This window comes from Anser cygnoides, chromosome 27 (genome assembly GCF_040182565.1).
Source record: "Anser cygnoides isolate HZ-2024a breed goose chromosome 27, Taihu_goose_T2T_genome, whole genome shotgun sequence".
In the NCBI taxonomy this organism is placed as follows: Eukaryota; Metazoa; Chordata; class Aves; order Anseriformes; family Anatidae; genus Anser; species Anser cygnoides.
The window spans coordinates 5,527,429-5,595,752 of record NC_089899.1 but is presented as its reverse complement, the minus strand read 5'-3'; the positions used below and the strand labels follow the sequence as shown (position 1 = coordinate 5,595,752).

The 68,324-nt window shown below is 54.1% G+C and overlaps 4 protein-coding genes and 1 long non-coding RNA gene across 9 annotated transcripts in view; 4 read left to right on the top strand and 1 right to left on the bottom strand.

The window, feature by feature from the left end:
• The window catches only part of LOC106045660 (uncharacterized), a 2,928-nt gene extending 1,714 nt beyond the window's left edge, over positions 1 to 1,214 (top strand). Inside the window, exons 5-7 of the mRNA XM_013196260.3 lie at positions 1 to 6; positions 210 to 437; positions 1,058 to 1,214. The exon at positions 1 to 6 is cut by the window's left edge and continues 111 nt beyond it. Of these exons, the coding sequence (XP_013051714.1) occupies positions 1 to 6; positions 210 to 437; positions 1,058 to 1,075 (252 nt within the window). The 3' untranslated portion in view covers positions 1,076 to 1,214. The remainder of the gene's footprint in view (positions 7 to 209; positions 438 to 1,057) is intronic.
• Positions 1,215 to 11,363: 10,149 nt separating this feature from the next.
• On the top strand, positions 11,364 to 30,695 carry LINGO3 (leucine rich repeat and Ig domain containing 3). 4 transcript variants are annotated; one of them, XM_013196351.3, is made up of 4 exons: positions 11,364 to 12,285; positions 17,101 to 17,191; positions 22,482 to 22,585; positions 28,439 to 30,695. In XM_013196351.3, exon 4 carries the CDS (start codon positions 28,473 to 28,475, stop codon positions 30,288 to 30,290), a length of 1,818 nt encoding a protein of 605 aa, XP_013051805.3. In that variant the 5' UTR covers positions 11,364 to 12,285; positions 17,101 to 17,191; positions 22,482 to 22,585; positions 28,439 to 28,472; the 3' UTR covers positions 30,291 to 30,695. The 4 variants fall into 4 exon arrangements, with proteins under 4 accessions (XP_013051805.3, XP_013051806.3, XP_066839971.1 ...); XM_013196352.3 differs by lacking the exon at positions 11,364 to 12,285 and adding an exon at positions 12,332 to 12,558; XM_066983870.1 differs by lacking the exons at positions 11,364 to 12,285; positions 17,101 to 17,191 and adding an exon at positions 12,900 to 13,044.
• A 5,349-nt stretch (positions 30,696 to 36,044) lies between these two features.
• On the top strand, positions 36,045 to 40,145 carry PEAK3 (PEAK family member 3). 2 transcript variants are annotated; one of them, XM_048077858.2, is made up of 4 exons: positions 36,045 to 36,392; positions 37,120 to 37,265; positions 37,382 to 38,001; positions 38,499 to 40,145. In XM_048077858.2, exons 1-4 carry the CDS (start codon positions 36,343 to 36,345, stop codon positions 39,498 to 39,500), a joined length of 1,818 nt encoding a protein of 605 aa, XP_047933815.2. In that variant the 5' UTR covers positions 36,045 to 36,342; the 3' UTR covers positions 39,501 to 40,145. The 2 variants fall into 2 exon arrangements, with proteins under 2 accessions (XP_047933815.2, XP_047933816.2); XM_048077859.2 differs by having other exon boundaries at positions 36,048 to 36,392; positions 37,047 to 37,265.
• Positions 40,146 to 43,890: 3,745 nt separating this feature from the next.
• Positions 43,891 to 47,912, bottom strand: OAZ1 (ornithine decarboxylase antizyme 1). The gene is given in 6 exon segments (XM_048077751.2): positions 43,891 to 44,320; positions 44,438 to 44,523; positions 45,015 to 45,187; positions 45,317 to 45,403; positions 45,405 to 45,462; positions 47,713 to 47,912. Coding segments are annotated over 6 exon segments (651 nt in total). The 5' UTR covers positions 47,829 to 47,912; the 3' UTR covers positions 43,891 to 44,189.
• Positions 47,913 to 48,042: 130 nt separating this feature from the next.
• On the top strand, positions 48,043 to 51,915 carry LOC125184497 (uncharacterized). The gene is made up of 3 exons (XR_007168605.2): positions 48,043 to 48,313; positions 49,766 to 49,976; positions 51,716 to 51,915. It is a non-coding gene; the product is annotated as an uncharacterized lncRNA (long non-coding RNA).
• The last annotated feature ends 16,409 nt before the right edge of the window (positions 51,916 to 68,324 follow it).

The window sequence follows — 68,324 nt, the reverse complement described above, 5'->3', positions numbered from 1 at the left end:
CTCCAGGTGAGTGAGTGGGCCTGCTGCATACAGCTGCCAACTTGGTCCTGGGTAGGGTTTCATATACTGAGCTGGAAGGACGTGCTTCGGTCCTTCTTCCCTTGGCTACAGAAGGAGAGGTTTCTGGGGTGAATTCACAAGATCATTCATGGGTTTTCTGTGCCGCCTGTCCATGGAGCTGCAGCCTGACCCTGTCCATGTCTCTGCAGGTGGAAGATGTGCAGCCCACTGGGGATGGGGATACCCCAGAGCTGCTGGCTGTGAGCATGGAGCAGGGACTGAGGGACTCCACTGTGTCCAGCAGTGGGGAAGATGCTCCTGACACTGACAGTAGTGATGGTATTGCCCAGAAGCCACCAGCTGGTGAGAGCAGTGGGGATGGCAGTGGCCAGGAGCAGGAGGTGGATCATGAGAGCAGCAGTTTGTTGCAGTGTGAGGTGAGGACTCTTCTTGCATGAGTAATAGTCCCACCTGCCCTCCTTTATTAGGTGAGGTGTCATAAACTGTCTGTACTCAGAGGGGTTTCAGCTTGGGAAGATGCCCTCAGGCTCTGAGTTTTTGGGACAGCTCTCCCTTCCTTCTCTGCCATGTGAACCAGGCAAGAATTGTAGGGCTGTGGCTGTCCTCCCCGGCAAGGACACATCAGCCCCAGACATGCTGCTGAGGTGATGCTGGTTGTGCACAGAGCCCTGGGCACCTCCCTCCCCTGGGTGTGAGGGCTGCCAAAAGCTAGCTGAGCACCTCGTGCTGGTACCTAGGGCAGCTCCCTCTGACCCAGAATCTTCATGACACCATGACCCAGAGATCTTGCCCTGAAAATTGGGGAGGGTTTGTGGGAGAGTCTTCATCACTAGTAACTTTGCATGGGGTCCTTCACTGCTCTAGACCCATCTGTCCCCAAGGCACTGACCAATACCCTCCCACCTCCTATGAAGCTGATGCCCAGCTTGCAGAGGAATGGAGGGTGAGGAGGTGTGGGGTATGTTTTGTGCTCAGTGGCTCAACCCCCGTGCTGACTGGCTGCTGTGCTCAAGAACAAATCTCTGATCTTTTCTAGGGTAAGCAGGAACCCTGACTTGTGGGCCCAGACCTCTGCTGTGGCTGTGAAGTGCCTGTTTTTCTCTGGCTGCTGTGTCCTAGTGTAAGCTGACCAGTTAATGACATATTGATATTTTTGAACTTTATAATAAAATTACTGTATTTTTTCATGTGAATTGGGATTCAGTTGGCTGTCAGTAGCTGGACCTGGCAGGCTCTCTGCCGGGTGGCATTGGCACACTGCTGCTGGGAGCACAGGGTTGCCAGTGGGACCTGTGCCCCAATCCCACCTGTGGAAAGGCCATGCCCCCCAGGGGGTTATGGCTTTGGGGATGCTGTGATGGGAAGGGGTACAGGTAGTGGAGCAGTGTTCCCATACAGCAGTGCCTGAGTGTGGTCATGCTGACTGGTATCCAGATGTCCCTGTGCTGGCTGTCCCCTGATGTGCAGGATGGGCACCCCCACATACACATCACCAGAAATACAAGAGGCAGCAGGCCTGTCTTTGGGATAAACCAAACAGCTTCACATGGAATCCACATTGCTTACTGAGCCCTTGAGGGTCTTCAGTCTGCTGGGATATTTCTGCCTGGGGCCCTCTCTGAATGAATCCTACAGAAGGCCTCTGTTCAGTGCAAGGGGTGAGTCAGGGTCTGGAATGGGAGGCTGGGATCAGGATTTTCATGAACACAACCTGGAGTGACTTTAGGTTGGCTGACGCATCTGTTATATGGAACAAGTGACAGTAGCTGAAACTGAAAAGAGCAGTAAATCTTCCAAATATCAGTAAAATAAAAAGGGCACAGCCCAGGGTGCTGAGCTTTTGCTCAGGGCCTGCCTGGAGGCTGTCTGATGGCACAACTGCCTCTAGCTGTTTTTGCATGTGCATCAGCTCAGACTAACAATGTTCCAGCTGATGAAAATAACTGGCAGCCTACAGTGGGGCTGTGCTGCTGAAGGAGCTGAGCCATCTAGCAGGTCCAGCCTGGATGAACCCTTCCAGCTGTGCTTGATCCCTGCCATGGACAAAGCTTTTGAGAAGTGTCAATCCTTACCAGGGAGGGAGGTCCTGAGATACCCCCAGGTTTTGTCTCTTTGTGTCCCAAAAAAAAGTGGGAGTTCAAAATCCCACAGTTAAAGTCAGGATGGTGACAGGGATGGAGATATCACTGCTCCCAGCCCTGCTGTGATCAGGGGTGCTCATGTCTTCCTAATCACAGATCGTTTCAGCTGTCAGAAGCAGCTCTGGGTTGTGCTGTGCTCTCTGCAGCTTTTCCCCTTGGGCTAAAGTTGTCATGCTCTGGCCAGCAGCAAATGCTTTAAAGGATGAAATGCTTCAGCTTGGAATTGGTCGGTACACCTGAGCTCGAGCTGCAGCCCGTGGAGCCCTCCCTGGGGCTCTGAAACTGGCCTTCCACGTGTGGCTCTGGCCAGAGACCTGCTGCAGCTCCACGTGGCCCTGCTTCAGTAGGGCATGGCTTGGGCTGGGCAGGGCGGATTTCCTCCCAGGTTGGATCAGTTATTTGTGCACCCCCAGTGTGCAGGACCGTCCCGAGTGTCAAAGCTCAGGTAGTCATGAGCTGCCCCTCATCCTTCCCTATGGCAGTGTCTCTTTAAGTTCAGGTATTCCTCTCACCTTGCATTATCTGCAGCCACAGCAGCAGGGGTTTCATTACTGCTGAATAATAGCAAGGTTTTACTTAAGGCTGATAAAGGAGCTGATATTGCAACTCACGGATATTATGTTGGGCTCTGCATTAAGTTAATTGCTCCTTGTTTGTTTTTTAATAGCCCTATTCTCTTCAGCCAGCATTTTCAAAGCAGAGAATGATAAAACATCATTTAGTGGCACACAGCTAGGTAAGGACATTTTCTGAAATCTGTGAGGGATTTTCCTGCTGGCTCCTGAGCTTCAGTAATGCTGGATGTGAAGATAAAGAGGGGGCTTTGTTCATTGTCTGAGTGCCAGACTGCAGAACCATTATGCCTCAAAATGTAGTGAGGAAGGGACTAGCACTAAACCTGGCTTTGAGCTCACCTGCAGATCAGTTTTGGGCCCACCTGTCTGCAATGAGGTGCATGCCCAAATCCTCCCTGAGTCTTGAGCCCTGATTTAGGGAGAAGACTTCCTCAGATGAATGTGAAGGCAGCAAATGGATCAGAGGAGGGAGAATGAGCTGCAGAGATGCTTTATCCTGAGTGTTCACCTTGGATCCAATCCAGGTATGTGCTGCGATTCTGTGGTCACCTGGGGGGGGGGGAGGGCAGGACAGGGGCCACCGCTGCTGGAGGGGAGGGAGAAGTAACCCCCTGTTGGTTCCCAGGGCTGTGGATGAACTTCCCTGAATGCCTGCTTGTGCCTGGGGCTGGCAGCAGGGCAAGGCTCATACCTCGCACAAAGGTGGGTTTGTGGCTAGAAGGATGCTGAGGGCAGCTCGGTGGTGTTGTGGTGTCTCACCCGTGGGGTGTTACAGGACCTGATGCTTCCTGGGGACTCAGCCCCTCCTTGTGCTACAGCTGGGTGGAGATGTGGGGACTAAGAGCGGGACATGGGGACGGGGGCATCTCCCTCCATTGAAAGGCATAGCTCTTTGCTAAGCACCTCCAAGCATCTTTCCCTTTCCTCTCCTTTGTCCCTGTTCTTGATCTGTAATCTGGGAGCATCCTTCTGAGCAGGCAATGGGGGGACCCCTCGGGCTGTGCCCCTCCTGTCCTGCTCAGCCTCCAGCTGCTCAGAGGAGATCCAACCCCCCTGCCCCCCAGGTAGGTGCTCTCTCAGTGCTGTCATCTGCACGAGGCTCCTGCCCACGCCTCCCAGACAATAAATCCCACTTTATTGTGTGATATTGAGCTCCAGACGGTGCTGAGGGGCTGCACCAAAGGCCTGGCTGGTTCTGCTCCACAGCGCAGGCAGCTGCTCTCCGAGCGCTGCGGCTGCCCTGATCGCAGTGGTTTTACAACCGGTGCTGCAGCTGCACCTCGGTGTGGTCAGAGACCCTTCCAGGGAGCTGCCAGCACCAGCTTTCCACATGGGCTGGCTTCACCTCCCTCTACCGCAGGAGTTTATCTGAATGCAAGAGCCTAGGTTGCTTTGAGCAACTAAAAGAGTGTTTCAGCCCTGAGCTGGACACACAGAGATGGGGACAGCCAAAGGTGTGAGTAGTCCAGCCTCTTGCTGCAGCCAAAACTGAGCTCCCTTCAAGGGTGCTCCGTGCTGCCCATCTGCCCCCGGGGCACAGGTTGGTATGGGAGTGCTCCAGGCTGTGAGCAGCGCCACTGGAAGCAGACCCCTTACCTGAGGGGAGCACTGTTTCCAGGCCAAATACTTTTGGCTCATGTGTGCTCTGAAGACTTCTAGGGGCCAGGAGCCAATATCTGTGCTGCCAGCCTGGTTGTCGTCTCTTGTACCAGGGTCACAGCTGGGTGGCACTGGGAAAGCAGCGCTCTGCTGGAGGCTGAGGCTGCTCTCCAGCAGGAGGCCGGTGTCCAGAAGAGCTGAGGTCTGCAGACTTATTACATGTCACACTGTGAGCAAAGCAACTGAACAGTCATGAGATGCCATGGGCTAGGCCACTCCTTCGCTAATGGTGATGTCCAGCTGAGGTGGGGAATAAGTGGTGCCTCCCACGTGTGCGCCTTCCCAGCCAAACCCCCAGTGAAAGCTCTGGAAGACAAAGATGGAAGGAGAGCATGCTGTGAGCTTTCACATGCACATACATTAGGGAGGTGACTCATAAGAGAGTAATTTTCAGGTCCTATTAACTTCATCCATGCACTCTCCAAAACGTGCTCTATTTATTCATATTCCATTTAAGATGCTGCAAATATTAGCTTAGAGAAGTGGGAGGTGGTGGGGAATGCTGAGAGCCAAGGTGTGCACCCACTCCAGCTCTGGTCTGGCTGTGCCCCTCGCTGTGGGTCACCCAAGGAGGTGAGCAGCCTTCTGGGACCTCTGTGGCTCTTCCAGCCTTCTTAGCAGCTCCCGGGTTTGTTTCCAAAAATTATTTTTTTAGGAAGAGTCTGGAGCAAAGGGAACTTTATGCCCAGAACAGCTCACAGCAGCTGAGGAACTGTCCTGGATCGCATCTTCTACTGTGCGCTCCAGCCAGCTCCCACCTCAGCTCCAGGGATGGTAACATGGAGGGGAGAGTTGAAAGACCACCTAGATCATCACCATCGGAGGGTTCTGCCCCTTGGGTCACGCCTGGCTCTGCTCAAGGTTTTAATGCAGCTTTGCTAAAACAAACCCAGCCCTCCTGCAGCTCCGGGGCCAGAGGTGGCTCCTCTTGCTGCTCCTTGGCTGTAGCTCACCTGTGGATCAGAGGCCGGGGGCTCTCATCCCGGGGCTGAATGCCATGAGGGAGCTGCAGGCACTGGAGGCAGCCTCCCTGCATTCTCTTGCACGCAAGCAGCCCAAAGGCAGATGTCCTCCCAACAGCCATGCATCATTCATGCAAGAGTGCTCCCCATCTGATAAATCATATTAGAGAGACAAGACACAATGGGGCTTTTAATTATAGAAACAATTACCCGGGATTAATGATGGCAGAAGTGTGATGAATTATTGTTACTCCTAAAGTTTAATGCAGCTTTGGTAGCTTTAGTCAGATGTAGAGAGTAATGAGACAACGCTTCCTTGGGACTTTGCTTTAACTAGTTTCATCCTTCTCTTCCTCTTGTTTGTGCAGATGAGACACGCTTGGGGGTTTTCAGCAAATGCAGGGGCTCAGCTGGGTGAAGTTTTCTGAGGTTTGTTATGGAAGGGGCAGGGCATGAGGAGGAACAAGGGGAGCTGCTGTGCTGGAGCAGAGCCTGCAGGTGGGATGAGCCCTGCGAGGTGGAGCAGGGACCCCTGCATCAGCATTGCAGCCAGTGGCCCTCAGTGCATCCTGGTGAGCCTGGGGGGGGCTGCCCTGCCTGACTCTATCCTGCTTACAAGGCATTAACAGTGAAACCAGCTTGGGAAAATGCAATAGCCAGCAACAGCTTCCCTGTGCCCAGAACCCTAATTCTGTCCTGTGAAGGACCTATGGTCCTTTGGGAACAACTGCCCCACTCCTGCCAATGCCTGAAGTGTGCAGGGCCAGTGGGCAGGCTGCCTTTGCAGCTGTGCCCAGTTGTGGGCATTCAGCTCATCTACTCGTTGGCATCCTCCTGGCACCTTTGGCCGGGAGGCGCGGGGCACCGGATGTCCCCAGCTCCCTGTGCCAGGCAGAGCCCTTGTTTCCAAACAGTTTTTCCTTCCGTGGAGGACGTGGGTGGATTTGTTGCCTGTGAGATGCTAATAACGCTGGCCCGGTGCCCAGTGCAGTCTCACCTCCGGTGCTGATGCTCTCCGAAACGTCTCTGCAGCCCCAGCGGGTGCAGGAGCACAGCCTCTGTCCCCTCCAGCCTGCTGGGTGCCGTGCCTGGCCTGGGCTGATGGCCACACGCACTCACCCGTGCACCTGTGTGCCCTCAGCAGCCCAGCTGTGCCCAACTGGAAAAAGGGCTTCACGCATGGAGCCTCGGAGCATCGGGCAGCCTCGAAGCTTTGGGGCAGCCGGACGGCTCTGGCTCCCGGTCCCCATGCAGGCAGAATGGGTGAGGTCGGGGCTGCGTGGACACCTGTGCCTCATAAACCCAATGCACGTGCATGGGCTGCGATGGACTCTCAACAGCTGAATTCCCTGGGGAAGAAACTGCCCTCTTCAAGCTGGTGCTGGCTGATGCTCCTGGAGACCAGCATGACGTCAAGGGATGATCCTCCTGGTAAATTTTAAGCCATTTCCTATTTAAAACCAATTTCCTAACCGTGACAGCCTCTCTGTCCTGCAGAATCCAAGCTCTTAGACAGTCATGGGAACAGCACTAAGCTGGAAAGTAATTACGTGTTCCTCAAAGAAAAGTTGAAGTTTCCCAAGTCTTCCTGGTTACTAAAGAAGTCATCATCTGTCTTTCATTCCAAATTAGACCTTGAAAACCCTCCTGGCTTATGAATCAGATCTACCGTCATTGCACACCAGCGTAATTTGCCTTGTCTTTCAACATAATGGCTCTCATCCCACTCAGAGGACGTGGAGTGAAGGCAGGGAGCTGAAAAAAAGCAGGACCCCAGGTTCCCAGTCGCGTGTGGTGGCAATGTGCCATCCTCAGTGCAGCTGGGGCAGCCTTTCCTTGGGGATTTTGGTGCTCAGAGTTAGTGTCTGCCCACAAAGTGGGAAATCTGGTGATGGCTGGGGATGCATTCCTGTGTGAGCTACATCAAAGTGCAGCTTTTCTCCTGAGATATCTTGTGAAGTGACAGATGGGTCAGAAATGCTGCAGAGTTGAGAGAGAGTGATTAGAAATAGATGAGGAGGGCTTCTCCTGGCTGGTAGCCCTGGCAGCTGCCTCGGTCCCGAGGCAGAGAGGTGAGCACCCAAGGAGCTCAGCAAGTGCACTGAACGGGCGCAGCGTTGGGTTCCTCTTGCCACTGGGTGGTGTGACCCAACAACCCCCCAGGGCCATTGGAGGCCATGACCACAGCTGGAGCTGATCAATTAAGGACAGAGGACCTGGTTTGCCTGCATGAAGCATGGGGGCAGCCGTAGGGCCACAGGGACAAGGGGCTGGGGATGCACCGGGGACAGTTTCTGTCTCACGGGTGCACGTGGCACATTTGCCATCCAGGCACTGCAGTGCCTGGAATCCTAATCGCCTGCAAAGCGGCTCTAATGATATTTGAAAACGAGCCTGGAGCTGCCGGGAGGGATTCGATGTCGTGCTCAGATAAACACAGGCAGGGTTCTTGCGGGGGCGGGAGTGCCTTCTGCACACTGCAGCTGCGGGAAGGGGAACGTGGGCTGCATTGCATCGGGACGCATCCCAACGGGGATGGGGTGGGAGGCAGCGGGGCGGCCGCCCCCGGCTCTCCAGTGGCAGGGAGCAATGGGATGCATGGGCACAGACCCTGCATGGGCTTGGTCAGGGCTGGAGCAGGGACATTGGACCCATCGAGCAGCCATCGGTGCCTCTGCTGAACCAGGGAGAGAGGGGGTGAAGCAGGCAGTGTCCTGCAGAAAGCTGCTGCACCAGCGCGGCTCATCACATCACCCTGCACCAGGAGGGCCAGGCTGCGCACGATGATGCCCAAGCGCACCCAGCCCAAGCCTCGGCTGGTTTTGTGTTGTCAGGTTCCCATGAGGACAGTGCCAGCCCCTTTGCCCCATCCCACGGGGTTTGCACCAGGCAGGGCAGTGACACTGGTGGGGGAATAGGAAGAGAAATTGTGTGTGGGAAGCACCGGTTTGCTCCCTGAGCACACTTGTTCTTGGTCCTGCCTGCACACTGCCTGAATCCACGGGCACATGTGGCACTGCCCAGCCCCAGGGCAGAGATTTGGAGCCATCTCACCCCTTGGCATTCCCGGAGGAGCTGCTGCTCCTCCTGAGCCCCAGTTCCCCTGGGGCAGGCGTAGGGCTTATGAGTGTTATTGCTGCTGTTACCAAGCCGTGGCTGGTGCTTCGGGAAGGGACGTTCGCTCTGGTGCAGAATAACTGCAGCGCCGAGCACCCAGTGGGGAGCTGCTGAGGGCACAGCTGCTGGAGCAAGGTGCAATTTGGGTTTGTTGGCAGGGCAAGACGGGTTTGGGGAAGAGGCTGCGGTGGCTGTCTGTGCTCAGAGCTGGATTTCAGAGGCTGATGTTCCTTGCATGGGGCAGCTCCTGGGGATTCTCCGCCCCAGGCAGCCCGAGCCCCACAGTGTCACTGCCCTGACCCCACCACTCCAGGCTGCTCCGAGCCCCATCGTCAGTCAGAGCTGAGGTTACAGCAGGAAGGAGGAACCAGGGCACATCTGCTGGCAGCAATTTCTCCTATTAATTTGTCCTGGTGCCTGAAGCACCTCCCTGCATTTGCACGGCAAACAGACACCCCTTGGCTGCAGGGATGAGCAACGAGCTAGGCAGCACCAGTCTCCCTGCAGCAGTGTAAATCAGTGGCCTCAAGCTTAGGTGCTGGCAGCAGTGGGGCCAAGGTCCTGTGCAGGCTCCTGCACTCACAAAGTGAGCGGCTACAGAAGCGATGTCCCTGCAATGGGGCCATGGCACCGGGTGGTAGCAGGGGCACGGCCCCGACATGCGTCATCCCTCCTGGGCTAGGGCGACGGGCGCGCTGGCTGTGAGGGACATTGAGCACACAGAGCTCCTGCCAGAGGCAGCTGGCACCAGTGCTCAGCGGTTCTGCAAGAACTGGGACAAGGCCCTAAATAAAGGGAATGGGGGGAATCCTCCTTTTTTCACCTTAGGCTGGCTGGCTGTCGGGAGGGACATCTGAGTGCTTGATGTCCAGGGGCCCTAACACGGCCGGCAGAGAGCCAGGCACCAGATCACTCCGTCCCTCTTCGCTGTCACACAAAGCCACAACAGCTGGAGGGGGAAAGGTCCCTTCTCCTTTCTGTGGGGATTAAGACCATTTGCCTGACCGTGCTGCTGCTGGGGACAGCTCAGAACAGCAGGTGTTTGGTGAAAGAAACTTTTATTTTAGTTACCAAATATTTATTAAAAGTAACGAGGATTAGTCATCAGCTCTTGCTGTGTTTGCGGAGCAGGTATGTCTGCCCGGTGCTTTGTAGGTAAATACAAGGTGAGATGTCTTCCCCCAGGGGTTCATGCTCTGAAGCAGATCAAAGCCACAGAAACAATGGGGTCAGGGCAGAGCTGCATGGAGCCGGGCTCTGTACAGGGAATGCCAGCAGCTCCATGCAGCAGAGGTCATGGACACTGCTTGCAGTCTGCGATGGGGCGGCGCTGGTGGTGGCATTGTCCCTGTCCTGTGCTCCCCAAATCCAGGAGCATGGGCACCATGCACTGGGGGGAGGCTCCATTTTGGGGTGCAACCCCCAGCCCTGCACCGATGGGTACATGTGCCTCTGTGCTTGGGGTGCCGGCTGGAGCGAGCCCGTGGCATCTCGCAGCTGGGTGCTGCAGGGTCTCATCCTGCTCATCCGTGCCCGGCCCACACGGAGGGGATGCTCCATGATGCTCCTCCCGTCCTCCCAGCCCGAGAAGGGGACAACCACGGGCTGGTGTCCCCAGGGCACCCAGGGCCTTGCTGCCTCCGGCCATGCGGTGTCACTCTCCACTCACGATTGCGTCCCTGCAAAGCAGGCGACCAGCAATCCGGGGGCTGGGGATTAACCCCCTTCTGTGCCCCCCAACAGCAACTGGGCTCCCAGGGAAGGGCACTGGGGCACGGATGGGGCAGGGTTCAGCCAGGCATTGCCCGCCCTGGTGGGACAAGTCCTGGGGCTGCTGCTGTCCCCGGTCCCCATGGCCAGGGCTTTGGCTGCCGCTGCCCTGTCCTGGTGCAGGGGCCATGCCCTGGGGATGCTCCCCCTGGGTGCTCCCTCGCATGGCTCCAGCCTTCCCTCCCCCAGCGCCAAAGGGGATCCCAATGAACTCTCCCCCCCTACACCCCGAGTTCTGCGGGGTCCAACAGAATCTGCTGTACCAGCTGTGGGGATCGCAGCTCCTTCTGTGAGTTCCTCGAGGTTTCATTAGGCACAATTAATGACCACCAAGAGCCCATAGACAGTACGTGGCTCCCACTGCATCCCTAAGGGGGGGGAAAAAAATCCCTGGCTGTCACCAGAGCTGGCAGTGCCGCTTGCTGCATCTGGGCTGGCAGGGGACCAGCTCACCCGATGGGGCTGGGGCTGCCAAGGGGCAGCAGCGGGCAGGGAGAGGCCCTGGCTCCATTGGGAAAGCTGCTCCGCTCCTCAGCAGGAGAGCAAAGTGCAGCAAAAGGCAGATTACTTCTGCTTATTGCTTTTTTTTTTTCTTTAGCACTTTTCAGCCAAAAGCTCTTCGGGATTTTGAGTGTGTGCTAGAGCAGCTGTGACTTTTTTCTGCCTCTCTCTCTTTTTATTATTTGTTTTTAATTTTAATCATTTTGCTGAGTCTGTGTGAAAATGACCCAGAAAGCACTATAACTTGTCAAGCTGCTCCCAGCGCTGGCTCAGAACAGAACCTCTGAAAAGAGACCCTCCCTGAGCCCTGCTCACCCCCTGCATTGCCCCAGGGACTCCCCCCTAGCCTGGCTGGTGCTGACATCTGTGGGCCCCTCTGCTCTCGGGGTCACACGTGCCAAGCGTCCCCCCCACCCGGCAGCAGTAGGGCAGCCGCCTCCATCAGCCAAAACCAGCTCAGTGCTTGTTCCCCACCACGCGGATGCTGCAATTCCTCCCATCCCTTGAATAAGAGTAAGGCAGGCCCAGAGAGCAAGTGCGGGGGGAAGGTGGTTTAATTGACTCTGTGTTTTTGAAACAGTGGCTTAATGAGTAGGTTCAAATTAGCCAGAATCACCTTTTCAGCCTGGGGAAGTGAAATGAAATGTGGGTTGCTCCAGAGCCGCCCACACCCTCCACACCAGCCTCTTACAAATGCATCTCCAACTAAAACAGGTGCATTTCTCATGCTTGGATTTTTCACCTTTTATTAGGCACATCAATTGTTATCATTTAAAACAGCAACGAGATGCCTTTGCACCTGTGTAAATCTGCTGGTTTTAACTGCAGATCCAGTGATGAGGCTGGGGATGAAACTCAAATGGGAAAGTCTGAGATGCCTGTGTCTGCAATGAAATTATAAATCCCCATCCCAGAGCAAATGAGCAGTAGGAGGCAGCTAGTAATCTCCATCAGCAGAAGCGCTGGGCTGCAGCACAGCAAGAAGGGTGGAAGTTGCAAGTGGCACTGATAAAACACCCAAGCTAGGAGAGCTGTTGGCATTTCTCCTGGCAGCACCCTGCACAAAAGGAGCAAATTCAGGCAAGAACATCTGACAAGGGAGCCCACAACACTAAATCAGCCTGGGTTTGAGAGCTGTGCCTTGCTCCTTAACCCTGGTGTCTGTCCCTCAGTTTCCCCACCCGTAAAATGGAGGATGTGCTGCCAAACCCTGCCTGAAAACCACTGTCAGATGCAGAAAAATGTAACTGAAGAGCTCAGGTGATGCTTGTCCACTGTCACGCAACACATCAAGGGCACAGGGCTCTGCATTTCAGCAGTCATGCTCCCTAAGCACCGGGGCCAGAAAGGAGCAGCCTGGACCAAGCATCGATGGATATAGAGCAACTGCGATTCTGCGCTGGAAGGAAACCAGCCCCGAGGAGGCAACTGGCCTCTGTCATCCCCAAAGCCTAATTAACCAAACCATCCCCACTTGTGGGAGGCTTTAGTGGGATTGGAGAGGAGCAACCGAGGAGCTCGGGGGAGGAATGGCTGATGGTGAGTGCTGTTCCCACACGGGATGCAGGTGCTGGTGGGGTGCAGAGCTGAGCATCTTCCTGGCTCTACCAGGGCTGTCCGTGAGCTCGGCACTGCTGCAAGGGACGGCAGAGCCCAACGCAGGGCTGTGAATGTGGGGGTCCTGTGCTCCTTCCTGGAGCCATCTACCCCCTGTTCACCCCAGTTTTCTTGTTGGATGGGGGGGAAATGGCCTCGTTGGTTCGCGATCACCCGTGTGGATGAAGCCTCCAGTGGGGAGAGGGAGACAACGAGGTGGGCACCCAGGCGGGGTGACGAAGGGCGGGAGGAGGGTGTAAAGTCGGGGTTGGGGGGCGGGCACTGGGGGGCTGCTGGGGAAGGGGGGGGAGCCCAGGCAGATGTGGGGCTGGGGAGGGACCCGCACCCCTCCTTGCCCTGCCAAAGGGGCGTGCACCCCGCTCTCGCCCCTGCGTTTTCGCAGCACAACCGGGGGCCGCGCATCCCCCCCTCCCCGCTGCCATCCCGTTATCCCCCCTTATCCCCCCCTACCCCGCGCTCCCGGGGCGGCCCGGCCCGGCGGGGGGCTCGGGGGGCGGCTCCGCGCCGCGGGCAGGGGTGGGGGGAGAGGAGCCGAGCGCCGCCCCCCGGGGACGCGCCGGGGCCGGGCCGGGGTCCGGCCGGAGCCTCCGCTGCCTCCAGCGCCGCGCCGCCCCCGGGGCTGCGGCTCTGCCCGCGCCGCCGCTCCCGCGCCATGGGCAGCCGGGGAAGCGGAGCCGAGCGGTGAGTGCGGGTACCGGGGGGCTCGGGGGGGGCGAGCCGAGCCGTGCCGGGGCAGGCAGAGCCCCGCGGGGAGCCGCACGTGGGTACCGGGGGCGGCCGCGCATCCCCCGGGGTCCTCCCGGCCGGTGCCCGCCTCTGCCCCCAACCCCACCCCGGGTCCCTTCGGGGCTGCGAGGCCCCCCCCGTAGGTGGCGGGGGGAGAGGGCTCGGCACGGAGCGGGTCGGCGGGTTGGGGGGGGGGGGGTCGCTTGGGTGCGGTGGTTTGAATGCCCTCGGATGCGCGGAGAGCTGCAGGTGCCGCCGGCAGCCTCCAGCCGGAACGTGCCTCCCTCCAGCCTCTGCCCTCGGCCCCTGCGCTCCTGAGGCTCCGGTCCCTGCAGCCTCCCCGCTGCCAGGGCTGGCGGGAGCCGCTCGCAGCCCCCCTCAGCCTTTCCCTGGCAGACCTCAGCAGACCTCCCGGCCTAAGGAAGGGTCGTCCCCACCTCCCGCTGCTCCTGTTTTCCCCCCACGTCCTCCTTGCCACCCCAGGGCCCTGCCTGTCTCCGCTCTCAGCATCCTCGATTTTAGGGCTAGGTGGATTCTCCTGTCAAAAATCCTAGGGTTGATTTAAACGCGAGTGTTACCGGGGTTGTGTTTCTCAGGGAAATGGAGCAGGCAGCAGTCACAGCATAAGCAGCTCCTATCGTGTTCCAGAATAGCAGCCTGCCTCTTCCTGCTCTAGACCCAGAGTACTCTTGTGCCAGTTTCCTAATCCACTCACAAAGTGGATTGAGCTAAAACCTGACAAAAGGTGCTCTAATTCCCACAGCGTTCGCGCAAGGGAGCGATTGCAGAAGAACAGCTGCTCCTTAAATTCATGCCCAGCCTGAACCGGAGATGGGTTTTGGGGAAGGAAAAGAGCAAACAGGAGGAGAGAGGATAACATGAGGAGAGAGGATAACAGAAGCAGGCAGAGCCACTGCAAAATATAGCCAGAGCGTATCGGCGTGTGGATCCACACCTGAATCTTTGGAGCAAAGAGGGGCTGGGGATGGGCTGGGGATGCTCGGGGGCCTGGCGAGGACCAGCCCAGGCCCTCCCAGGAGCTCCCATGTGCTGCTCGGCTTCGTGCCCAGTTCCCAGCTGGGGACGTGCTGCCTGCAGGTGTGAGGAGTAAACCGCCCCGGCGGGCGCTGCCTTCCCCAGCTCCAGGGGCCACGCCATGAGGAAGGCTGTATCCAGAGAGGGAAAGTTCCTCCAAATGTCTCTTGCGATCAAATCACCAGGAATTTTTTAAAAAGTCAACTGTAAAAGCAGAATGGCCCAGCAGCTCCCAGCAAGCCAAAGGGCCGCTCACTGCAATGTATCTGTGTGTGTCTGCCAGGGGCATGTGTCTGTGTGTGTCTGCCAGGGGCAGATCCTGCTGCTGGCCTTGAAAATGCAGAAGTGCAGGCGGTGAGCCCTGCGACAACCCATGCACAAAGTGCTGCACCACCCAGCTCTGCCCCCGCTGAGCCCATTTGACCACCGTGACCAGCGGGGGGTGATACCAGCAGGGGAGTTTTTGCCTTACAGCCCCATTGGCCATGGGGGGGCTCAGGGCTCTGCACCCCAAAGCTCTGCTTCAGCATCCCTTGCACTGCCAGATGGAGAAAGGGATGTTCAGGGGCATGGCAAGAGACGTGGAACATGTGCTTTAAACAGGAGAAAAATCAAAGATCCGATAGGGAGCTGCTAGTTTGACAGCCTGTGATTGATCTGGTTTAATTTGAGCTAATTTATTTATCATCGACGTTTCTTTGGTGCTTATTAAAGCAGGAGAGGAGGGAGCAGAGGCACAGCTGCTTGCTGGAGGGATGGCAGAGGTGGGAGAGGTGGCTCCCGATCCCCCAGGTTTCATGTGGGTTTCAGAGGTTGTAAAACTGTGGTTTGCATGGGATATCCTCGGCACAGCTGAGCTGAGGGGCGATGCTCTCCAGCACAAGAGGAGCAACTTGAGCGTAGGGAGCAGTCGTCTTCCCACCAGCTCAGGGAAATGGGAGGCGAAGCAGCTTCAAGCGAGAGTTATTTTTCGGCTTCAACATCAGCAGATTTTGCTTTTATTCTGGGAGTAGTGAGCTGGAGGAAGAGAGAAAAGCCCTGAGTTATCTTTCCCCCTCTGGGGCTGTTCCCTGCTGATGGCCCAGGGTAGAAGGTAGGTTCACGTGCCAGGGTGGGCGAGGGACCTGTGGCAGCAGGGTCCAGCCACGTCCCCGGCATGGCCATGGGCACGGGGGTCCCGCACCACTGCTGCTATCTCGTCCCTTCTTGCAGGGCGTGCGTCTGCTGATGCCCTGCTGGAGCTAGCGGGGCTGTGGGCTTCCTTCTGCTTTATGTATGGAGCTCAGCAATGTCTACTTCTGTTAGCAGTGTCAAGGTTTGCACCACTTGCTAATGCATCTATTGCTCCAGGGTCCTAGCCTCATCACCGCGCTCTCCCCTCCAAACAGCATTTCAGGCCTGAATTAAGCATTTAATTTGGAGCCTGATTGTACGGAAGGACTAGAGCGCCTGGGTGTCTTTGCACTTGGCATTTAGAGGCTTGAAAGCGCTGCCGTTGGAGGCGATGGAGCCTTTTCAACTTCTGGTTGTTGGCTGGCTGCATTTTGCCCCTGCGCCTCCACTCAGCGGGGCAGGACATGGGGCTGCAGCCTGGTACCGGAGGAGCTGGGCTCCTCCGGCAAACACGAGCTGTGTCGCTGCTGCATTTGCATCCCTGGGACGGGAGCAAACCGTTGCCATAGCCCTGGAAATAACGCCAGGAACGTGAAGCACATGGATGGATGTGTTTTGTGTGGGCAGCGGTAATTCCCGCGCCATCAGCTCACCGTGGCGTGGGCAGCCCAGGCGGGCACCATCACCAGCAGCATCTCCCCGAGCTCCAAATCCTGCCTCACTGAGTGAAGGGGCAGTGGGGCTGAGCAAGGCCATCTTTGAGCTTGTTCCACACTGTGTTTACTCCCACTGTATGGGTGGTATGCAAGAAAAATACATATAATGTGCTCTGTGCCTCAGTTTCCCTGTCCATACGTGGATGTACTCTGGAGGTCTTGCTTTGTGATTTCATATGCTCTCACAGCCCACGTCCTGCTGCATGTCTGTGTCTGTCTGCAGCTGCAAAGCGATGATTTAATTCTCTGAGAAGGGCGTAGGGGGCAAGCAGCGTCTTTGCCATCCCTGAGCAGGGGCTGCAGAGTGGAGGTGAAAGGCACTGCCAAAAGACCTGCACCAGCCCCGATGCACAGGTGCTGCTTGAGCCCGAGGGGCCGCTTTGTGAGTCCTGGAAAAACACCAAAACGAACAGGCGAGGGCAGAAATGTTCCGAGCAGAGATTTGAGTAGAGATGAAGTAAAGCAATAAAACCCACGAGAGCATTTGGAAAAGATGATGAGAGCTGCTGTCTCACCAGCTGTGGTAGGAACATCGACTGGGCTCTGGGCGTTATCGGGAGGCTATTTTCAAAGTATTTATGTAGGGTTTACCTGCAGTGAGGGCTGGCTCCTGGGGCTGCCAGCACAGCCCCAGGAAAGCTGCAGCACCTCGGGCACACCAGCTGCCAGCTGGTGAGAGACGCGGCGGCCCCGTGGCACCTTTGGAAGGACGGAGCCGGCACTTGGCTCGTACGTGCGGCCAGTTTGGGCACGGGCTGCAGTGCATGGGAGGATGCAGGGCTGGGGATGTGATACAGGGATGTGGTGAGGGGATGCAGGAACACAGCTTGGCTGTTGGTAGTGGGCACTGGGTAGCCATCAGCAATGGCATGGGCTGGTTCCTCCTGCTTCGGGTTCTTTTGCTTTAAGTCGTGTTGCTTTGGGCCCTCTGGGCTGGCCCTGGGAAACCCAGGCTTGCAGCACGCTGCAGGATTTTAGAGGTGGATTTTGGGCAGACCAGGGCACGGGGCCAGGGATGGCATGGGCATTGGAGCAGGTTTCTGCAACCTGTTGGGGAAATGGACCCTCCGTCAGAGCTCAGAGTCCTCCCTGGCTGCTCCCAGCCCTGGTCAGGGACTGATTTTTCCCTCTTGTTAACTGAAAACAGGAAAATGACAAAAAGGAGCATGCTCACACCAGTGCAGCGGAGCAGTCAGGATGCGAGTGATGGGAAGGGCTCAGCCAGCAAAACCCTGCAGGTAGGAACCCCTGGTTTGGTGCCAGGAGCGGGCTCTCCCCATGATGCTGGGTTTTCATCCCTCCTCTTTCCTGAACTGGCTCTACCCAGGGCTCTCGTGTCCTGCCAGCCTTCATCCCCTGGAGTTTTTCATGCCCCCATGAGCTTGGCTGTGATGTGCAGCCCCTGTGCCTGTCAGCCCTGTCCTTCTGTGCCATGCCCTCAGCATCCACAAATGCAGGTGCACTGGGGCTCATCTGCTGCATCCAAACTGTGGTGAGAGTCTTTGCACCTGGGGTTCTTTCCATCCTATGTTGTATTTATTTTTTCTTTTTCTTTTTTTTAAGCCACATCTATTCTCTTTTGCTTAGGTCTTAACAGTTCAGGCATGTAGTGCCGGAGCTCCTTGTTCGGCTCCCAGTGTGTCAGCCAAAATAGCAGCGGCCGCATACCGTTGGGGAGAGGGACAAGTGTTGCTGAGAATTAAAATGACAGATCCCAGTATCAAGGTCTCGGAGGGTTTGTGCTTTATTAAGCAACAGTGAGTTCATGGGAAAGGACTTTCACCCGGAGCACTGGTTGTGTCTACAAGAAAAGAAAAGGGGGGCTATATTTAGGTTCAGCCGTGTGACAGGGAGGCGCTGCGGGGAGGTGAGCTGGGCATCCTTGTACCCCGCAGCATCCTCGTACACCCTGCAGCCTCCTTGTCCCTTTGGCACAAGGGGATCACAGCCCTGAGTGGGAGCTGATGCTTGCACCCAGCCATGCACAGCTTAGAAACATCCTCTGAGAGAAGGAAATCCTGGTGCTCCCATGGCAGGATGCTGGGCACATTGGGCAGGTAGCGGTGGGCTGTGGGCAGCGCATCCCCGCTCCACAGCTCCATTTCCTTGCTGGATGTGGCTCTGCGTGGTCGTGGTGCTTTGATTCCTGCCCATGGTCCCTCACGCGTTTCCCTCCCAGGTTTGATTTTTCCCTAAGATGAGGTTTCACGATGATGGGGTTTATTTTAATAGATTGCTGGTTTTTATCTCTGCCTTAGGATCTCCCTCTGCGTGCCACCCCCTTCTATTAAAAATTCATAATTTCTCTCAGATACCATTGCTAGAGGGGGATAGGGAAGAATAAAGATGGTTCATGAGAAGGAGGGAAAAAAATTAATAGGAAGGGAATGTAAGAACACTTGAAACAAATATTGTCCCCATCCCTCTGCGCGGGGCCCGTGTGAGCCTGAGCACTGAGCCTATCACCGAAATGTGGACACCCCTTACCAGCCCCCAGGCAGGACAAGGGGGACATCATGCTGAGGTGCTGGACGTGGTGCTTGGTAAAGGGACAGACCCACGAACGCCTGTGGTGCGTGGGGACGTAGCTGCTCAGCTTCTTGCTCCCTGTGGCCGTGTGTGTCTCCACACCTTGCTGTCCCGTTTGCATCCCTGCGCCTGCGGGGCCAGATCCAGAAGCGTGGACAGCCGGCTCTGACGCCCTCTTTCGCCCACCAGTCACCTGCTCTGCCTTTCCCCCTGCTCTGGCCACCTGGATGCCAACCCTTCGACAGAGCCAGAATGAACAATATTTTGTATTTTTCCACTTAAATGGCATTGGAAGGAAAGTCCATCTGGTTCCCTCCGTGCTGCCGGAGGGAAGAGGCCGGCCTCGGGTCAGCTTTTCACGGGGCATCTCCTCACAGGCAGCCCTGTCAGGGCTGCACAGCCAGGACCTCCACCTCTTCTCCCTTCCATCACAGCAGCGTGGAGAGGTAGATCAGGACCCCAGTAACTGAACTCTAATTAGAGCGGCAAAACGAGCAGGACCCCGCAATTGTAAACCACAGATGAAGTGACATAAATGAGATCTAAATTGTGACCTTTTTCCAGAAGCAGGAGTATTAACCGAGTGTGACAAAAGGAGGAAGAGAAAAAAAAAAAAAAGACAGAACCATCCTGTCTTCATTAATCCCAGCTCCTGTACACGCAGCACTGTGGGGATGTCGCCTCGGGTCTGCTCGTGGGGTTGTGCAGCGGGGGGATGCTCGGGGCCAGGGGAGCGCACGCTGCTGGGGCTGGGTCCCCCCGGCTCTCTCTTGGCCTCACACAAACATCTGGCAACCTCTGGAAACCCAGGCCCAGGTTGTTTGTTGCGGTGGTCATGATGGAGTCGTGATCCGACAGGAGTTTGTATTCGTCTCCTTGCTGGCTTGTGGCTTCTTGTGGCCCGTGAGTTAAGGACGTGGCAGAGCCGTCCCCGTTGTGCCGGATGCTGCGCTTTGCTTCTGCAGCACCGCCACCATCCCCGGGGCTGGCTCCAGCATGACGATATGCCCCCATCCCAAAACTCAGAACCGCGCTGCTCTCCCTCCACTTCCCACCTCTTCGGTTCTCTCCCTCCCATCACCCCAAGCCCATGAGCAAATGCTGGGCGCCGGCCAGGCTACTTCTTTGGATGGATGGAGCAGAGGTTTGTTTTTTTCCTCCTCCCCACGGTGGTTTTCCAAATTATCCCATTTTACTTTTGCAGCAGGCTCCTCTTTTGGGGGCACGTCACTAAGACAATTTCACTGATGCTTTCAAATGAGCAGCCCGCAACGTCGCCCCCGTGTTGAGTCGTTTTTGTTGTTCGCATCTCTTGAAGTAAAGGTCAGCCAGAAGCCTGGCCAGCTGGGAACTCTGACATTAATTACACTAATGAGGAAAGTCTTTGGCTTGCTGCTATGTGCTTTGTGGTCCTGGCTGCAGTGCTGTGGGGCAGCGGGGCCTGGTGAGCGGGGTCGTGCCTGGAGGAGGAGGACGGGGCTCCTGCAGCACCCTGAGGGCTCCGGGCCTGCTGCCTGGTGGTGTTTGCTGCAGGTTTGTGCGCTGCAGACTCTGTCTGTGTGCTCCCGCACACTTCTGTACGTTCCTATGTGCTTCTGTGTGCCCCTGTGCGCTCCTGCCTCGGGCTGGGCAGCGGGACGAGACCCAGGGTGGATGGCAATGAGAGGCCAGGAGCTGCGGGTGCGTGGGAGCCAGAGGACACTTTTAGGCCACCTCAGCAGCGTGCTCGTGGGTCCCATTTCACAGGGATTAAAATGGATTGGCAGACAAAAAACTGAAGTAACCTGAACCGGAGGTTGCTAAGTGACGTAAGAGTTACCAAAAATAAATGCCAAGAACATCAGTTGAGACCCTAATCTCTCAGATGTGTGGGAACGAGAAGCTCGCCTAACGAAGGTGGGGGTTTATTAAGCTAAGCCCAGTTGCTTTTTCTAATGCGAGTGTAGGGGCCACATCCGCACCGGTGCAGGGCTGGAGGCAAAGCCGTGCAAGGAGAGCAGAGGCGGCTGGGGAGAGCCGGCTGCTGAGCAGGGTTTGGTCGCTGCCGGGTTCGCGGCATTTTGGTTTCAGCAGGATTGCAATAAATACAGGGGCACGTCCAACTTGCTGGAACTCTTTTCAGGATTTGCCTTATCCACCCCAGTTGCCAGAGGGCTGGCTCTCAGGAGCAGCGAGCCGAGCTGCTCTGTCGCCGTGCTTCACTTCTGCGCGGAAATGCCTCGCGCGTTGCGACAATGCAGAATGAAGGCAGCTTCCCTCCCAATTATCACATTACTTCGGCATTACAGGAGCCCCACCTGCTCCGCAGCTGCCAGCAACGTGTAGCAGAAACAGCTCTCTGTGCATCCACACTTCGGGAGGTTATAATCCCTCGAATCACATAAGATAGATTAATTCGCTCAACAAAATCCTCGCTGAGTTGCATCATCACGGCGTTGGTGCTGCAAACGTCCACCTGCTGGCGCTGAGGGCAGGGCAGGGTCTCCCTAGGTCATTTGGAGAGCTCTTGCCTTTATTTTGGGCACTGGCTGCTGCCCACCTGATGCCCCTGGGCATTCGCTAGCTGCGGGTTGAATGATTGCGCCCCTCCTCTGGGCTGCAGCGAAGGTGTGGGAGTGCTGCCAGCCCCTGCACCCCCCTGCTCATGCTGGGGCACATCTCGGAGCAGGGGGTGCTCCTTGCTGTTATTGCTAATGGGGGATTTTTTTAGTGCTGCTCCTTTCTTGCTAGCTGCTCTCGAGGCATGCATCCCCACCGGAGCCTTGTGCAAAGCGCAGGTTTAATTTTATGCAGGTGCGTCCGTGCCGCTGAGTGCCAAAAGGAAATGTGGGGGAGGATGAGGGGAGCTGCAAGCGTGTAACTGGGATAGCGTTGTCTTACGGCAGCTGGAAACATGGGCGCTCGTCCTCCCGGGGGACAGCTAGGCAAAGGTGGAACAGGGGTGAGCCGGGACCATCCCTGAGCAGCATCTCACACCACGGCACTCACCAGCTCACAGCTGGCTCCAGGAGGTGGCCATGTCTTCTGCTCAATGGTAGCAATGCTTTCCTGGAGTGATTTTCGGTTTTCTGGCATGCTGTGTGCTCGGTCTTTCGGGGATCCCAAAAGAGGTGTTTTGTCTGTCCATGAGCAGTGTCCAGGTGGAGTTGGGGCTCGCAGGAGGCACCAGGGAGATGCAGAGGACAGCCCTGCCTCGCAGGCACCAGCCGCTGTCCTGGGCTCATCTCCCAGTGCCATCGGGGATGTCCCCAGGAGCACTTGTGGGTTCGAGCTGTGTGTGACTGGGTCTGGCCACCCCCTCGTTTCTCTGCTCTTTTCCTCTACATTCTGGGTTCTCGTGGGAGGGCGAAGTGGCAGCTGGGCTGTAAAGGCAGCGTCCCTGCGGGTGCAGTCAAATCAGACCTGAAGTCTGGGGCCGTTTGTGATCTGTTAACCAGAAGAAGCTATGTTTCCCCCAAAAGGGAGCCCTTAAATCCCCTCTTAATTTGATAGAGGCAAATTAAACTTTATGCAGGCAAAGCTGTAGCAAGGCATTTGTTCGGAGGTCAGTGTCCCATGTCAGCCGTTGGAGCTGGAAACACTTCTCTGCACCCCGAGAGGCAGGGACCCAGGACGGGGGTTTTTGCTTGTAAGTTTGGCTCAAATCTCCCTCAAAAGAGGACTCCTGGGCAGCTGCTGGCAGCAGCACTGCAGAGGTGCCATAGGCTGAGGTCCCCACATGCAGGGAGCATCGTGCATCCTCCCTGCTGCACCCCAGAGCTGGCCGCTCGGAAACTGTCCTGTTTGTAAAAGGGTGATTTATATGTGATTATATAAATACATTTAATTAGGGGAGGTGCAATGACCAGATCATACATCGGGGTGGAGCAAGGCTAAGGCTGCTTCCCCTGTCTGGGATGTGCCTGTGCTCTGTATCCATGGCCTTCGGGGCATTTATTTGGGGTTCTGGCCACTGTGGGGAGGGGATTTATGCTCTCCTCCTTGTGCTGTTTTACCCAGAGGAGCGGAGGGTGGCCGTGCCCGACACTTTGCCATGTAAACCTCCCCGGCCTCGCACACCGCAGCACAGACAGATGTCGGCACAGCCCCGGACCTGCAGAACGGTGAGTGAGGGGCACCGGGGGGTCCGGCTGGGGGGGCCGTGCCCAGGGTTCTTGTGGCCGTCCTGCTACAGGGCATTAATTCCCTGCTCCTCTCCTCAGCTCTAAGTGCTCGGTGCCACCACATTGAGGCCTCGATGTTTGCTCCATGTAATGGCAGAGAAAGCTCTGCCCATTGCTGCCGCCCCAAAATGAGCAAGAAGCGACTGGAGGGAAGGCGTAGCACTGGGCTTGGGGCTCGCAGGGATGCTGAGTGCTGGCAAGGGCTCTGGATTGCTGCACAGGCAGCTGCAGGGTCCCCAGTGCCACTCATGGCTTGAAGAAAGGCATTTTTGGAGTTGTGGCTGGAGCTTGGATGTCTGGATGGGCTTCATGGAGAGAGGGACAAGGGCTCAGGAGCTCACCAGCTCAGCCCCCACAGTCCTGGGTTGGGAGGTGCAGGCAGAGCTCTGGGGACTGGATTCCCCCAGCCTCCCCACCACAGAGAGCTCTGGCTTTCAGGAGCCTCTTTGGGGCTGCAGATGGGAACAGAGATGCTTTCACAGTCCCACAGCTGCAGCTGATGCCCTGAAGCTGCAGATCTGGGGACCAACGCCAGCATCTCGTGTTCCAAATGTCCCCGCTTACTGCAGCTTCCAGGCCGGAGGAGCCGTCGGGGTGGCGCAGCTGGAGCCCCCAGGCTGGGCAGCTCCTGGGTGCAGGGACATATCCTGTGCTTTCCCCCAGAAATGCAAATTTATACCACTTCCTTCCCTAGTATGCTGCATCCATCCAGAGGCGGATGGTGGCAGGTGCCTGCCAGAGGCTTTGCTGCCCAGATTAGGGTGGATTTGGGAGCTGCTCTCCACAAGGCTCTGGCAGGGCTGGGACAAGGTCCCCTGTCCCCCTCCCCAGCCAAGAACTTAATAAAGTGCAGCTGGTTTGATCTTCCCCCTGCCTGGCAAGATGAGGGTATAGATTGCAATGTCAAGCGTTATTTCACCCTATAACGGCATTTTGCTTTCTTTGCTCGCTGCTCCCATGATCGTAATTGGGATGGCAATAACATTTCAAATGCAGCAGCTGTAGACAGGTCTTAAAAAAGGCATTCAGCCCTGGACTGACGCTGAGCAGAGCTGAAAGGCGGAGGGAAGGCAGTCTGTGGCTGCTGCTCCCTGCGCCCCTTGCCGGGGATTTCTGCCCCGAGCGGGGTTTTCCAGGAGGTCGGAAGCTTTGCATCGGCAGCTGCCACCCCTCCGTGCCTGCCTGCTTGTTTTTCCATGGAGAGCAGAGCGATCCTTCTGGGCTCAGGCTGTTTTCCACCCATGGCTGCCTCTCCACCCTGTCCTCGGAGCGGACATCTGTCTGTCAGGCTGCCCTGTCAGTCTGTTCATCCTGCGCACGAATCCAGCCATCCAGTCCGATTAGAGCCTCAGCAATGATGCGGCTCCCTCCCAACACATGGTGCCCATGGGGGGCTATGGGGTGGGGGGCAGCCAGCCCCATCCACCCTGCCCGGGGCTCGCAGCATCCCAGGGACCCTGTGCCAGGACCTTTCCCTCGGGTGCCAATTCCCTCGGGGAGGCTGGGGCAGAGCCTGTGGGCAGCAGCACACGCTCGGGCTGCCACAATATCCTCAGGAGTGGGGCCAGGCTGGACCCCACACCCGGCTAGGGTGAATGTGGGGGAGTCCAAACACCCCCGAGCAGTGCCATTAATCAGCACTCTGAAAGGTGGATAATTACAGCGTATGCTGTTCCTATGTGGTTATTAATCATCCTGCCCCTGTATTTCATTTATCATGGAGCTGCCTGCCTTAGAGGGAAGGTCCCCTCCCTGGGAGGGCGTGTGGCGAGGTAGCATGTTGGTTTGGGTGCTTGGGTGCTGTTTGGGTGCTGTGTCTGCAGGAGGTGGGTGCTCCCTACCTGGTGGCAGTGGGGTGTCCCTGTCACTGGCCTCAGCGCAGCCTCAGGATGCCCTGCTTGGCCGGGGTCTGGCGAGCTCCCTCCGTCCCTTCCATGGGGCTCCAGCTGAGCATGCCACGCTGGCTGCGGTGGGCACATGGTGTAGTTTTGGGGGAATAACCATGGAAAGCCCCAGGTACACGAGCTGTCAGGCTGCGTTTGCTATCACCTGAGATGGTAAAAGGCTTCTGCAAATGCCAAGTTCTCATTACACAGCAAAAATGTGCTGGGCATCCTCCAAAAATAACCCTGGGGTCGCTGCCGGGGCCACCACTGTCACTGCCTGCAGCCAGAGTCACTCTCCTCGGGAAAGAAATGAAGATGCTGGGGGCATACCAACCACCTCCGCTGGGCCCCGCAGTGCTGCGTGGCTGCTGTGCTCCGTTCCCCGGTACCCGCAGCAGTGACCTTTCGGAAATGTTGTACTCTGTGGTCGTCTCTGAATGTCTTCTCTCTGGGGAGCATCTTGTGGAGATAGAGATTCAGACATGATGTCTATCAAGAAGAAGAGCAGATTGTGGCCAATCTGTGGCTGCCTGCAGAGTATTGCTTAAGCCACGTGCTTGACGATCATAAGGTTGTCTCTAAAAATAAGCGGTGGCTTCTTTCGGGTTGTCTCCTTGGCATTGCGGCTCATTCGGGAATCCTCAGTTCTGGGTCCTCACAGCAGTTACGAGGGCTGGGAGTTTCCATGTGGGAGGGAAGCGGCAAGTCCTGTGGCTGTGGAGGACTTGGGTGGGAGCACAGGGGGAAGGCAGCTCCAGGAAGACATCAGCCGTGGGTTTTGCTGGGCAGAAAGGGTAAATCCTGGCCCTGCCGGAGGTTTGGGCAGCCTAGCTGCTCCAGCATTGCCTTGGCCAGCCCTGAGACTTGAGGCCATTGAGCAGGGGGGGAGCCATAAGATGCAGCAGCTGCTAGTCACCAAAATCACTCCCATCTAAATAAGGGTCTTGTGGTTTTCCAGCGGCCCCTGTAAGCTGTGCTTTGGGGTATTTTCTGCAGTGACCCACAAGGAGCATGTCTTCTTGCAGACATCTCTCCTCCCATGTTTTCTCGCCCTATTTCTGCACGTTGTCAAAAAGATCTGATGTCTGAGCAGCCTCTGGTGGATCCCAATCCCATGAGCTGGGCATCACCAGGCTCTTCCCGCTGTCCCCAGCCCAGCTCTGGGGTGTTTACTGGCTTCTTCAGCTGCGGCTGCTCAGGACGGGGCTGGCACAGGCAGGATGGGGCCCTGGTGCCCACCACAAGTGATGCAGCAGCCAGCTCTGTGCTGGGCAGGCGAGCAGCGCCTGGAAATGAAGTGACCTAGAAAAACTGTCCGCGTGCGCCGGAACGCAGAGCCGGGAGAGTTGGTTTCCCAGCCAGACTCTGATGGGATTAGGAATAACTCCGTTAGGTAATTCTCCACTGGGTCTGGTGATTGATTTTCTTGCTTTCTACACCCAGCTCTCTCCTCCTGTCTGTTTCAGCTGGATTATTCTCATTCTTGCTTTGCTAATTGCCTGATCACTAGAGCCTCGTCAGAACAACGTGCAGGGAGACCGCTGGCCTCCCATGACCCCCAAGTTTTCTGCCTCCTCATATCTCAGCTCTGATTTCCCCTCCTGCACTCCCCAGCATCAGCTGCACTGTTTCTGCAGCCCAAATTGGACAGAGGGCCCCTCTGGGAGCAGGGGACTGGTGGAAGGATGGGGGGTGGTTGGAGTATAAGGCTTGAGGTCCATGTGGAGGGACTGAGGCTGGCAGCAGGGAGGGTCTGCAGGCACCGTGCCGAAGCTGCGGGAGGGCAGGAGGCTCGCTCTGGGGCTCCAGGCTCCCATCACATCACAGCTTTTCCCCTGCACGTGCACAGATTCTCCAGCCTCCAGCACCAGGAAATCACACGGGGCCTCCTGGGCGTGTGATTAAGGACACAGCGCAGTCCCAACACTGTCGTTCTTCTCTGCAGCATCAGTGTTTTGGGGGACGAGCCTGCCCAAAGTGCCCACTGGCCCCAGCACTGCATCCTGCCCCATGTGCACCCATCCTGCATGGGGGTCCTGCAGTGACTGCGCTGTGGGTGCTGCTAGACATAGGGCTGGTGACTCCCCTGGGTGCTGCCGGGTGCTGCTGCCCTCCCAGAGCCCAGCGGGGAATATCGTGTGCCTGGCCTCAAGCAGCAGTTTCTGAGGACAGCCCCAGCAGGACCATTTTGAATTCTGCGAGTAGATGCGAGAGTAAAACAAGACGTTGCTTTGGCTGAAGTGTTTGTACTTGCATGTCAAAGCAGGGGAACCTAGAAATGTCAAGCCCAGCTTCTTTTCTGGTCTTTATTCAGAGAAGGAGAGACCTGGGGGCTGAGGAGCAAGTGCTCTTGAAGGCTGGCAGCAGCCTTTCCACCTCCCCACCCTCTGCCCACCTTTGCTCCTCTGCCCGGCCTCTCCGGCCCTGCCCTGCAGCAGTGCCTGCGCCGTGCTGAGCCTGGGCTTCCCTGGCTCCACTCCCCAGCCTGGTGAGCAGCAGGCGTGTTATTTTTAAAAACAAATTAAATGCAAAGGGGAGCCTCTATCTAGGCCTTTGAGTTGAGTCTTAATTGGCCTTACTCCCTAGTGGCAAGGCAAGCCCCGGAGAACGTGGCAGTATCGCAGTAACGAGCTATTAATAAATGATAGTGACTTTTCCTGCAGGTTGTGTCTGGGTGCATCCTTCCCACGCAGCCCAGCAAGGGCAGGGAGTGAGCGCCTGTGCAGGTGCAAGGGTCAGGGAGGAGTGGAGCCACTTGGACCAAAAGGATAAAGTCAAGGCACGAGCGCGTGGTCATGGCACCAGCTCCGCATGCCTCCCGAAAGCTGCAGGGATGCATGGCTGGGATGTGGGGACGGCAGCAGAGACAGATTGCTCTGCGATCCCACCCCACAAGGGAACCCCGCTCGGCATCACCCAGCCCCACATTAATCCCCTCCCAGCCGCCTGCGGCTGTGAGGATGATGGTGATACTTTCCCTACTGGCTTGGAGAGACAGGGAAGTGTGACAAAATTAAGACACGCAAAAAGAAGTCTTTAAAAGATAATCTCCTGCGGCTCCTAAATTGCACTGAGCAATGGGTTTATTGCCGGCGAATTGCTCAGATTGTATAATAGGATCAGAGCTGGAAATTATCCACGGAGATGGCATCCTTCCCCATGCTGTGGGCATAAGGAGGGTTGGGAAGCCCCCTGTGCACCCCGAGGCTGGCTCATGTAGCAGCCCAGAACCAGCCTACAGCACTCCAACCGAGCAGCCCTGCCGTTTAATTAGGTTAATGACAGCGCTTGGTTCAGGAGAGATGGCTGATGAGCTTTGCACCAATGCTGGGATGTGTCTGTGGCAGATTTGGGGCAAAGGAGGGAAAAGAGAGCAGGGAAGGGGAAAGCAGTGAAAAGGGAAATGGGTGATGAGGTCCTAATCCATCTGAAAGGAGGGCAGCAGCGGCTGAGCTGCGGCCGGTGCATCGCAAGCAGCAGATCAGCGGTAATCCGTCATCTGCCAAGATTCAGCCTGCAGCCTCCCCCAGCCCACTCTGGAGAACAGAGCAGGGGGACAGAGACAGGAGGACCAGCTCCTGCATGAGGCTCCAAGCATCCTCCATCCCGTGGGACTGAGGCCAAACGGCCACAGCAGGGCGGGACCCCAGGCAAGAACCCTCCGCTGCCACCACAGGGAGCAAGGAGGACGTGGTGTCCCACCTTGGCTGCATGCTGGTGTTTGCATAAGGCATGGTCCCCAGGCCACAAGCAGAGGTCTGTGGGATTCCCTATGGGGCTGGGACCTTGTCAAGGCCATGGACCATGGTTTGGGGCGCTCCAATGGAGGTATTTTCTGGTTGTAGCCCACAGACTGGTGATCTTGATAGGATTTGCTGCTGACATCACGTCTCTATTTCCCTTCCAGGCGCATGGGAGAATGGTAGAAAGCCCGTAAGACCATGCTCTACACCATGACATGTTGGCTCCCGGTCCTGATCCTCCACCTGGTCCTCCTGAGCCCCCCACAGGTGGCAGCTTGCCCTGCTCGCTGTGAGTGTGCCCCGCAGATCAAGTCAGTGGTGTGTCACCGCAAGCGGCTCACCACCATCCCTGAAGGCATCCCCACTGAGACCAAGATCCTGGAGCTCAACAAGAACCGCATCCGCTGTCTGAACCCAGGGGACCTCTCCCCGTACCCCTTGCTGGAGGAGCTGGACTTCAGCGAGAACATCATCACCAATGTGGAGCCGGGCGCCTTCAGCAACCTGTTCAACCTGCAGACCTTGCGGCTGCGGGGGAACCAGCTCAAGCTCATCCCCCCGGGGGTCTTCACCAAGCTGACCAACCTCACCCTGCTGGACATCAGCGAGAACAAGCTTGTCATCCTGCTGGACTACATGTTCCAGGACCTGCGAAACCTGAAGAGCCTGGAGGTGGGTGATAATGACTTGGTGTACATCTCCCAGCGAGCCTTCTCAGGGTTGCTCGGGCTGGAGCAGCTGACCATCGAGAAGTGCAACCTGACCTCCATCTCGGCCGAGTCGCTCTCCTACCTCCAGAACCTGGAGGTGCTGCGGCTCCGGCACCTCAGCATCTCCGCGCTGGAGGACCAAAACTTCAAGAAGCTCTACAACCTCCTGCAGCTGGAGATTGACAACTGGCCGCTGCTGGAAGACATCTCCCCCACCAGCTTCCAGGGCCTGAACCTCACCTCACTCTCCATCACCTACACCAACATCACAGCCGTGCCCACCGCTGCCTTGAGGAACCTGGTGTACCTCCGGTACCTGAACCTGTCCTACAACCCCATTAGCACTGTGCTGAAGGGCTCCTTTAAAGACCTCATCCGGCTCCAGGAGCTCCACATTGTGGGCGCTCTCTTGGTGTCTGTGGAGCCGCAGGCCTTCTCCGGCCTGCGACAAATCCGGCTGCTCAACCTTTCCAGCAACTTTCTCTCCACGCTGGAGGAGAGCACCTTCCACTCCGTCAACACGCTGGAGACACTGCGGGTGGACAGGAACCCCCTGGCCTGCGACTGCCGCCTCCTCTGGATCCTGCAGCGACGGAAGACGCTCAACTTCGACGGGCAGCAGCCCATGTGCTCCACACCACCCGAAATCCAGGGCAACGCCCTGCGTGACTTCCCCGACTCTGTGCTCTTCGAGTACTTCACCTGCCAGAAGCCCAAGATCAGGGATCGAAAGCTGCAGCATGTCACGGCCCGCGAAGGCCAGTCTGTATCCTTCCTGTGCCGGGCAGATGGGGAGCCGGACCCCTCCATCGTCTGGGTGTCCCCCCAGCACCGCATGATCACCACGCGCAGCACAGGGCGGGCAACCGTGCTGCCGGGGGGCACCCTGGAGATCCGCTTTGCCCAGGTGCAGGACAGCGGCACCTACATCTGCATCGCCAGCAACGCAGGGGGCAACGACACCTACTTCGCCACCCTGACGGTCAAGGGGCACCTGGCCGACGGCTCCCCCTACGCCAACAGGACTTTGTACCTCAGCGAGTTCAACGACACCTACCACAATGACACCCAGGTCTTCCTGAAGTTTACGCTGGATCTCAAGACCATCCTGGTCTCCACAGCCATGGGCTGCATCACCTTCCTTGGCGTGGTCCTCTTCTGCTTCCTGCTCCTCTTCGTGTGGAGCCGGGGCCGGGGGCAGCACAAGAACAACTTCTCGGTGGAGTACTCCTTCCGGAAGGTGGATGGTCCCACAACCACCACGGGCCAAGGAGGAGCCAGGAAGTTCAACATGAAGATGATCTGAGCCTCTCCGGAGGAGAAATGTTGTCTGCCGCCTGGCCCCAGGCACGGGTACAGCAGGATGGAGCCAGGGGTGCGGGGGCACCGGAGACATCCTTGCTGCTCGGGGGCATCAGCAGGGCCAGCACCGCACGTACCCAGAGTCTGGGATCAAGGACCCAGATGGTCCCAGCCCCACGGTGACCCCACAGGGCACAAGTTGCCCAGTGGCCATCCCAGCTCCCGATGTAGCTGATGTTTTTGCTACCAACTATGCATTTCTTGATGAAATCAGCAGCATTTTGGCCTGGGAAAAAAAGAAAAAAAAACTGCTTCCTTTTTTTTCCCTTTTCCCTTTTTTTTTTTTTTTTTAAAGAGACTTTCTGGAAAACTTTCTTGGTGTTGTTTATGGTTGTTCTCTTTTTTTTTTCTCCAACAATTTTTTAAAATGAATTTCCAAAAGAAAAGTCTTCCGGTGCGACGCAGGACTGGGGTGCCGTACCAGGGTGTTCCCAGCCCCCCCCCACCCCCGCCGGCACAGCCAGACCCCAGGGCAAGGCCATGCTATGGGACCTTCACCTGGGCAGCTCCAGCAAGGGGCAGCTGCAAAAATGGGTGCTGGGGATGCTCCTGCACAAGCAATAATGACCACCCGTCCCTCCTACCCCATGCAAGGCGGTGGGGGGTGTGAGCAGGAAACAAATGGGGAAAAAAAATAATGAGGCCACAGGCATTCAAATTACAATGAGCAGTCACACAGCAAGGCTAGGCCCCATTTTGTATGCATCCAAGCCGTTCTCCAGCCATGGCCTTGACGGGGATGTGAGGCTGAGACCGAGCTCTGGCAACCTGGCGGGGAGCAGAGACAGTGACACCAGGCAGCAGGAGGGGGGTGAGGGCTGGGGTCCTGCTCCAGGGCTCCCAGGGTTGAGGTACAACGTGGTGTCTACGTTTCTGCTCCTGATCCAGGGTTGTCCCGTTGGCAGCTGCAGGGCTGACGGTGGGATGTCCTCAGACAGGTGCAAAAGGCGGCTTTGGGTGCAGGCAGGGCATTTTCTTTAGCTTGCAAAGTTGAATTCTACAGGACAGGAGCTCTGCACCCTGCTCGCTGCCACAGGGACAGTCCCAGCTTTGTGTCCCTTGCCCCGCTGGCTCTTCCACCCCTGTTTTACCTCGGGATGTATTTTTTTTGGGTGCAAGAAGGAGCAGCTGGAGAGAGAGCCTGGATGGGACCCAGCAGAGCCCACCACCACCACCCCTAGCTCATCTCCATGCTTGGGGCGCAGGTTGCAGCTTTCAGGTGGTTTTATCTTTTTCACCCCTTTTAAGTATCTTTTAAGTAGAGTAGCAGAAGCCCCAGCTCCTTGGGGGGGCTGCAGGAAGGGCTGTGCCCCCTTCCTCCTCCCTGTGTTCACACAGGGGCTGTTCCTGTCCCCATTCCTGCACGTCCCCTCTCTCTGGGCAGCCAGCGGTGTGCCCTAGCAGGGCTTATGGCACCCCCAGGCCTTTTAGGGATGAATTTTGGGCACAAGCTCCCAAAGGGCCAGGGGCTGGAGGGGACAGGGCTGTGGCCCCACAGCTTCGCTCTGTGGGACACAACTGTGTCATCCCCCGCACCCCATCTCGCTGCACCCCATCCTGCCATCGTGCCATGGGCACAGCGCACATTTGGCCTCCCCGGCCCCCAGCTTGGCCTCAGAGGGAGGGGGATGGCGGAGCTGATGACTACAGCATCCAAACAGTGCCCAGCCTCGTTCAATCCAGGCCCAGGCTGCTCCCCAGGCTGCTCCTGTGCCTTCCCCTGCCCACACTGGGGGGATCACAGGGTTGGGGAGACACCCATCACTCCCCATTATCCTCACCACAGGTCGCATGGCAGGTGCCCCTGCGCTCCCCGCGCTGTGCATGCCGTGTCGTGTCAGGGGTCCCACCCGCGTCACCCTACTCTGATTTATTTATTTACTCGTTTATTTATTTATTTTACCTTGGGGGTGTGTGGGAGGGGTCAGGCACGAAGCCTTGCAAAACCTCCAAGAACCTCCCACCATTTGCAAAGGAAGGTTCTGGCAGTGCAGACCTGCACAGTTTTCTATGTCATGAGCATGTGAAATTTATTTGCGGGGGAAAAAGGAAAAGAAAAACACAAAACTAGGATTTTGTGATTTTTTTTGTTGTTCGTTTGCTTTTTGTTTTTTTGCCTTTTCTTCCCCATGTGCCTCCAGTAAGACAGCAACCTGCACAGTTGGTCCCTTCTACACCGTATGCAGGATCCATGCCGCAGCTTCCAGCAAGGCAGAAGGGTTCAGGCAGACCCCAAGCACCTGGAGCTCAATTCGGGACAGCTGTCTGCTCAGACTGGGCACTCGCAAAGGGATGGAGGTCAGGGCAAAGCTGCAAACACGGTGCCAAAGGGATTAGGGCAGTGGGTGAGGACCCTGGCGGGGTCAGGAGTGGGGGGGTTTGGGCTTTCCCATCGATCACCTGTGAGCACCACTGCCAGCCCTGTAAAACCCTTAATAAATGATGCTAAAACAACTTTCAGAGGGTACTAAAGTTCATATTAATAACTAATAAATGATTAATGTGCATGTGTTAACAAGCTGCCACTGCTATTAATCTGTTATTAATTATTAATTGAGTGTTTATAAGTATGCTCCGAAGCTGATGGGTGCAAAGCCTTGCACCCACTCTCCTGCTTGCATGGAACTGGGGACTGGGGGGGGGGGGGGGGGGGGAGGTTAAAGGGCTCCATAGACACAAGTGCACGCACGTGCACACACACACGCACACACACACACACATATCCCACAGCTCCGCTCCCTCTGCTGCACAGTCCCCGGCTCAGCTTGCATCCCCAAGCACCGCTGGCATCCCCAGGGGCAGCGTGGAAGTACCAGCACACCCTAACGGCGTAGTTTTAGTTTTCACCAAACGCCTCCGATGAGGCTGGAATCCAGGCACCAGGGTCTGCACCACAGTTTGCTGGCTGGGGAAACTGAGGCACAGGTGGGTGCTGTGGCAGGGCTAAGGAGCTGGAGCCAGCAGCACTGGGGGGAACTGGGGACATTTCTGCTTCTGAGGAATACGTGGGGTCCCCTTCCCCATCCCATTGGCCCCAGGGGACACGCTGGCTCCGCACAAGGCCATCTCTGCCCTTGCGCAAGCTGCCACTGCTGTCCCCATGAGTCACTTGTCTGTCCCCAGTGTGCCTTGCCCAGGTGCAGACCTGTCCTTGTGTTCCCAGTAGTGCGATGTGAAGAGACTACTAAATATCCAGAAACACCCCATTTCCCTGCTCCCAGGCTTGGTGGCTGTCTTTCCTTTGGTAACCCCACAGCCCTGGCTCCCCTCAGTGTGGGACTGGGATGGTCACTGGGACAGGCACTGGGTGCCTGTGGGGTGGTGAAGCAAAGCAATGCCTCCATCTGCTGGAAGAGCGAGCCCTGGATGGCTACCTCCCCCTGCACCCCAAAACGCTGCACCCTGTGGAGATTCGGGGATGCTCCCAGGGTGCAACCAGCAACAAAGCAGCAGTAGTCCCAGTTGGAAAATGCCCCTTGGCCTCTGCAACTGGGCAGGGCAGGAGCACACCGGGGTGTAAAAGAGGAAACTGGGGTTTTTCTTTTACTTCCTGCATGGGGAGAAAAAAAAAAACACACATGTTTCCAGAGAGCACGTCAGGCTCACTGTCAGGGTTGCCATGCTGAAGAGTCTGGGTGCTCAGGGGACCCAGAGCTGAGCCCCGTGGTTCCTGCAGCAGCTCTAGGGGTGATGGAGTCGCCACGACCAAGGCTGCTGAGAAACCGGCTCTGACCCCAGACAAGAGAAACCAGACCAGAGATGGGCCTGAAAAGTCCCTGCAGCAGCCAGGTATTAAGAATAAAAACCAAAAAAATGCCAAAAAAAATAAAGGCAATTAGGAAGAAAGAAGCAATTTTCCAGCAGGTGCATTTAAAGATCTTATCCCCCGCTGGGATGAGAAACCAATTTCCTTACAAATTAGAAAGACTTCAGCTAGGTAGAAGTTCCCTGCCTCAGCTCCCAGGCCCCCCGGCTGCAGAGCGCAGGGGCACTAAGGGCTTTGTGGCGGTGACCTCTGCCAGCCCTGCCGGCACCAAAAGCTGCTGAGTGCTCGGCAACTTTGGCAGAAGGTGGTCAGCAAATTTTGTCAGCCAACAGTGCCTAAACCCCTCCTGCTGCCCCAAAAATCAGCTTCCTGAGACGCTCCACGGGGAAATCTCTTCCTCTCTCAGGCAGTGCCCTGCAATTGCTCTTTTCTAGCAATTGCTAGAATTGAGTGATTTGGGGAGAAAATAGCTTTGCGTGACTTTTTTTCTGTTTAGGGGGGAGATACACCCGCCATGTTTAGCAGCTGCTGGTGTGTTTTACCACCTTTAATTTGCCATTTGTGGTTGGAATTGACATGTTTGGCACAGAGCTGACGATTGGAGACTTAATTTTGCAATGTGGTTTAATGCTAGCCCCATTTACAGCCCGATTTCCCTTTTACCCAAAATACCAATAACCATCCCCCTGCTTTCCCAGTAACAGTTTGGACGTGTTTACCTGAAGTCACAGGTCCGAACATCCAAAGTCCCTTCTCGCCCACCGTAGGGCTCCTCTGACTGATGCCTTCTCCCTGGCTTTGTAGGGGAACATTCATGTCACTAATGCTGTGCTTTTTATTCCTAATGGTCCCTGGTTTATCTTGAATGTAACATTATTTATTAAGGAGAAAAATTGATGTTCCTAGTAGATTTACGGTTGTTTAAAATGGTTTGTTGTACAGTCATTAGCATAAATGACTTACCAAGATGAGGGAAACGTACTGACCCCATTGCCAAACACCATCAATAAGCCCAGAATCCCGATGAACCTGAAATTCTCACCATTTCTATTCTTATTTTTACAACACTATAGTCCCGGGGGGAGCGGGGGGGGGGGGGGGGGGGGGGCGGGGGGTATTACAAAGCCAAGCTTCCTGCTCTGCAGTGCAAGCGGGAGCTGAGCCCACTGCATCCAGCAGGGAGAGCATCACGACCAGCACGGGAAGGAGGAAGCACATCCCAGATTCTTGCACATCCTCCTGAATCAGGGTTAAAATACAGCTCAGCCCCAGCACATGCTTTATTAGTTCTAATATATGGCCTGTGCTTGGTGAGCACTGCAGGCGAACAGACACAAACCTGGCAGGTTTCTTGGTGCTGTCTAGGAAATGCGAATTGCAAAATGCACCACAAGCCCCATCGGTGGGCTATCTGTGCCTCAGGCACCAGCTAAGCACCAGTTAAGCCCCAAAACCAGCCTGTCCCACCATCATTCCTGTGGACATCTGTCTTGTCCCAGCTCAAGCTTCAAAAATACAGATGATGTTGCCTTTTCTGTGTATAAAGCCACATCTCCTGAAGCCTGCTCATCCTCCAGCCTCGGGGCTCTCAGGCAAAATTCCCATGGTTTGCCTAAAGCTGGGACATGATTCAAGACAGCCCAAATTTCATTTTTTAGAGTGTTAAAAGAGCAACCTCGTCCTAGGGCTGACAGACACCAGAAGGGGAATTTCCTGATTTGTAACGGAAAATCCCAGACAAAAAGAATAAATAAATAAATAAATAAATAAATAAATAAATAAATAAATAAATAAATAAATATTTCCACCGCTCTGGTACATGTGGTGTAAAGCCATTGGAGAGCAGGGAATTCAAAAGGGTTTTGGAAGGTTTTACAGCAGAAATCCCTCCTTGCAGCACCGCTGCCATCCAGAAAGCACCCAGGAGGAGGAGTGTGACGTGTGTGCAAGCAGCAGTGGTGAAGCAAACACATTGCAACAACCTGCAGCAGGTCACAGCACTCCCAACTGACAGTGGTGCAATCGGTGCTACCAGAGCACCCCAGGGTGACACGGGGACGGCTTGGGAGTGACACTGAGCCTTGGACTTGTTTTAAGCTTGCTAGACACTGAGGAATGTGTTTTGAAAGTACATCTTCCTGCAAGTAGAGGCTGTGGCCAGCACGGGGGATCCCAGAATGGGGCGCCGGAGCATCTGCTGAACACAGGGAGGCCCCAGCAACGCCAGGAGATGGAGATGGAGCCCACCAGACCCCCACCGCTGCCGAGAAAATATCAGAGGTAACAACAAACTACTCTGCAAACATGTCCCAGAATGGCGCTTCCCAGCTGCACCCAGCAAGAATGCTCCAGCCCGAGGTTTTGCACCACTGCAAGACCCATGGGTGCAGCAGGGCAATAATGCATGGGGGGGAGATCCGTGCCAAAGCTTGTAGCTGTACAGGGATGCTGCCAGCAGAAAATGGTGGGTTTCAAGAAAGCCAACATGGCTTCAGTACCGCTCATAACAGCAGGGTCAGAGGCCAGGATGGAGAAGTGAAACCCCACGGCTGGTTCCTTCCCACTGCTCTGTGTCCCTGCTCAGTGCTCGTGGGCTCGCTGCACATCCCTCCTCATGCACAGACCTCTGGATCCCCTGAGCCCTGTCCCTGCTTTTCCTGCCCCAAAAGCTTTTCCTGCCCTCACCCCACACCTTTCCCTCATCGTTGCATCCACCTCATGGCCACCGACCGGGGACACCAGGGCAGATATGAAATGATGGCTGTAGCCATGCACCAGCACACGCAAAACCCCAGGCAGCCTCCACCCCACAGGAGCACCCCCAGTGCAGGGACTGGAGTCACCGGGAGACCAAACTCCCCGCCTTTCACCCCTAAACCTCACAGCCATGTCCGCCCCAGCTGCTGCTTCCCCTTTTTCTTTCTTCTTCCCCAGAGCTAGCAGTGAGAGGAGCGGAAGCCCCTGGGGGGTGGAGGGGGGGCAAGCACTGACTCCCAGCTCTGTGCAGGGCTGTGGCACAGGCGGGGGGCCAAGTGCGCGCCCGCTGTGCCAGCCTGGACCTGGGGGGTCCCGCGCCGCCCGCCACCATGCCGGACACCCCAGGGGAACACCTGCCTCAGACCCCCGCCTCAGCCCTCATCTACAGCAACGTGGGTGAGTGACAACCACGCACCCCCACCCCCCCAACAACCATTCCCCCTCTGTGCATGGCTGTGGGGCTGGAGAGGTGCGGTGGTGTGAACAACAGCCCCCTGTTCCTCCCTCCCCAGGAGAGCTGCGTGCCCACCTCGTCCCCACCAAGGCCAGCCGAGGGGATGGAGCCAGGAGAGTCCCCCCCCAGCCCGGCCATGACCCCCTGCCTCCCCCCTTGCCGAAAAAGCAGCTGCAGCGAGCGGAGTCCCTCCCGGAGCAGGGCCCATCGCGGCCCCGCCACGGCGACGCCACGCCATGGCTTGGCAGCACCCTGCTGCCACACACGGAGGGGGGTCCCAGCTTCGGCCCCCCCCGGGCACCCAAGAAGCCCCTGGCCAAGTCCCAGAGCCTGGGGGAGGCCTGGAGCATTCCGGGGGAAGCCCTGACACCCAGCCCAGAGGAGCTGACCTTTGGGACAAGGGACGCAGAGCTGGGCCGGCTGCTGCGGGGCCTGGAGGGACGGGACGGGCTGTGTGCAGCCCTGGTGGGTTGCCAGGTGGCCAGCTTGGCCCGGCTGGTGGCCCAAGCCCAGGAGGGGCTGGTGGGAACCCCGGAGCGGCTGGGGGCAGAGCTGGCAGGGAAGGGCTGGGCAGCGCTCAGCATCCTGGAGCGGGAGCCGTGCTGCCAGAGCGGCGACGCCTGGTATTTCCGCGTGGGATTTGCTTTTAGGCAAGCCCAGCTGGTGCTTGCAGCCAAGGTGAGCGGGGAGTTCGGGCAGCAGGAGGGGGCTGCAGGCGAGTGTGACCCTGGGGTGGCCCACGTTAGCTGGGAGGTTCCCCTTTGGTGGCAACTTATTCATTTGCTAAATGAGCTGGCGCTGCTGACACTGCTGCTGAGGGCTCTCGTGGGTTCAAGGGACCAAACGTCCAAGGTACAAGGAGGATGGCATCGCTGCGGCAAGTGCCCTGGCACAAGGCTTTGAGGGGCCAGCGGGCAGGGAGTGGGGCTGGCTCCCTGGTAGTGCAGGATGAGACACAACAAAGCAGCTTTGCAGCTCAGCCAGGACTGACACCCTCCCCCCTGTATGCCCCATTTCTTGCTTCAAGCTGTTTTGGTAGACACCAGAGGGTGCAGGGGAGCCCAGCACCATGCATGGGTAGGACTGGGGCTTGTGGCCCCGACCCAAGTGGTGGCCTGGCCCAGGACCCATGCTCTCTCCTGGCACAGCTGTTCCTGCTCTTTCTCTCCTCACAGGTCCTCAAGCCGGGCTGCTGCAGCCTGGGTGTGGAGAGCTTCCTCGGGGCACACTGCAGCATCCAGCGCCTGATCGGACGTTTCACCGACCACGTCCCTGGGGAGCTGTTGCTCCCGGGCCACCCCAGTAAGCAGGGGCTGCCCCCTTCTGGAGAGGAGCCAGCCCCTCCTGCCACCCCCCGAGTCTTGCAGGTCCTCCTATCCCCAGACGTGCCCTACCAGACCCTGGCGGGGTTTGTGGAGGGCTCCCGGGCACTGCACAGGAGCAGCCCCGGGCACTATGAGCGCCTGGCGTGCCTCCTCCTCTTGCAGGTGTGCATGGGGCTGGAGCACCTCAGGGCACAGAATCTGGGGCAGGGTGACGTCTGCCCCGAGAACCTGCTGTTGGTGCAGTGCCCGTGTCCCCCTGGGAGCCAGCAGGACAAGGAGGCATCCATGGGGCTGTCCCTTCCAAGGTTGCTCATCAGCAACTTGTTCAAGCTTAAAGACAAGAGAAGACCTTGTTCCACCAGCCAAGAGCAGGACTGGACAGAGGGGTCTGCTGCTCCCCTCACCCCAATGGCAGATGAGCTGAATATAGGCATGCTGATCTATAAGATCTTGCACGTGGACATCTCTTTGGAAAATGCCTTGGACCTGAGAAGCAATCAGCTTCCTGAAATCCCCTCCCTGTCCATCTACTCCACGGGACTCAAGCGTTTGGCCTTGCTGCTTCTCCACCGAGACCCCTTCAAAAGGGTCTCCATTGAGCAGGCCAGGGGCGTCCTGCAGGTGCTGCTCTGGGGGCCTCGCCAGGAGCTCTTCGCCAAGAGCAAGAAGACACTGGACCTGCTCCGGAGCTGGGTGGAGATGAAGAGGGCACTGCTGCTGCTGAAGTTTGCTGAGAAGGGGGCTGGGGCTGGGGGGAGCCCGGGCCTGGAGGAGTGGCTGTGCTGCCAGTACTTTGCAGAGGTCACGGAGCACATGCTCTACCAGGTCACCCAGGTTCTCTACATGCCCTAAAGACAAGCCTGCCCAAAAGGCTCCCCAAAGACAGGAACCCATAGAGGTCTGGACAAATCCACCAGCTCTCAGCTCCCAACCAAGGCTGATCCTGGCTGTGAAAACTGTTTCCAAATCTGAAACTGATCCTGCACACTGCATGAACAATGGTCCTAAGTAAGCAGGGACCAAACTCCCACCATGGTACCTTGGCTCCCAGGATGCAGGATGTGCTTTTACACCTTTCACTGATTTTTGTTCAATGGTTTGAGTCCAGATTATTGGAGCATCTCGGAAAGACAGCTGGATGGAAGCCACAGGACGAAGCACCAGCTCAGCGGCTGATTATCCTGAGTAAGGTTAATGGACCTTAGACTTTTCACACACACACACACCAAAAAAAATAAAAAATAAAAATGAACCTCCTCCTGTACTGCTACTGCCACTGTTTTAAATAATGATACAAAGCCATACTTTACTGCTCACCTTAAGACACCATTATGGGAGAAGAAACACAATGCATCACACAGCCTTGCCCTTTTTAGGAACAGATTGTAGCATAGTCACAAATACCAATGACGTCTCAAAGGTGGAAATAAAGCAACCACACAGCTTCAATAAAACCCAGAGCTGAGCCTGTTAAATACTGGCCTTTTATGTGCTTTCTTACACCCTGACAATCCATCCAGGGAGGATCACAAAGCTGAATTTCACCACTCCACAGATGACTTGGAGCAGCAGACAGCTCGGGTGGGTTTGTGGCTGCTGCACACAGGGGCCAGACCGGATCGTCAGTCTGGCTGCGCCAAGGCAGGGCCATTGCATCTGCGGGGAGGTGTGAGCTGCCCACGGGTCTGTCTCAGTCTCTGTTTAGGGTCTGTTAGGAGCCAGGAACCAGCACCTGGATGCCCCGTGTGGTGATCACTGTGCTGTGATCTGTGCCACGAAACCTCAAGGTGTCCTGCAAGGATGGGGCAAAGCCCGTGTGGGTAAGGCAGAAACTTGAGCCCAGGGTCATACGCAATCTCCAAAGGTCTGGCTGCAACACCTGGGGTCTGGCAAATTGGGGTTAGGATGTTGGGGACATGAGCCCATCACACACAGCCCCAGACCCTTTGGCAACTATTCTCGGCTGAGCCCCCGAGCCAAGTGTGCCCCCCGTGGTCCCACTCCTGGAACGGGACTTGCAGGGAAACGTCACCTGCTTGTGAGCAAGATCTGACTCACGTGCTGACTAAACTGAGAGCAGCTTGCAATAAATACACTTCCCCTGTAAAGAGACCCATAACCAGATGCACATGCCTGTCCCATGGCACTTGAGGGGACACGTCTCAAGGACACTTCGTGCAGGCGGTGGCTGCTCAGCACTGTGCAGGATCAGCACCTAGAGCCCCAAACCACGTGAGCATGGCAGCGGCACGGCTGTCTGCACAGGGGGTAGAGTGTCACACGAGACCCCGCTTGGGTAGTTGATATAATTATTAACTAAGTAATTATTAATCCACTCACAGCTATCACCTGACAGCAGACAGAGCAGCTGCTGTGGGCTGTGCACACAGTGAGATGGGCCCTGGGGGCTTCCCCGCAGAGGCGGGTCTGGTGTCCCATCGATGGAGACGGTGACACACTGGGCAGTCACTAGAGCCAGTGGCACAGCTGAGTCTGGGAAGGATCCTTCATGGCAGTCCCCAGACTTGAAAAAACCTTGGTAAACAGGAGCTGTGACCGTGGAGACAGAATCACAGAGAAAAATGCTCCCAGACAGTGGGTTTCTGCCTCCTGCCCTGCCCCAACAACGTGCTGCTTTCCCAGGGCACTGCTTTCTTCCTGTCTGGCATGGCAGAAATGTGCTCCATCCCCAGCCTCACAGCCCAGGGCTGAGTCCCGCAGTGCAGGGGGGCATCAGCCTCGTTGCTTGGACTGCAGCGGGGCTCGCACCCAGCTGAGATCACAGCCCCTTTGTGTGAGGCTCTGCACGCAGTGGGGACCGTCCCTGCCTCCAGCATCTCCCAAACAGAGCTACGAGGGAGGTGGGACCAAGGGCGACCAGGTCCCACAGACAAGAAACAGGAAGGAGTGGGGTGGAAAAATCTCCCTGGCCACACAAATCTGCTCGGTACCCAAGCACGGCTGGTTCACAAAACCAGAGTCCCCCAGTAGGAGCTTTGGGGCCAGAACCGTGCAGGAGGCATTGCCCTGCATCCCCAGTGCTGCTCCTGTAGTATCATGCATGGCTACAAGATGGCAGTAAAAGCCCTGGCAGTAGCAGCAGCTCAGCAGCAGGGCCTGCTCGGGCACCTCACCCTAGGGGAATAAAAAAATACATATATATATATATTCCTGCAGGCCTACCTCAGCCCCTGGTGTCCCAGGGGCCAGGATGGCCAGATCCTCTGTCACTGCCACGACAGCAGCTCCAAGCACCACCTGCACCCCCAGCTCTGGTTTCCAACTGATCGTCACCATCGGTGACCCTCGCCCCTTCTGCTGGGGCAGCTTGGAGCACCGCGGCCAGCAAAGCCTGCAGGGGTCCACAGCTTTGGAGGCAGAACCATGTGGGCTCCACACTTGCTCATCCCCACAGAAGGCAGGCAGCAGCATCACTGCCACGACAGGTGAGAGGAAAACAAGTTTCTCAAGAGAATCCTCTTAGGAACTTGATGCTTTTGCCAACTTATTGGGAAAAGGCAGGAATACCCTCTCCCACCTCATGCCCCCCTCCTCCTCGACAGCTGTTGGCAAGTTCACAGCTTTCCAAAAAAAAAAAAAAAAGAAAAAAAAAAAAAGCATGCACATGACTATAAGACCACAAGCAAGTGACAGTAGGAAGGAGCCTGCTTGCATTCACCTGGCTAAAGAGCAGCCAGGAGCCCGGGTCTATCGGGAACCGCTGTTGTGCCAGGTATACCAGGACCCAAGGAGCTGGGAGTGTGAAGGGTCCAGCCAGATGTTAGTAAAAGGCTTGGTAAGTGCCTGAAGCCAATTAATCAGACCATCAGTATTGCTCACTCACCAGGCTCTCTGGGATCACAGCACCACACCCGCAGGCCCCTTTGTGCTGCAGCAGGGGCAGTTACCACCACGGGACCTGCCCACCGCTGCTCGCTGCTCGGAGAGCAGAATTGTAGGGGTAGCAGCAGATTGACGTACTCACGCAATGCCTGCATTCCGCAGCCCAGAACAGCTGCCTAAGGATCACCCCACAGAGCAGCCCCCCAGGACTCATTTACACATTTAAGCATGTAGGTGAGTTGGATCCTAAAGCCAAGCTCTGGGGACATTAGGCTGGTAGCAGAGCACACGCTGGAATGAACGAGGATCATGTGCTTGAGCTTACACTGACTCAACAGCATGAACAATGGGGTGCTTGAAACCTGGTAGAATAACCTCGGAGCCAGCACTCAATCAACCCCAGGGATTCACTGCTATAAGCTTTATAGACGAAGTTCAATGGGATCCAATAGCACTAAACAAGCATATACAGCTGCAAATGTAAGCTAAAAAAACTGAAACATGTTTTAAAGCACAGCCCTCTGGAGACTTACCACTGTAGGTGACAGCTACACTTGCAAGCTCTGGAAAATCTAGCACTGGGTACATCCACATTTTTCCCTTCTGTTCAGTATCACAGATGTTGTCTGGGTGGCTGTGGCCCCCCCACACACACTGCTCAACTCCCTTCTCCTTGTACTTCAACCCCAATGTTTTGCCTGATTTGCAGCCCCCTTCTGGAGGCTGCCTTAGCTTCAGTGACAGTATTTAGCTATGCAAGTGCCACAAGCCTTTCTAGATCACAGCCAATAAGGCAGTGAGTCATCTTGCATGCCAGCACGGGACTCCACCGCTACCACTAACACTGATTTCAGATGCTAAAGTGCATTATTTGGTTCTCAAAGCTGCTTGAACCTCATAGCATGCGTGCACTGTGCTTCTCAGCATTTCACTCTAACCAACTCATACCCTGAATTATCTATCCTATGAAACATTGATATAGCAGGGATTTACATATATTTATATATATATAAAGCGCCTATCACCATATTGATAAACACTCTTTAGAACCACTCTGATGGCAGGGGTAAGAACAGGAGTTGGCCTGTTAGTACCTCAGCACTTCTGTTTCCAACCAATTTAAAAATAAAAAAGCCACAAGACTTTGCTGCCAGCCTGACTGGTGTTTAATACTGCTGCTCCATCATTGATCACAATGACCAGTAGGAACGGATAACCTACTATAGTTCTTTCACTAAAAGCAGGCTCTTCCAGGACTGCAAGTCCTGACAGATCATATCACTTGATTGGAGCTCAAGGCTAAGTAACCCAAGCCTTTCCATACCTGCAACTTTAATGGTTGGGAGAGTTCCAGAGCCAGCTCTTCAGAGTGCAAGTCTTAAACATCTTAAACCAGCGATAAAAAGTAAAATATAAACTTTTATTTAGAATTAAAGCAAATACTTCAGTATCACAAACACAATATTAAACTTCAAGAAATATACTGCTAATTTGGAGGGAGCATTTATTTGCACAACCACAACATGCGCACAAATCCAGAAAAAGATGTGGAGTCTGAAATTTTCAACATCTCACCACCAGAGCAGTTGGTCACAACATCTCATACAAAGTTATATATACTGTAATAGATGTTGACAAAATTTCTACAGAATCATCTTTATAGACAACAAGAAAGCTCTAAAAGGCAAACATTGCAATCTATTCTTCTTCTGATGTCTCTCTCTCAAACGTGTAGGCCATGAAGCAAGCATCTGGTCTCTTGGGGACAAGGGGATGCCCTGGTCTCACAATCTCAAAGCCCAAAAAGCTGAAAGTACGGAGCAATGCAGCTAGAAAAAAAAAAGAAAACATTTCATTCTCTTGGTATCAAATAACAGTTAAAAGTTTCCACCAAAACCAACTTCAAATATTGCATTAACATCTTTAGTGACAGTGCTAACACCTACCTCTATCATCTCTGTTCTTGTGGAAACAAATGAACACATGATCAACTCGAAGCTGTTCTTCAGCAAACTCCAGAAGAACTGCAAAACTACGAAACAAATGCAAGGCATTCAATGCACATGAGCAAGCGCTTCCTTCAGGGGTGGGTAGCAAGGCCCCACGAACCCACCTGCACACATTACAAGCACAAGTAGCAGGCATGGGTTGGAGACCCACACCAACGAGAAATCCCCAAGCCATAGCTATAACTTGAGACACAAATTTAAATCTTAATTACACAAAAAAATGTTTTTTTTTGTTGCAGCTAAAGGGAGAACTGCAGTGACGGACTCAGAACCAGAATGGTATTTTCAGTGGATAAAAGCAACCACCACTACCACGAATGCGATTTGAAATCAGATCTTTGCCCTTGATTTTGCCTGACAGAACAAGCAGATGAAGCTCTCAGATCAGGATCACTTAGTTGTAGTCTCTTACAAGAGAGCATCAAGCACCATGAGCAGACTGAAGAGAACATCAACAGTACAATGCTAGATCTTCAAGACAAATCAAACTCAAGTTGCATTTTATTCTACCCACCTGTCCTTGCTCCCTTCAGGCAGAGCACCACTGGGAATTTCTATATAGAGGTTGTTGTTGTTCAGCACTGCTCTCCAACTAATGTGTTTGGCATCTGTAAGCCTTGACTGGACATTCAGAATTCTTGTCCTGTTATTAGATGTTAGTTCTTCTGTTACATTCAGCCGATTATCCTGTAGCAGTAATACGTGCAACATTACTTCCAGTTCATTTTGGAGAAGATTTAACTCCCATTAAAAGGGCTGGGACAAGAAAAGTTTCCCACCTACCAGAGCAAGTTGCTTAACATTACTCATACTCACCGAGTAAAATAAATTAGCTGAAAGATTGTGATCCCTCTGACTATTCCCTCGCCCACCTGGGATCTTCAGGGGTGGGTGAGGGACATCAGGAGCACCACCGAGGCCCCGGACCCAGGTTACTACAGCAATTGAAGGGAACCCTGGAACTAGAAAAGAATCACAGTTAAAGGTAAACAAGCAGCAGTGTTAGAGCCCTGGGAATTCTAGGTTTTACAGGGATTAGAGGGCACAGTTTTGTAGACTGAGGGAACTCCTCCCACTGCAACCTAGTCAAGTAGCAAGACAAAAGAACATACAGGCCAAGCACGAGAACATCACCTAAAGCCCAGATCTGCAGGCATCAGAAAGCTACTACTGTACTATACTGAATGAAATACTAGCTTGGAGATGAAAATACTCTCAACTTGGTATGAAGTACACTTCTGTATCATGGCAGCTGTATGTTTGACCTGATCTCAAGAAAGGAACCATTTCACTACCACGTATGCAAAATCCCATTTTCTTCCCCACCCTGGAAATCGTTTTTCCCTGTGATATACAGCCTTAATTACATTAGATCTTTGCATCAGCTCTTTTGGCTTGAGGTCAGAAAATTACATTAAATAGCCTCGCAGAGGACACTATCTCAAATGTTATCAGGCAAAGCTCAGAAGCAAGCTCTCGAGTTTCAACTTAAAGACCACATCTGATGATTTGGAAATCTCCAAGTCTTTCTACTGACTGACTTTTGGAGCAATTATACCTTGCTTAGCCACATTCAGTGTTTAAGGTGAAGAATGTTATCTTCAGATATGAAACATTTCTTCTGTGTGTGCTGTTTCATCCCATCTCTAAGCCTGCTTGGCTGTGAATAAGCCTTCTACTGTAGGAACAGCAATCGCTGTGCCGCCTGGCCCCTCCCTCTGCACCATCCTTCACCCTGCAGGCTCACTCTTGAGTTGCGTCATCTCAGCAGATGCAGCAATCGAGGCCCTTAGGGAAATTTTCACAATCGTCCTGTCTGTGAGTGCCAGCAGCCATTTGCAAATCAGAATAAACATGTACAAAATAATCCACCATTTTGCACAGTTCATACGAGTTTAATTTTTAATGAGCTTGGAATCTGTGATGAATAATCCGTATTAGAAAGGCAATGAATAGCCATATAGGTCAAATATTAAATGCCAGAAGGCATTAGTAAGCACAGCGGCTATGAAGCTATTAAACTAAAAATTATAATGTGCTCAATCTCAATTAAATGTGTTCAATCCATTATTTTAGACTCTCTGAAATGATTTTAATACTAGCATTACTTATTTTATTTCAGAATGATTGCAGATCTACGTATTCCTAATTAGCCTTACAAATAAGCCTTTGAACACCTTGTTCAGAACTGTGCAGTAGTAATCCTTTATGATTTCACCTTTCACCCAATGAAAAGCACTATATAATGAAGGCTGTCTACAGTTTATAACTGAGAATATATTTTCGTGATGTTTGGGTAATCTTACTCCTCTTGAAAAAAAAATCACCTCTCTTTAACCTGCAGTTAAGTATAAAAACAGCTTTCTGTAGCATTCTAGGGCTGGTCTCACAATGCACACACCAGGTCTGTTCTTCACTCTCTTTATTCAGGGCAGACCCACGTCCTAAGCTTCCATCACTGCAGCCCCGTCACCCCGATCCAGATCTCTTCTCCCCAGCATCTGTTAGGATTGTTTAATCCTTCCGTTGGCTTTTAAATTGAGAGCTCCCGTAACAGCCTTACGTTCTGCTTTAGGCTCAGCACCTCGATTACTTCTCCAGAATATCTGCGCTTACGTAAGGGGCTAACAGCTTCCAGCCCTTTCCCCTCTCTGCCTAATCCTGCCTTTTCTCCCCCTGGGGGCCGTGCCTTTTGTCTTCAGGAGCCTTTTCCCCCCGTTACCCCGCCGGGGAGGGGGGGGTACGGCGGATCAGCCCCCCGAGGGGCCGGGGGTGCCCTGCCCCAGCCTTCCCCCCTCGGCTGAGCCCAGCGCGGGGCCGGGGCCTGCCGCTAACGTGGCACCGCGAGGGGGCTCGGGGGGCGCCTGCCCGGGCCCGGCTGTGTGTGAGGGGGGGGCTCGGACGTGTCCCCTGGCACGGCTAGGGGCGTAACCGACCTTACGGCGCTGCCTTAGACGTCTGAAAATTAAGAAACAATAGTAATTTTTTTTGTATTTTTTCCCCTCCCCCCCCCCCCCCCCTTCTTTTACGGGGGAGGAGGCCAGGCCGCAGGGCCCGCCCCCACCACGGAGCAGCCCTGCCCCCGGTCCGGGGGGGAGGAGGAGGAGGAGGAGGAAGAAAACCAGAGCCGGCGGGGGAGGAGGGGGGGGGGGAGTGGAGGCAGCGGCGAACGCCCTGCGGTGCAAAGGCTGAGCGAGGCCCCAGCCCCTCACCTGCTCTGTCCGGTACTGAGGCTCAGCACGGCGGGCATGATGGTGCTTTTATTCCCCTCTTTCTCTCTAGCGAAGCAGTGACTGTTGAGTATCCGCTGCAGGGAGGATTTCACCATCCGGCCGCTCTGGTCCGAACCCCGAAACCCTCCGCTGCCTCCCGCCGGCCGCTCTCCAGGCGCTGCTACACAAAATGGCACCCCGGCCGCAGTGGGTCCTTATATACCCTCTGTGCGGCCACGCCCCCCCATGTGGTACCGCCCCCCCGGAGCAGACCACGCCCCCGAACAGGAAAGAGCTCCCGTGCGGGAACGGCCCAACTGTCACTTAGAAAGCCTCGCTTCCCATTGGCTAAAGGGAGAGCGGGGGCGGAACATCGAGCTCTTTCCCTATTGGCCGACAGCGCGAGGAGTTCGGCGCTGGTTGGAAAGGCGACGAGACTGGGAGTCACGGAGAGCTCCGATTGGCTACGCCTCCGCGGGTGGGCGGGATCTGGCGGGGCGGGGCGGGGCTGGGCTGGGAGGCTTCGGTACGGTGTCGCAACCCTCGCTGATCGCAGGGACGCCGGTTCGAGCCCCGCGTCCGGCGCCTCCGCCTGGCTGAGGTAAACTGCGGGGAAAGGGAGGGGCCGGGCCGCGCCTGGCGCATGCGCGGCGGGGGGGGAGGGGAGAGGCGGTGTCCCTGAGGGTGCCCTCAGCGGCCCGTAGGCTTGGGGCCCCGATAGGTCCTACAAGGGGATGGCTCCTGCGGCTTCAGGCTTGCCCTGCATGGGCATCATAGAATTAATAGAATGATTAGGGTTGGAAAAGACCTCCAAGATGAAAATTCCCCTCCCACCACTATCGCCAACTGAACCGCGTCCCCAAGCACCACATCCAACTTCTCCTTAAACACCCCCAGGGACGGTGACTCCACCACCTCCCTGGGCAACCCGTCCCAACACCTGACTGCTCTTTCTGAGAAGTAATGCCTCCTAATTTCCAACCTCAACCTCCCCTGGTGCAACTTGAGGCCATTCTCTGTAGTCCTATAGGCTGGATGCTGAGAGAAACGTCAAAAAAAAATAATTAACCAGTCACCCAAGTACAGGGCGGGGAGTCCCAGGAGGAATAGGCCGGGAGTGTGACCTCTTTTTGGTGCGCCCATCCTTGGTTGATGCTAGAATCGCAACGTCGCGTTTACCTTCAGTTTGTGTTTTATTCTGGCCACTGTGCGGTGTATAATTTTCAAGTTGTCTGGGTAGTGACTCTTAGTAACCTGAACAGAAAAAAGCCTCGTGCTGTACCTTCAATGAGGAAGCAAATAAAGGCTGGTTATTTACATAGCAGACGCTAACCTGCTCCCCGAGCCCCGTGACGAACCGTAAAGCTCCCCTGATAACTTGCACGGCGCTTCTGATCTCCTGCAAGCGCTGTGGGAACCCGAGGCTTCGAGGCACAGCTGCGTCTTTGCACCCCACTGCGAGAGCAAGGTCTGAAGGAAAGGCTGAGTGTTTCAGACAGCCCAGATCTCTTCTGGACAATACAGGTGTAAACGCCTTCTTAAATTGAAAAGAAAGCAGCAGTCAAATGTGTACGAAAATAAATACATGAGAATTCCCTGGTCCAATCTTTGACTCAGTCCGTTCTGAACATTTCAGCCTATTGCTTACTAGGTGATACCAGCCCCTTTCTAAAAACCAAGCCAGAAGCACATCGTGCAAGTCAGGACACATCCTAAGTGGTGGATGTTACTGTCCTACACTGAAAGAAAGCTAAAATAAAGGTTTACATGATGCTGAATTGAGTTTGTGGGCAGGTATGCCTTGTAAATGAAGTGGAAAAAAAGATTTTTATAGAGCCAAAGAAAACTACTAAAGATACATTGTAATGATTTTTTTAAAAAAATCATGGTTTTGTATAAAAATGTAGATGTCTGTATTCTTTCTTTTTTGTTCAACCCGGGCTACAACAAGCCTGTTTATTGCCTTCAGGTACTGTAGCTGCATCTGAGTATACATATATAATATTTTTATTGTGTTGTTTATATTTATTTGCTTTAAAATGTTCCCATCCAGGAGCTCTGAGCACATGGATAAACCATTGATTGGTTCCACTTTGAACAAGAATAAGTGTCTAAATCCCCACCCTCCTTCTGTGTCCTGAAACTGCTCTGATTGACTGTGATGGAACAAAGTGTATTGCCAAACGAAAACATTGTCTGTTCTCCTGCAGCTTAGACGACAAGCCTAGCCTGGCCAGCAGCCAGTGACTAGTCTGGGAGTCACGGTAAGTAAGAGGTACAAGAGAAAAAGCCTTTTCCTGCTGCAGGTGTCTGCACTTAGCTCCCAGAACACAAAATAAATGCGATGTTGGTGCTTTCATCGTACTCTCTACGTGTGGCTGTTGATTTATGGATGGGAAGCTGATTGCCATTTAATGCATTACCCAGAGACCAACTTGAAACAATAGGATAGCTGCAACTCAGGAATATTTGGACCAAATGAAGCACATCAGAGAAGATTTGGCAATTCATGTTTTGTGTGTTGTTTTAGAAAGGTTTTCCGGGGGGGGAAGGGGGAAGATATATTTGTTGATGGAAGGACTGCCTTAGCATTTTGGTTTAGGTTTCATTATTTCTAATAATGACATTTATTATTTATGTGGTAATCTGGCTGTAATTCCTGATAATGGCACTGTGTCAAAGGACATCATCTTTGCAGCTGCTTTCCTCTTTACTGTGGCACTGGAAACAGCTTTGCTCATTGGATACCTGTCATCTCAGTGGGCCATCACTCCATTTTACACTTGAGTGACCTGGATAACACTGTGGTGTTCTGTAGTCTGCAAAAAGCCCAATCAACCTGTTTTCTTTTTGTGCATTAAATATTGTGTGGGATTAGTTCCAGCTGCAGTTTTGCTGAGATAGCCAGCCTCTTCCAGTTTAGCAGTGACAATGATTCATAAATCCTCACAGAGAAGACTCTGACTCAGACTGTCAGGATTAACAGCTGAGGCACTTTGAGATGTTGCCATCTCCAGCTGTTTTTTACCACTGTTTTGCCATGATTATCCTACCATAGCAGAGTATGCAGAAGTAACTGTGTGTCTGTGTCCCAATTGCTCCAGCTGCATTTTGTTTGGCATCTTTGGCCAACACTGAATCCCTGGTGTTATCTAATAACTGGGCAGTGAACCCTAACAGCTGACATGTGGGCTTCCATTCATATACACCCACATCTGCTATGGCACAGTAGCTTTCAACACAGAGGCAAGAGGGACAATTGCAAGTAGACATTCTCGTCCATCAAAGTCCTGAGGCTCTAGTTCATCCCAAGTCCTGTGCTGGTGTCCACAAACACGCTATCAAAGACCTGCTCATTCCACTTGCCCCCAACTACCATGTCTCCAGGACACATTTCAAAGGACCAGCATAGTCCCCAGAGCTGACGAGCAGCAGAGAGCCTGTGCCAGTAAGCTTCCAGCAGCTCTCTCCTGAACTGCTTACTGAACTCCTCAGAGGAGAGCGTGCAGCGAGTCCCAGAAGTTCTCTGTCTTACACAAACAGGTCATAGTAATTAGACTGTATAAAATCAGCTGGGAAAATATCTTGTGCAATTTGAGTTACTAAATAACCAGACCTGTTAACGGAGAAAGTACACAAGAAGCAACACAGCCGAACTCCAGACTAGGAACCTAAGTTTGAATAGTTTCAGGTTGAGGAAAACAAGAGAGTTTTATTTTCCAGAACTTCATTTGCTTTTCTTTTTACCTCGTTTCAGCATGTCTTTCTGTCTCTTTTAACAAGAGACATCCCAAACATTAATCAGAATCACCAGTTAATGATTTTTGTCAAGTTTTTATAGTTTTTACTTTCTGAAGGGTGTTAGACTAGAAGCAGAGTTTATGACAGCACAGGAGTAAGTAAAATCAAGGTCAAGGTTGGTAGCTGATGTAAACAGATGCTCAAGGAAGAAATGGACAAGACCAGTAATGGAATGTCTTTCCTCTTCATTGTCTGCTTTCAGGTTTGCAGGAGTTTGTGATGAGATGACACAGAACTAGTGCTTAGGAAGATGTGCAGGATCCAAAACACTCTTAAGACTTGACCATCCTGAAATCCTGCAAGTTGATACTGTAGCTGTATCACTTCTTTTATTTAGAAAATGAAAGATAAGCTGTTCTGCTGTTTAGGTGATTAAAACAAGACTAAATAACACAACTGCAACCATTAGTGTTTCTGTGTTTTTTTCTGCCACTGAGGATGCTACTGGGGAGTGGGCTGCCCAGGCTGCACTGCAGCAGTGCCCACTCGCATGTGCTAGAGCAGCAACAAAGCTTCAGTGAAGATGAGTGGAAAAGATTGGTAATGAACACGTAGCAGAAAGCCCAGTATATTTCCTGCTTAGCTGCATCGTGCTGTCATAGCTCTTCTTGGATGTGGAAAGAGGAGATGTTTATGACATTTAGCAGCATCATGGGAATTAATCTGCCTCTGATTTGCTGACTAGGCAAGTACAACAGAAAGAAAAACACAAGCTCTCTTTTAAAGTATGGACAGTCCTTACATAGCATTGCACACTTAGTATCTCCATAAAAGTAGTACAAACTATTTCAATAAATCAAGTAACCCAGACTATAAAATCAAGTTGTTCTGCTTGCCTATTCTCTTTCTTTCCATTCCAGGAAGACACTCATTGTTCTAACAGTTTTAAGAGTTATCTAGAGATGCAGCCAAGCACCAAAACAGAACAAAATATGACACAGAGATGTCTGTCATGACGTGTTTTCACATGAGTGATTGTGATGACTTCTCCACCCTGTAATTTAGCTGCTTCTTGTCCCAGGATAATTTAAATGTTCAGTTTGGTCAGTTCTGTGTGGAGACAAAGCTCAGCACAAGTTTATGAGGTCTTTATCAAAACACTGGACAGTGTTATTTCTAAACTTTGTAAGACCTAAATCTTCTAAAGTGGGGCTCCTAGGTCTATCTGTCTCCTTCCTTCAAACTCCGGATTCATTGTCTTACAGGTAATAGTTAACTGTCAGTTACCTAATTTTAAATGCTCCCCCACTAACAACGCTCTTTGGTGAGTTAGAATCTATTCTGATCTTTGTGGGTCATGTAATTAGAACACTTTTTGTAGCTGGCAAACTCTCCTCATTTTCACTGACTTCCCTGAAAGAACGGTGTGATTTGAAGGTCAGGTTTTCTGCAGACCCCCTTGTGCTGGAAGGAAATTCTGCGTGCCACTGCAAAGTAAGGCTGGAATTCTTCAGTGTTTACCAGCACAGGGAAGAATTTATTTTCCAAGATCCTTGTGAGATATTAAACAAGAAGAAAGCAGTCGCTAGTACGTTGGGCCAACAAATGTCTGTGCTTCTTACCAAAGAAACTTTGGAACTCTGCTTTCTCACTTAAAAACAGCTGGTATGAAGAGGACTATATATTGAATGCAGATGAGGTAACAGATGCTTAAAATGCTTTAAAATTTCAGTATTGCTTTTAGGGGTGTAAACCAACGTAGTGCTGGTCACTAATAAGTGCCAAGTTGTCTTCTCTAAGTTTGCAGGAGCAGGCTTTTGAGGCGCTGCAGTTTGGTTTCCTTATAAAAATGATGCGGGGGTGAGAGGAGCAGCTTGAAGTGAGAACAGGAAACGTGGGCAGCGCCAGCCAGCAGCCGGAGACACAGGAGACCGTCAGGGGACGGCACCCTAACATTGTCGGGGAAAGAAGTGTGCGCCTGAGCAATTTGTCGTTACGGTTCTGTAATTTCAGAAAAAGTGCTTGATTTTTCTATTGATTTTTCTCCGGGTGCTGCTGCCAATTATGAGCAAACAGTCATGAGGAATTCAGAGGTAGTTGCAAAACAATGAAGTGTAAGCCATTGCAACATCCTCCCTTCCACGATCCATTTTCTGTTTCATTTACTTCGGGCCAGATGTAGCTCCCAGGGGTTGCCCTCTCCGTTCCTGTGTTAAATGAGTGGTGACAAGGTTCAGATTCCTGCAAAGTGTGCAGACCTACAGAGGGGAGTTTAATTTGGGGACCGGATCGAGCTCTTTCAATCCTGCTAGCAGGGACAGAATAGGGGGGCACAGCACCTCGCAGAGCTGGTCCTGAGAAAACAAGCCCCTGTCCGATCATACGCAATCTGCGTTTTGGTGTGCAGAGGCTTTGTGGAATTCTTCCACAAGCGTTTTCTTTCTCTGCTGACCCCCTTGCCAAGCTGTTTGCTGGAGCCTTTGTGTACTGAATTTATTTACTTGGTTTTATTTTATTTTATTTTATTTAGTTAGTTAGTTAGTTAGTTTTGGTGTAGCTTCCCTTTTCTCTTTCAGAGCAGTTCTGACGTTTCTTTTCAGGAGGGGCCATTTCTACACCCTCCGTGTCGCAAGGGCGGGCGGGTGAGCTGGACAGGGTTGCTTATTTTCCTTCAGTTCTTGTTGTGCTTGGATCAGTCAACCTCAGGGACGAGGAAGTGCACAGTACAGCTTGGCTTTTGTAATTCGTAATTTCGTTTGGAAATGTTATCAAAACAAACAGATGCCAGCAGGATGAACGTTAAGACCTGTGCAGAATCTGCTCTGTTAGAAGCGCGTTCAGAGTCGGTTTTGCCTGCCTAAACATTTTGCCAACAGCTCATTAAAATGGATATATTCAAAGGAGACTACCCCCCCCCCCGATTAGATCGTTCCTGTGATAAGAGTATTAACGAGCATATTTTCCCATAAATAAAATGAACAAGCCCCGAGGGCAGGGAAGGTTATTTAGCCTGCAATGAGTTATGTGCCCTGCTCGTCCTTTTGAGAGTTGCTGGTGAGGGAATCACTTCGCCCCTTTGCTGCAGCTGGGAACAAGCCTGAGAATAGCCTCCGACCAGCAGAATTGGCAACGCAAGCTTTCGTCCAGCTGTATATGTGTGCTGCGTGCTGCTTTATTTCGGGTATAATCCCAGGGGACTTTGTGCTAAGCACAAGGCTGGCCAGAGCTCGCTGGAGCAGTGCTAGCAGCCGGAGCAGTGCTAGCAGCCAGCACAGCCCCTGGGTGACACAGGAGGGGACAGCGAGGGCCAGTCCTGGCCACCAGCCTGGTTATTTGAGCTTCATGCAGCCTTGTGCTTTAGCCCACGAGCTCTCTGTGTTTGAACCAATATTTACTCACGGTGCGTACAGAGATAGCCAGCGATCCCTCCGAGCCAGGGCGGAGCTGCAGCCGACCGCCAGCCAGCTTAGCAGGCTGCTAGCAGCTCGGGTTGTTTGTTTATGGTTTTTATAAAAAAAACTCCTGAGTTTAAGCCTGTGGAAGGTGGCAGCTTGGCAAGACATCGCCCATGCAGGTAGAGCCCTGACAGTGCACCCGCTGTACCGAGTCCCCAGGCTGTCATTGCACTTGGGAGTCAGAGCAGAGGCTTTCAAATGAAGGCACCTCTATTTCATTACCACAATTTTCCAGTTTTCCTTAAAGGTTTTTATTTATGAAGCCACCCTAGGTACAAATTAACTTACACTGCCTCCTGCTTGACATTAACTTCTGGAGGAAGCTGAGTTCTGCAGGGTCGATGCATCCCTGGCTGGAAGGCGGGATGCGGTGCAGGGAGCGTCGCGATGCCCGGCACCCAGCCTCCCAGATAACCCCACCTTCGGGAGCTCTGTACTCGTGCAACCGTACTTGGATTTGCCACCTCAGCCCAGGGGGCTTCCTGCTACAGAAGCAGGGCAGCCGAACAGCTGAGAATGGGCCAGGCACCCGCGGGAAAGCTCCAGAACATGGCTGTCCTTTCCTCTGCCAAAGCACTCTTCCACCCATTGCTGAGCGCGTACTCGTAACTCCCAATAAATCCAAGGTGCTAGAAGATAAAGCAGTGGCATAAGGAAGGCACGAAACCTGAAAATTACCGTTCTGGTTGGACTAATGACCCAATTTAGGCTGGTTTCCTGCTTACCGTGACTTTTACCAAGTACTTCAGAAGACAATCTGAAAACCTCCTGCTTCAGAAGTGCATGCAAGTAAAGGGAGCAGCTGTGCTTACAGAAAACAAGCTGTCTGTGTGGAGTTGAGAACTATTTCTGAAATTTGGTTTTGGGGTGTTTTAGCTCCTGAGGCTGTGGCTTTTGGTCCTATGGATGCCTAGCCTCCATGGGAATGTTTCTCTCCATCCTCCCTTGCGTCAGTGGGGTAATTTTGGTCTGGCTCCTGTGTACATCCTTTTAAATGGCATGCAGACTGTGGTGGTCCCCTGCCCTTCTGGTACATCCCCGGATTTCAGTCATGCAGCAGGCAGCTTTCTTAGCGCCCGGTTCCTTGCTGCCGTGGCGTTTCCATGCAATGTGTGTGCTTTGCGCAGACGTCTCCTCGAGCTCGGGCTGTGGCCTGAACGCAGTCCTCTGGGGCAGTCTCAGCCCATCCTCAGACTCACTGAGCTCATTAGGGAGGAAAATGTAATCAGCGCTGTTCTTCAAGGACCGGGACGTGACAGGAAGCAGCGAGAGCCAGCAGGGCAGTGCCACGGCTGCCAGAGCAGCGCACGCAGCGCAACGGCCCCGCAGTTCTGCTGCGTCACATCAGGGCTCCACGGGTGCAGCATGCACACAAAAACTGGCCTGGCACCGACCAGAGCGTGCCTCCAGCAGATCCTGCACCACCCCTGTGACCACCTGTACTGAGACAGCGAAAACAGAATTTGTGTTGTACGTATTTAAGTTGTCAGCGTTACCTCTAAGCAGCCCTCGGGCTCCCTTCGGAGGCTGTAACTTGCATTGTTGTGTCACTGTGGATGGGGAAGCTGAGGCACGGAGAAAGGACCAACCTTGGGCCGTACAGAGGCAAAGCCCCTCCAACCGCAAATCGTTCAGAAAATGGACTGGGCTTTTGTTGTTCTGTTTTTTGTTTTTTTTTTTAGGTCATTTTCAAAAGACGGTTGACCTCGCAGTACCTTCAGAATACGCAAAATGTTCTCTGGAGCCTAAATTATCTGTCCTTATCTTGTCTTAAACCTCATCAATAATCCTCTTTGCTACCTTTAAAAATATTTAGAGGAGATTATTCTTTGGCAGCGATAGTCATGTTTAGTTCTCTTTTATATTACACTGGGCTTTTCTTTCAATGGTTTCCTGATGTCTTGCTGCTCGGTATTGTTAGGTTTATGTATTGCGGTTTTAAGATTTTAAATGGGTTTAGAAATACGCTTGCTTGTGGTAACTGGATGGTTTTTCCCATGAAATATTGTGGAGACAGCTGCGAAATATCAATTTATGCAAAACTATATTTTTTAATTTTAATGTTGACATCGCCACTGCCCTGCACCTCTGAGCGGCTCTGCCTGCCGGTGGTGCAGCTTCTGCCTTTGTCCAGCAGCACCAGGGGGATGGCAACGAGACTCTGGTTACTTGCATCACCACCGCCTGTGTCCCTGGGACTTTTTAAACTCTTTGAATTTTAACTAGAAGGGAATTTACATCTGACATCTGACCCAAGTACTAAATTGAGTTTGATCAGTCAGTGAGGCAAAAAAACTGAATATTTGGGGCAGCAGCTACTTTCCTGAGCCTTGCATGCAAACCAATGCAAATTTCATGCTACACAAGGCCTGATTAAGCCCTCAGCATCCCAGTTCAGCCTGCTGGCACCCCAGCATGCCGACCTGCTGGAGGACACATTCACACTCTTTGCCTCAACCGCTTCTCACAGCTGTTCTGCTGAGACCCTTTTTCCATGACCTCCAGGTATAACAGCTGTGACACATTTGTTTGGAGGAAGCTGCAAGATTAGGAAAAACAAGCTGGTCTTAATTTTCCTTCAAAATAAGCTATTGTTGTAGCTCTCCAAGATCCCTGCTCATTGTAGTACTTTAACAATCTCAAGGCGCACACAATCCAAGGGAAGTCAGCTTATGTAGCTGCTTTGATTTTTCATCTGGGAAGATTTCAGGAGCTCTTGGCATGGCTTTAAGGGGATGCTGAGCACTGGGACTTCCCCGAGGTGCAAGTTTCAGCCTCCCAGTTTTCCAGACTGAGGCATGGGATGTCTTTGTGGGGCCAGGAGAGACAAGAGACAAATCCCGACCCGCTGTCCACATGTAGACCTGGGATTCCCTTCAAAACGGTGCAGTGCTCCACCCTCTCAGCCTCCAGTGCATCCCCTGCAAGGCTCTTCCACAAGCTGAGCACTCTAAGAGTTGGGAAACACCTTCTTAATCCCACTTGCATTTATTTGCAGCCAGTTTTTACCCAGTTGGTTTCATGCCAACATTGTCCTTATGCTTAAATAAGCATCCCAGCCCTCTCACGGGTGCTTTTATGTGTAGCAATCATACCCCTCAGGCCTTTGTGGGCTGTTTTTTTGTTGTTGTTGTTGTCTTTGGCTAAGCAAACCAAGATCATCTTCTGTAATAGCTTCCTTTTGCCTTGTTTTGCTTATTGTCAAGGAAGAGTCTCAGCCACCCCAAATCTTTGCTGCACAAGCTATGGATGTAAAGCATCAATCCACGGCCATGCTAAGTGCCATCAGCTCCTAGGCAAAACCCAGCTGTTCATAAATGCATTTGCTGGCTGTTGCAATAGGAAGTGAAAAAGCACGTAGAGCAAGGAGCAAAAAGCTTGGCACGCACACCTGGGGGTCCTAAGGGAACCAAGGTGTTGGGGCTTTTGTGCAGGGCTGCTGGAGCTGCAGCACTGGCTCCTGTGATTCTCTGAGTCTTGTCTTTGATGTTCTGCTGAAAGCCCTCTTCAGTGGTCTGGCGAAGGGCCGTAAACCAGCTCTGGGCTGAGCCACTGGCTCAGTAGTACCTGGCTGGCTGGGAGGAGGCTGGCAAAATCTTACTCTGCGCCACAAAAATGTTGCTTAGAGATCTCCCACCAGTCTGGGCCTGAGTCTGCCTAGCTGCCACAATGCCAATCTTTGATGAGGAACTAAGAAAATATTTTTTGGTGAAAACCGGTTGCTTTTCATCTTTCTTCTCACCCGGAGCTAAAGGCAACCTTGACGTGGTTTGCACGCAGCGGGCGCTGCTGCCCTTCAGCCCCGTGTGCTCCCCATGAGCAGCACATTCCCAGGACGGTGGGTGTAGTCAGCATCACTTGGGGAAAAGCAGGAATAAGGCACCAAACGGGGCTCAGAAACAATGCCGGGGCTTGATGTGTAAGAGCAGAGACCTGCCAGCCCCAGCCTTGCTCCCTCCTGTCCCTCAGCTCCTGGAGATGGACATTTCAGAGCTCTTTTGGTTGCAGCCCGTGCAGCGCTGAGGATGCCAAAGCCTCGCTCCATGTTCCTGCAGCCACTCAGCACCAACGCAACACCGGCACCGTCCTCACGTCCCTCCCCAGCACCACAAGAGCTCTTCCCCCAGACCAAACCATCGTGTCGGTGTGCCCAAGCCTCCCCGGCTGACTCAGGCATCCCCGACATACCAAGGGAGCACGGCTGGAGCGAGCCCACGTCACCACGTCCGCGTCCCCCCCGTGCCTCCTCCCCGGCACCCCACACCTCGGCACCGCAGGGTGGAGCAAAGCTGAACCGGTCTCTGCATGCACATCTCCTTTGTCTGGCGTGGAGGAGCAGAAACTGCTGGAGGGAAGCGTTTTAACGACGAAAACCACGCGGGGCTCAATTGTTCCCTGCATCCATGGAAAATTACTCCTGCTCACTCTTCCCTTTGCTTGAGCAGCTCCAAAACACGCTTGGAGGAGGAGGGGAGTGTGTGTACGTGTGGGGTCAGAGCTGTTCCTTTTTTTTTCTCCTGCCTCGAAATGATTTATTCTGAAAGATTCTTGCCTTTGAGTCACTGGGAAAACACACAGCAGTCAGAAAGTGTTTGGGGGCCAGCCATTGAAACGTCACGGTGAGAACAGTACGAAAGGAGCCCCCGGCATCCAACGATGCCGCCCCAGCCCCCAGCACTCTGTCCCCGTCCCATCTGGCACAAGTGGGAACAGATGGGAGAGGTGGCGACGGTGGGCACGGGTCCTGCTGCCCCCTGGGCATTGCCCACTGCTGCCAGCCCCCAGCTCCCCGCCAGCAGCACGGGGCAGGGCAGGGGCACCAGGGGCACTGGGGACAGCAGGGACAGCAGGGACACCAGGGACATGGAGCAGCTCCGTGACCAGGGCACCTCTCTGCACCTGCACTCGCAGGAGAAGGAAACCTGGGTACAGGGGGACATGCTTACCGGTATCGTTCTCTCGGAGTGCTTTATGGCATCATAGCTAACTAAGGCCAATTCTCTAAAATTAGTGTTTGATACACACATTTGATTTCAGTTTGCAAATCCTTCTACGCCTGCCTGTAGTAGGGTTTTGAGGAGTGGCCACGCTGGGGTCCTTTACTCAGGTGCATTAGCATGAGCTGTCTGCTGGCGGGGGGAGCTCTCTGCCCCCCTGTGACCATTTGCCACCCCCACCCACGAGCCCACCCTGCAAGCCCAGGGGCCGCCTGCTCCCTGCCTGCTCTCAGGGCTGCCCGAGGGTCCTCCTGCCTGTTCCCCTTGCAGCTGCTTTTCTGCGGTGCTCCAGCTTCCCTTTTTCACCTCCCTATGCTTTTTCATACCTTTCTCCACCTCTTTCATACCTTTCTTCACCTCTCTATGCTTTTTCATAGCCTGCCTTTTTCTCTGAGTTTCTCGCTTGTCTGTCCACCCACATTCTTGCTTATTTTCCTACTGCCTTGCCTATTTAAACCCTCCCTCTGGTCCCAGCTCTGCCCAGCTTTCCTCTCTACCTCTCACTCCCACTCTCATTTTCTTTATGTCCCAACTGCAAAGTCCTCAGGTGTAAGAAAAAAAACAAATCGCAGTGCTGGGAGGCTTTGGCTACAGCCAAGGGCCAAGCAGGCTGCCTTCCCTGCTCTCCGCACAGCCCAGCCCATGCCTCTCCTTGCTCCCTGCGGGCCCCCTCCACCGCCTTCCCCGGGGGCCCCTGGTGCTGTGGGGCGCACCCCGGCCCTGCCAGCTGCACTCAGTTGTCTCTTTGCTTTTCTGTCTCCAAGCAGAAAGCATTTCTGCCCCGCACCACGTCGCCGATTGGCTGCTGTTGTCTTCGGAGGAAGCTGCAGGCGTGCACAGAGCAGCATCGCTGCGAGCATGCACAGAAAGCATCATTGCAAGCATGCACAGAGCAGCGTTACTGCAAGTATGCACAGAGCAGTGCTGCTGCAAGCTCTGCTCTGCTCTACCAGGACAGAGGTGGGAGGTTTCTGAGCAGAAACCTGCTGGGAGCTGCCTCTCTGCTGGGTTTGCCCCAGCACCAGGGGACGAGGCCGCAGGTTGTCTGAGCCGTCGCTGCCACTGCCGGCCACAAGCACTCAGCACCCACAGGAGGAAAGGAAGGAGAAGCAGCACTGGCAGTGTGTTGTGAAAGGGACCAAGCTAAACACATGGAAATTAGAGGCTGGGTGTCAGGGGTGATTTCTGACTGGGGGATGTGGCAAGCAGCGGGTCATGTCTGGAGAGGAGGAACAGAAAAAAATCTGTTGTTTGGACACAGAAAGCGGAACTGAAAAAAAGCTCTAGCAGATATCATAGAGGAGTTGGGGTTGATGGATTTAGTGATAAACCTTGCAACAGAAATGACAAGCACTAAACTCCTTTAAGATTCTCTACAAGCTGAGTGAATTTATCTACCTTTCTGCAGTGTTAGGAGCATGGCAAATATTATTCCCCCCGTTCACAGGAAGGGAAACTGAAGCCCAGCGGGGCCATGGGGCTGTTCCTGAGCACATGCTCGGTCCCAGCAGTGAGCAGCTGCGCCTCCGTGTGCGACTTCGTGTGCTTCAGCCCCGTCCTGCTGCAGGACTGCTCCCATCCTGGCAGGCAGCTCCCCTCTCGCTGGCAGTGTGAGCTGGTGCTTACCTGCAAGCATTCCCCTTCCAGAGGTGTTCCTGGCATCTGCAGCCCTATTTGCACCCAAAAGTCCTGGGTTGGGCTTTTTTTTTGCATATATTTTTGCTTTTCGATTTGCTTTCTTCTGCTCTGGAAGCTCACTTGTGCACCTGGGAACCTGGTGGGAGCCGTTGTGCTGCGGAGGCGGGCTGGTGTTCACCCCGGCTGGTTGGGGCGGGAGGGTCTGTGGGAAACCTTGGGGTGTGACATGAGCCACCAGAACGTTGTGACAGCTCCTTCTGGTCTCTAGGACCCAAACTCAGGCCTGTTGCAAAATCCTCATCCATGGAGGGAAGGAGGGGAGCTGGGGGCATCTCCCTGTACAACCAGGGAGCATCTGCTATTGTTGTCCCCTATTTTTCACCACTTTTTCCCCAAGATCTTGGGCTGTTTCAGCTTCCTCTGCACTGCCCAGCCCCGGACGGGACAGCAGGGAGCGATATTTAAAGCGTTTGTGAAACTGCAGCCGAACCTGAGTAGCTCTGCAGTGCCCTCTTCTCCTTTCGTGGTTTTGAATTCCTCGCATCCCTCTTTTCCGTGTAAAAGGAGAGCAGCTCTATTTAGGGACTGGCGATTGCGCTGCTGAGGGTGCCTCCAGCAGCAGGTCTCGGTGGCTCTGAGCTCCCCATTCCCGGCTGGGCTCGTGGCTGCTCAAAAGGCTCCGGGTGGCATCAGGAGCCAGGGCTAGAGCTGAGGTGTGGCACCCAGGCCGGTCCCTTTTGCAAGCAATTGCTCAGTTAGTGCCTTCCCCACAAGCCTGCCAGCCTCTCCCTTCTTGGTATTGGAAATTATTTCCCTCAGAAATCAAGAATCATGAAACTGAGGTCATGGGACCGGTTAGTTACACGAAGGGAAGCAATCCCACAGCATTTTTTCCATATGAATAATGCTGAGAATCCCTTTTTGGGCACACGCTGCGTCTCGTCGTGGGCACGGCCACACCAAGCGGCACGCACAGAGCCCCGGGGGTGAGCGGGAGCCGTCCCCTGGCAGGGGGCTGCGGGGGGCGCAGGGCAGTGCAGGTAACGCTATCGCTTTCACTGGAGGTCGACCAGAATTTATGTCTGTGTCACTGGTACGGCAGCCTTGGCCGTTTGACATCTAGGGTTGGGACACGTGTAATTCAAGCCAACAAGGGATTTCATGGGTGTGTAAGACGGGTGACCTTCATGCCTGGAGGCAGAAAGCAGGGAGAAGCAAGAAGAGCAGCTGTAGCAGAGCATAGGCGGTCTTCCCATCCTGCGCTGCCCGTTAGGATGTTCGCTGTTTTCTTGCCTTCGCCTCATTTCGTTTGTCAGTCACCCTCCCTTTGCACAGCTGTGGAATCCCAAATTGGCAAAAGTTACGTGACTTTACCGCTTATGCCATTTTCTGGCCTGTTTACGTCCCGTAAATTAAGTCAATGATGAGCTTGGCATGGGATCTGGAAGTGTTTCACAGCAGGATCGGTTTCTCCCCTTTAATTAAACATTACAAGTTCCTCGTGAATCATACCTCATGCTGTTAGCCTTTTATGAAAAGCCTTAACATGGTAATTTATGGGAAATCTGTTTTGATGTGAAGGTTTGGGCCCTGCTTCTCACCTCGCGCATGACTCGCAGTGGCTGCTGAGTGCCCGGCGGTGCTGGACACGCACCCAGGCTCAGCCACCAGCGGGACCTGCCCCGGTTCTCGTCTCGCGGCCCCCCCGGACCAGCCCTCCAGGAACCTCCTTTAACCCCTTTCCAAAGCGTTTTTTTCCTGAGCCCCTACCAGGTCCCCTGACGATGAGGTCCGAGCTTCCACCACGTGTCCGTGCAGAAGCTCTCCCTTTGCTGGTTTTCGACCTATTGCTCCTTGCATCCGGGCTCCAGCTTTTGTGCTTTGTGAATTAGAGCAGCCGCTCCCTTTTGCTCTTTTCTGCACCATTCATGCTTTCGTAGATCTCTCAAGTTGTTTTTCTCTGCCATTTCACTCTGTTCAGCCTTTCCTCGTGTGGAAGCTCTGTCGTACGCCCGGTCCGTTCCCGCACCCAGCCCGGCCCTTTTTTGCACATATCTGCATCTTTTCTGACACGAGGTGGCCAGCACTGCTGGCAGCATTCAAAGTGTGGGTGCACGGGGGGATTTCTGCAAACACATCATGGGTTTTTCTAGCGTCATCTCTGCACCATTTGCAGCAATTCCCTAGGATGCCTTTTGGCTGTTATAATCCCTGAGCTGACATTTGCAGTTACATCCACAGCGGCTCTAAGACATCTTTGTGGTGCTGGCTCATTTATAGCCTATTGCATATGGGTTCCTGGGGGTAGTAGTGCTTTATTTTAAAGAAACCAAGCGTAGGTGATCACCCTGTCACCCCACCCCTCTTTCTAATACCTGTAGAAAGCACTGACCAAGAGCTGCTGAAACGGGAAGGTGGCACAGATGTCACCAGGATGCTCAGGTGCCAGAGGGAGGTGTGGGTGAGAAGGTACATGTCCGGGCAGGCAGCAGAGCCCCGTACCCAGGACCTGCACCAGCAGACACAGTGGGATTTTGCCTTCCCACCAGCTCATGCACAGAAACCGGGACCGGAGGGCCAGGGAGGGACACACAGAAGTGGTGGGGATGGGGACAAGAAACTTCCCGTCTGCTATTCCCACTTGTTAGTCCTATTTATAGGGTGCCTTTCCATGGAGTATCTGGGCTTTTAGTTTTTATTCTTGGAAAATTATTCACTTCTTGGACCTGCCATGGAGCAGTTACTCACCAGCGCTCCTCCCCAGCATGACATTAAAAGAAATTCCCACGGGGCAGCGCAGGACTGCTCACTTCCCTGCGGCCAAACCAGGCTCTGCCCCGCACTGAGATCTGCCTCATCTTGTCCTGTAATTCCCAGCCTGGCTGTGTTGCTCATTCACCTGCAAAAGTGGTTTGCTGCCTTTGATTTTTCTCCGATGAGATCATTCACCTTTGAGTACAAAACACACCGAGCAGTGTTTTGGCATGGGCTGACTGCTTCTGAAGGCGGACTCTTTCATTCTCTTGCTTATTACGTGCTGGGCCACCACGTCTGTTTCTTGTCCTGCTGACTGTAAAACAGTCCAGTGGTGGTAATGGAGCGGTCTGGGAGCAGTTGGTGCCCCAGCAGGGGACAGCTGCTGCATGTATTAAAGATGGGAGCTGCAGCTCCCTGCTCAGCGTTCCTATAGCACCCGGCACCGTTTTATGTGGGTGCAGAGGCAGAAAGGATCGGCAGCCCAGTGGAGGCGTGCATTGTCACTTGGCTTTCAGGTGGCATCTTGCACTGCAAGAGACCAAGGGTGGGCCTGGGGAGGTGCTCACCCCACTCTCTGGAGGGACAGAGGTGATCAAAGGGAAGGTGCTGCGTGCTCATCTCACTCTTGCTGTTAAAATCCCTGAATTTCTAGACTAAGACATCAGTCGCGTGGTGGCAGAGACCTGAAGCTGCCCTGGAGGCTGAACTCCGCTGAGTGCATCCTTCCCGGGATGCAGAGGCCCAAGGATGGCAAACGTAGTGCTCGGAGACGGGGACCACTGGTGCCCAGTGCTGCTGCGGCACTTCCTACGGAAAGAAAACCCTCACCATTTCAACTGGCTGATATGGGAACTAACTTGGGGTTTGAGGAAGAAATTCTTTCAGGCTGTTGTTTGTATTTCACTGGAACAACAAGAACAACAACAACCAAAAACATCAAAAAGACTCAGCTGGGTGTGCTTTCAAGCCTCCCAGCAGGCTGGGCATGCGGGAGTGAGGAGGAGGGGCAGAAGTGATGGAGCAGGGGACAGCAGTTTTTGCACTTCTGACCTGCAGCTGTGTTGCAAGCACACATCCTTTAATGGGCTTCATTTGTGGCCCTGAGACACCACTCGAGGGCAGCCACGCTTCAAAGGAAAGTGACTGCCCTGGAAAGGAGGAGGCAAATTCCACCTGCCCTGGTTGCACAGGGCCTCTGGCCCTTGAGCCCTGCTCTCCATCCAGAGCTGGGCTGAACGGGGCAGCTGCTGGGACCGGGGACTCTTTGGAAGTGCTGCTGGGGACCATCCAGCTGGGAAGGGCTCGATGCAGCCGTTCTCCTTGGCTTGGGACCTCGAGGTCCTGCCCCTGCCCAAACCCCCCTCCTGGCTGCTGTGCCTTGGGTTTTCTTCCTGGGATGGAGCCTGCAGCAGGATCCAGGTCCCCACTCCTTTGGTTGGGAAGTGCAACAACGGGCACGGTGTCTCCAGTGGGCTCCTGCTGATTTGAGGAGTCCCTGGCCAAGGGGATGCTGAGCACCTCACTGCTGCGATGGGGCTGTGCGGGAGCTCGTCTCCTGCTGTTCTGCCCACTCACGCGGCTGTGTTGCCGTTTTTTAATCACTCCATCACCACTTTAAATAGCTGTTACTACCGCAGCCCGCGGGCTCCTGACTCACGTCCTCACTGGCTGCGCACCCAGGCAGATTCCGGTGTGCTGCCATGCCCCGCGTGCCTCTGCTCCTGCCTGCCCCTCCCCGGGGCGCCACGCGGCGCTTGGTGCCTTTCTGCCCAGAAGCACCAGGCCGGCAGGGCAGGAGATCACGGGAACCAGCTCGGTCCGGGCTGAGCTCTGCTCCTGCTATCCAGAAAGCCCCAAAATAAAGCACGGGCTGCTGAAATGGGAGTGACGATGAGGTCGTTTGGCCTCTCCAGGGGAGAAAGGAGAAGTGTCAGTCAGAGTAAACCTTTCTAATCATGCCTCCGTGCTGTGTGGGTGAGAATCAGCACAGAAGCCAGTGCAGTGCTTCGAACCGACCGATCACCTCGCTCCGCAGCACTCGGCTGGAGGTGCTTGTCCAGGTCCCTTCAGAGACAGGCAGCCATATGGGCCAGAGCCTGCCTTCACTGAAGTCTCATTCTTGCATCTTCTGCTCCATCAATTCACAAAAATAATTCTTCTCAAGCTTGCATTAACCATGGCAAGTTTGCAATTGCAGCCTGGCTTTGCCAGGACTTTTGCCTTCCTCTGGTGATGGCAAGGAGTTGTGAATGAGCATCAGCCAGAAAGATGTGCCTTTTTGATCCTGAATTACAGCTCCATGATTTCCTTGTAAACTTAGCACGGCCCCACTGTCTCAGAGAAGCTGCCTTGGACTTACACCAGCAGGACTCCTCCTGGCCTGCAAACCAAGGTCTCGACCCCAAAGCTGCTGCAGGCAGTGGGTGCCAGTGGTGAGCTGTGAGCAGGGCATCCCCGCGTGGGTGCCGAAGCAGAGCGATGCTGCGGGGAGGCTTTGGAGCTGGTGCTGTGGGGGAACTGCCATTCCTTGCTCAGCTGGTGGGCTCAGATCTCATTTTAAATACAAATCTCACTCTGAGCTGTTTAAACAGGACATGGTTTAGAAACAAAGGACCAGCAGGGGTATTATGGAAAAAGATTAGAAAACATTCAATTCTGAGATTTGATGTTTTTTAATTCAGCCTAGGAGGGTGTGATCCGTACAGTGCTCCAAGCAAGGCATGATGCACACAGGTTTTTGTTTGCCTTGCTGCAGTGGCATTGCCTGCACCGGACAAATGATTCTAATGATGCTGGGCAAAAAGGAGAGAAAGCTGAATAATTAAGAATGCAGCTTTGGGAAGGGGAGTTTAATGCTATTTTAAGACCCAGTTGGTTTGGTTCTTACTTGTTTCTGTTACAGAACATATTTCACTGGCATTGCTTTGTACAAGTGAGGGGAGTGAAAGCCGAGAGCAGAAGGGAACTGCTCTCAGAAACCTTGTCCTGATGTCCCAGCCTTCTCTGCTTTGCTCGTAATTAACAGAGTAATTCAGAATCCAGCTGAACTTTGGAGAAGGAAAGCCATCATCAAAGTTTCCCAACCTCAGCGAGGTAACAAATGCACCCATGAGGGGTCCCAGAAAGCTCCTTACAGAGCCAGAAAACACCCAAGTGGACAGCCCTGGTGATGTCAAGGGGGAATTTCTTTTTTAAGAAAGCCAATATTGAAGCTTTGAGCCTTCGTGTACTATCACTGAGAAACAAAGAAATATATGGTGAGACAGGAGAGCACAGGCAAGCCTTGTGTGTATGTTTTACATGTGATTCCTGCAGTCTGCTGAATTTTAACTTGGGAATTTGTTGCCTGATAATAGAGACATGGGGAGGTGTAGGGCAGGAGGTGCTGGGAAACATTCAGCCGAGGTCTGCTGGTGGTTAGGAAGTTCCTGCGATTTCTGCTGTCACTGCAGCACACTCTGCTGCCCTTTGGGGTGTAGTTGTCCCTGTACGACCCTCCTCACCCTGCTGGAAGGCAGGACCGCTGGTGGGACGAGGCCTCCCGTGGGACCTTTCCCTAGCCCCCAGCAGTACGGTTCTAAGGACGGTTTGTTTGCGATACCATGTTCGAACACAGCCACTTGCTTGTGTTCTCCTCAGAGGTACTAATGGCTTTAAGCCTTAAAAGAGAATAATGATTAGCCCTAAGCAGCACTGGGCTGTGAGAAAATGTATAATAGAACAATTACTGAAAGCAGCTGAGACTAAAAGTAGCATTTAATGGGATCCAGCATCTTCTGTTCTAGCTGACCTGAATGCTGCTTGTTCTGCCAGGCAAAGAGAGTGAAAACCTCTGGGATTCGTAAATCAGGGTATTTAGGTCACACGTGGATTAGAGTGTGATCAGACTGGCTTTAATGCAGAGCTGCTCTGGGTGTGTATAGATCACACAGTATGCTGAGGAATCGATGCTTTCCAGGGCTTTGGGCGCGATCACAGGCTCGCTGTGAGCTGCTGCGGTGCATCAGGGCCCTCGTGCCCCTCA

Bases quoted from the DNA above. Each gene is read 5' to 3' on its own strand.
- LINGO3 (XM_013196351.3), top strand. From the start codon at position 28,473: ATGCTCTACACCATGACATGTTGGCTCCCGGTCCTGATCCTCCACCTG.
- PEAK3 (XM_048077858.2), top strand. From the start codon at position 36,343: ATGGAGATGGAGCCCACCAGACCCCCACCGCTGCCGAGAAAATATCAG. The intron at 36,393-37,119 runs GTAACAACAAAC...AGCTCTGTGCAG, and splicing joins CTGCCGAGAAAATATCAGAG to GGCTGTGGCACAGGCGGGGG. The intron at 37,266-37,381 runs GTGAGTGACAAC...CTCCCTCCCCAG, and splicing joins CCTCATCTACAGCAACGTGG to GAGAGCTGCGTGCCCACCTC.